A 72,089-nucleotide genomic window follows, 5' to 3' on the forward strand; every position below is an offset into this window, starting at 1 on the left:
GGTCTGAGTTCAAATTCTGCCGAGGTCGACTTTGCCTTTCATCCTTTCGGGGGTCGATAAATTAAGTACCAGTTACGCACTAGGGTCGATCTAATCGACTTAATCCCTTTGTCTGTCCTTGTTTGTCCCCTCTATGTTTAGCCCCTTGTGGGCAATAAAGAAATAAGAATCGTTACCAGACCAGACATTCCTCTCCATACACTTTCTGCAACTTTGTGTAGGCCTCTGAGCAGGTATTGCCATGACAACTTTCTCTGTCATGGTAAATGTGACGATCACACACTACACACCTTCCTTCCAAGCACTGCTGTAAACAGCAGAAGTAAGCTAGAACATTAAAACTTAGTCCACATGCACAGCAAGGTTCAAGGTCAATCTGTGCCAAGCAGCTTCACTCTGTATGCTTTAGCTTCGATACTATGGCAACAATCCGGATACTTATTGATCAGACCTTGTACAAATCTGCACATATACGTACATAATAAATATCAGAGGAGGAAAAATTTTAGAAATTTTTACTACCAGTGGCCTAGCATGTAGAAAACTAGTCAATAGACTATATATGTATGTATATAAATACAGTGTACATTTAAACACATGAGATGACCATAATAGGACACTTAACATGCTAGAAGGAGTAGTCAAAATCCAAACCACTATTAGGGGTAATTTTGAAGGAAATGAAGAATAAAAACATCTACCATCTTTCTCCTGGACCATGGTTTCGAACTCTAATTAGCAAATAAACCATGGTCCAGGAGAAAGATGGTAAATATTTTTATTTTTCATTCCTTTTGAAATTACCCCTAATAGTGGTTTGGATTTTGACTACTCCTTCTAGCATGTTAGGTGTCCTATGATGGTCATTTCTTATGTGTTTAAGTATACACTGTATTCATATATATACATATATAGAAAAATACTGTGTTGATGTTGTTGAAATTCCAATGAAGACGCTTTGGATCTAGGTTAGAAACCGGCTCTTTCTCTGTTGGCAAGAAATCTTGAAATAAAACTGAATAATAGGCGCAGGAGTGGCTGTGTGGTAAGTAGCTTGCTTACCAACCACATGGTTCTGGGTTCAGTCCTGCTGTGTGGTACCTTGGGCAAGTGTCTTCTACTATAGCCTCAGGCCGACCAAAGCCTTGTGAGTGGATTTGGTAGACAGAAACTGAAAAAAGCCCGTCGTATATATGTATGTGTATATGTGTGTGTGTGTGTGTGTGGTGTGTGTGTGTGTGTGTGTGTGTGTTTGTGTGTCAGTGTTTGTCCCTCCAACATTGCTTGACAACCGATGGTGGTGTGTTTACGTCCCCGTAACTTAGCAGTTCGGCAAAAGAGGCCGATAGAATAAGTACCAGGCTTACAAAGAATAAGTCCTGGGTCGATTTTCTCGACTAAAGGGGGTGCACCAGCATGGCCACAGTCAAATGACTGAAACAAGTAAAAGAGTTAAAGAGTAAAAGAGTAATGACACATAAGCAAATACTACAATATGTATGACATGATGTAGACAAACTTATGCTCTGTATGATTTATTTGTACTTGTGTAGAAATGGATTAGTTTATTACGTTGACTAATAGTTATTAGATTGAATTTAAAAGGATGTAAAAGAGATGGAGCTGAACCCTACAGTGTTCTGAGCTGAAAATATAAAGGGTTGAAGACTGCTCGTCATTTTGTCTGACCCTTACTTATCCTACAATCTGCTGCTCTTTACTTAGACAAATACAGATGACATTTTAATCTGTCAGGTTAAGCAAGATTTGTGTGATTTTAGTGTTTTTCTTAATCCCATCATTTTCAGATATTATTGTTTAAATGATATTTAACATAACAGAATCTAAGTTGTCTGAAACATAGCTATATAACATTGCCTCCAGGCAGGAATATGGTAAAAACCGAAGAACCATTATGAAAGTTAGACTAGTGAACCATAGCAGAGACATTTCATTAAAGGGGGGACTGGGGAACTTCCGTGACATTTCAGATTTACTTACAACATAGAACGGAGACTGGGGGGAAAGAATTGCAAATAATTTCATAATTACTGAATTCCATTACTAAGTGGGACTAAATGTATATGTTTTAGAAGCATAAAAATCTTCAGTATAATGTTTCACACTTTTGGTTTTAATTTGTCGTAGTGATAATAATACCAGCATTTATATAAAAAGAAAATATTATAGTGAAAGGGATGCAAGGACTATTTGTATTATTTAAAAAAATGCAGCAAGCTGGTAGAACAGTTAGCATGCTAGACAAAAGCTTTGTGGCGTTTTATCTGTCTTCATCAAAACAAACTGCTCTAAACCAAAGTGAAGGTAAACAAATAATCATTAACAATTAGCAAATTAAAGAGTTAAAGGTAAGTTACTTTGTGTCAATCATATAAACAAGACTCTTTCATAGCACTCATTAAGTGCATTAGACATTACTATTATCTTTTACTTGTTTTAGTAATTAGATTGCGGCCATGCTGGGACACCGCCTTGAAGAATTAGTAGTTGAATGTATCAACCCCACTACTTGTTTTTTCAAACCTGGTACTTATTCTAGCAATCTCTTTTGCCATACTGCTAAGTTACAGGGACATAAACACACCAACACTGGTTGTCAAGCAGTGGAGGGGGGGACAAACACAGATACACATACATAGATACACACACACACACATCTACGACAGGTTTCTTTCAGTTTCCGTCTACCAAATCCATTCACAAGGCTTTGGTTGGCCCAGGCTTTGGTATTATATTTCAGTTTACTAATTAAAAAAAAGACAAAAAAAACTACTTTTATATTTAGACTGTAAGGAAAAAGCATAAAAAAATTTATCAGTCTTCCATTAAATATGTATCTAAAATACCAATCCAGCTGTGCTCTTTTACTCTTTTACTTGTTTCAGTCGTCTAACTGTGGCCATGCTGGAGCACTGCCTTTAGTCGAGCAAATCAACCCCAGGACTTATTCTTTGTAAGCCTAGTACTTATTCTATCAGTCTCTTTTGCCGAACCGCTAAGTTATGAGGATGTAAACACACCAGCATTAGTTGTCAAGCGATGTTGGTGGGACAAACACAGACACACAAACACATGCACACACATACAAATATATATATACATATATACGACGGGCTTCCTTCAGTTTCCATCTACCAAATCCACTCAAGGCTTTGGTCGGCCCCAGGCTATAGTAGAAGACACTTGCCCAAAGTGCCACACGCACAGTGGGACTGAACCCGGAACCATGTGGTTGGTAAGCAAGCTACTTACCACACAGCCACTCCTGTGCCTAAAGATAAAAGCTTATAACAAAGAGGGCCAAAATAAAATTTATCAAACAAATTCTACACAAAATTGGAATTTTACAATAATCATTGATTATTATGATTATTTCTTTGACTTAGCTCACTTCGTCCGCCATCTTAGACAAACAGTTGAAAGATTTCCCGAAATACTATAAACTAGAGAATTTCATAATCGTACATTAAGTATGTCTAACAATTTCAATTATGTTACGTATAAAAAACATTCGTCATTGAAGTCTAGATTTGAAGTAGACATTGAAATTATAAATTGTTACAAGTATTTAATATAACATTAGTAATATATTTTAATCTTAGTATATAAATTTTACTAAGTATTAGAGAAGTGAATTGTCATTTAAAAGTTAAACCAAAATCACTAAAGATAAGCAGCTGTGATATGAATATCTGAGTGATTAAAGTTCAATATTTCAAAGAAGAATTAAGTTTTCAAGTAAAAGTGTAGAAATAAATGAGTGGCTGTGTGGTAAGTAGCTTGCTTACCAACCACATGGTTCCGGGTTCATTCCCACTGCGTGACACCTTGGGCAAGTGTCTTCTACTATAGCCTTGGGCCGACCAAAGCCTTGTGAGTGGATTTGGTAAACGGAAACTGAAAGAAGCCTGTCATATATATGCATATGTATATATGTATGTATATATAATATATATATATATTATATATATATATATAATATATATATATATATATATATATGTATGTGTGTGTGTATTTATGTGTTTGTGTTTGTCCCCCCCAACATTGCTTGACAACCGATGGTGGTGTGTTTACATTCCCGTAACTTAGCAGTTTGGCAAAAGAGACTGATAGAATAAGTACTAGGCTTAGAAAGAATAAGTCCTTTGCTCGACTAGAGGTGGTGCTCCAGTATGGCCACAGTTAAATGACTGAAACAAGTAAAAGAGAAAAGAGAAAAGAGAAAAGAGAGAGTAACTTTGTATATTGTTAGAATATAGAAACAGTTTTAAAACTCATGAATAATGGGAAAGATATTGCAATATTGTGGCGTCCCTTAGCAGGCACATAGTACAGAGTAGATAATGATTTCTTCATATTTGATGGGATTAGAAATTTGAATTTGAAATTAAGAAATCATGAGGGAAAAAAAGAGTCATAGAATTCACATATTCTGGAAAAAAAAGGGGGAAGAAAATCATGTTATTATGTTTGCTATTCAGAAAAGAATATGTCCTGCATAACACACACACACACACAAACAAGCTATGTGGTAAGAAACTTACTTCCCACGACATGGTTCTGATTTAACCCTTTTGTTACTGTATTTCTGTTAAGATACTCTGTGTTTCTTCCAGTTAGTTTTAAATATAACAAAGAATTTAGTAAAATAACCTAGTTATCATTAAGCTAGTTTTAGGAACATAAATTGTGAATAAGGTTTGGTGAAAGATTTTAATTCAAGACGTTTGAAAACAAGACATTTGTACTAAAGAGCCAGAGGCAGTATCAGGCAGGTTGGTATTAAAAAGGTTAGATTAATCATTTGTTAAACCTTTTGTTACCATATTTCTGTTGAGATGCTCTGTGTTTCTTTCAATTACTTTAAATATAACAAAGAATTTAGTAAAATAACTTAGTTACCATTAAGCTAGTGTCAGGAACATAAATTGTGACTAAGGTTTACTGGAAGATTTTAATTCAGAACTTATGAAAACAAGACATTTTACTACAGAACCAGAGGTGAGTTGGTATTGAAAAGATTAAAGTGATTTAAACTAATTCAAATTAAAAGCTTTCATTAAAATTTCGTGTTAATTAATGTTGCAAACACCAGCTTAATAACAACAAAATTACTTTAATAAATTTTTCAGTATTTTCAGAAACGACGGAAATTAAAGCAGTATATTTTAACAGGAAGGAATATGGTAGGAAAAGGTTTAAAGCATAAATATATTTACCAGAGCCCTTGTTTGGTAAGGGGCCAACATATTCAGTCAACACATCACCTCTGCTCAGATCACTTCCTGGGATGTTAACTATTAACCAATGCTGGAATTCACTCATTTTCTGGTCGGAATGACTTGGAAAATCAGCATCTTTTAAGGAAAGAAACAATAAGGAAATATTTAGAGAAATATTAAGTAAATTTAACAAAAGTTAGTCCAATGAGAAAAAGGTAAAAAAAAAAAAAGAACACATGTATGTGCTTTTTAAAACCCTTTCTACTATAGGCACAAGGCCTGAAATTTGGGGAAGAGGGATAGTCAATTACATTGACCTCAGTGCGTAACTGGTACTTATTTTATCAACCCAGGAAGGATGAAAGGCAAAGTCGACCTCAGCAGAATTTGAACTCAGAATGTAGCTACAGACAAAATACCTATTTCTTTACTACCCACAAGGGGCTAAACACAGAGAGGTCAAACTAGGATGGAAAAACGGATTAAGTCGATTATATCGACCCCAGTGCGTAACTGGTACTTATTTAATCGACCCTGAAAGGGGAAAGGCAAAATGGACTTCAGCGGAATTTGAACTCAGAACATAATGGCAGACGAAATACCTATTTCTTTACTACCCACAAGGGGCTAAACACAGAGGGGACAAACGGATTAAGTCGATTATATCAACCCCAGTGCGTAACTGGTACTTATTTAATCGACCCCGAAAGGAGAAAGGCAAAGTTGACTTCAGCGGAATTTGAACACAGAAAGTAGTGGCAGACGAAATACCGCTAAGCATTTCGCCCGGCGTGCTAACAATTCTGCCAGCTCACCACCTCATGTGCTTTTTAAGATGATAACAATAATTGTATATTGGGTTTATATAAGGAAGTAAGGAAGGCGTTGTGGTGGAAGACTTGCTAGCATGCTGGATAAAATGCATAATGGCATTTGTTTAGCATTTCACATTCTGAGTTTGAAGTCTGTTATGGTTGACTTTGCCTTTCCAACTTTTAAGGTTGATAAATTAAGAACCAGTTAAGTACTAGGGTTGATATAATCGATTAATCCCTCTCCTAAAATTGCTGGTCTTATGCTAAGATTTGAAGCCAATATTAAGAAGCTGGAACTAGAGTTAATGGCATCTTGGGAAAACTGAATTTCAGAGGCTTTTCCACAAAAGTTTTGAAAAATCATCAAAAGAGAGAAAACTGCTGCAAAGGTAGGAATAAAGTATTTATTAAAATTCATTTAGGTAGGGGGCTCTGAAATGGGTCTCAGGGAGTGGTGTCCCTGCCTTCCTGAGCTAGTTTTCCACTACATTTCTAAAAAAATCATGGTAAAGGCCTTGGTCTTGAGACCACTCGTCTCTAGAAACTGAGGTTGGGGGTAAGTAAGGGAATGCTCCCCATAGAAAATCCAGCTCCAAAAAAGCCTCATGATAACAAAGGAGAATGGGCACCAGCCAGCCCAAAGGTTGGGATGGGCTGCACCTGCATTCCTCGGTTACTATGGCATTGAGGTAGATCCGGCCACCCCTGTTAACGGGGACAAAACCTGGATTTAAAATGCTGGATGATGATGATGATTATTAAAAAAAAAAATAGCTGAAAGACAGCATCAGATCTTCAGATCTCCTCATTGATACTGGCTTCAAATTTTGGCACATGGTCATCAAGATCGGAGGAAGGGGTAAGTTGATTGCATTGACCCCAGTATTCAACTGGTACTTATTTTATCGACCCTGAAAGAATGAAAGGCTAAGTCAGAGGAATTTGATCTCAGAATGTAAATATGGATTTTCAAGGTGGTGCTCCAACACATGATCTCAATACATTTTTGTTACAAATACTGATTGAGGGTTGAGAGTAAGTCTCAGTGGAACCTTTGACCTTCTGTAGATGTGACAGATTTTCTTTTAATACCCCAAAGAATATGAATTAGAAAACAGATGCTGGAAAATATACATTATTCTAATTTAAACTCCCTTACTTGGTTTTCATAGCACTTTCTAAATTTATCATTTTTGCAACATTATTTTCAAGTGAGGAAATTGCCATAGAATTTATTCGGTCCCATGGTCGACCGTAAACGTGTCTTTTATAAGCTTTAGCTAACTAAAGCTTTTCTCTCTCATGGCCACAGTTAAAAATTATTATAAACATTGTTTTTAATGCAACCCATAGATTTGACATGACATCCTGTATCTTAATATTGTTGATGAATCTAACAGCTTCTGTCAGAAGCTTAACGTCTCCAGGAAATAATTCTTCTGCAATATCTAGTTCAGGGAAGAGGTCATATCCGTTAATATCACCTAGGCAACATTTTAAAATAAGCTTCATTCCACTCAAGAAATTTTTCATATTTTGCTTTTAATTTCCTTTTGTATTTAAAAGATCCCAAACATGAAACATTATTTCCCTGGTATATGATGCCCTGGACAATTGCCCAAGTTGCAGGTATCTTCTACAAATTCTTAATTGTAATTACTTATTTTATCTAATCCAAAATGTTAAGACACATATATTTCTTTATTGCCCACAAAGAGCTAAACATAGAAGGGACAGACAAAGGGATTAAGTCGATTACACCAACCCCAGTGCATAACTGGTACTTATTTAATCGACCCCGAAAGGATGAAAGGCAAAGTCGACCTCGGCGGAATTTGAACTCAGCTCGTAGCAGCAGACGAAATACTGCTAAGCATTTCGCCCGGCGTGCTAAAGTTTCTGCCAGTTCGCCGCCTTTTTTTTTAGGTGTGGCAAAAGAGTACAGCAGGGATCGCTACCAGCCCCTGCTGGAGCCTCATGGAGCTTTTAGGTGTTTTCGCTCAATAAACACTCACAACACACGGTCTGGGAATCGAAACTGCAATCCTACGACTGCGAGTCCACTGCCCTAACCACTAGGCCATTGCGCCTCCACATGTTAAGACACATAGTAACATCATGTGACCTGCTGTGATATTTTCTCATGCATCAATCAAATGAAATCAACAGAAGACCTTGGTTTTGTTGTTTGAAAGGTTGAGGAGCACAAGGTAACTAGATGCTAGCTACTCCACAATAGATTTCTCATTTAACCCTTTAGAGTTCGCATTATTCTGCCAAAATTAATGCCTTTTCATCCACATTGTTTTGAACTAATCGTACATTATTTTGTAGCTATGAGATTTTGATGAGGTAGCTGTTAATTTTTTAAAACGATATTGTAGGGTTGGTGTGAGAGACCAGATCTGACCAGTTTGAACATAAAACAGGCAGAATACTTTTGGCCGGATATGGCCTGTTTAAATGCTAAAGGGTTAACCCTACAGTGGTGGAAGTAACCAGAGGCCTGGACCCTTGAACCACTCCCTTATTCAGTTGAATTGGGTCAGAGATTGCTACCTGCACAGACGGACGAGCTGTATGAGCTGGAATGTCACTTTCAGTTCACCTCTCTTGCCATTTTTTGGAGTAATGCAAGCACCATTTTGTCTGCTGGGATTACAAAACATTTCTGTGACCTGTCTGAGAAACGAACCCTGAGAGATGGGGTGCTTGCTGCAGCAGGTGTCACTGGTCATTCTCTGTACCTGTTACTGACCCCACCCCTATCTTCTGCTGCCTAATCCTCTCCCTTTTTACTTTCTCTTTGTTTCCTAGGTTAAGTATTTATGGGTGTTTTTTCAATAATTTTATCATTCATACTTTTAATATTTTTCTTTCTCTTCTTTTTGTAAATAAAAGAAATAATTTCGCATGATTCACAGTAATATATTTCCCAATAAACAAAATATTTCAATAATAAATCTCTGAACGAGGTATAAACAGTAACTGCATGACAATGTGAGGTATACTTGCCATCTCAACATGGCTAACCACTAAGGGTGGGTGTTACTGTAGCTTGTAGCCCCAGGAGAACATCGTCTCCAGCTGGCTTTAGGCACACTTTCTGTGCCCTAAGGTATTTGCAAAGGGAGGTCATCCTTCCCTCGTCAACCTAAGTGATATGCACAGACTGCAGTTTCTAGGTATTGACCTGTCATCAGCGTACGACAATCACCGGTTTTTGATGAAAGGGGTCCCAATGCAAATACTTATATCGTTTTTCCAGTAACTTTTCGTCACTGATCTCGAAATATTTCAATTCTATAATATATTCGAAACTTGGTTGTAATTATGAGCACAGGTAAATATGCGTTTAGAATCATCTATAATATAAATTGGACATGGGCGATCATTGTATTCTTTCTTGTCTTGAGGTTCACAGCCAAATGGCTGGGTGGATTTGCATGAAAAATGGCACACACGTGGAGACGGGTGCATAGATTGAAATGCAGTTTGTATTTTTTTGCTAACCCCCATACTTATCAAGAAAATCGATTAAAACTTTTTCTAATGGAATTCCCCTCTTTCTTCTGCCATTAAAACAACCAGTTGCTTAGAAGCTGTTTTCTGATGGGGTGGGGGTCAGGAAATTTTCATACAGCTGGAGGATCCAATCGAAACAGGGGACCCGAAATGATAAGGTTGAGAAACGCTGTTATAGATTATGCGTAACCGAAAACGATCATAGCCACATCATCCAAACAGACCGGGTGAAACCGGGCTTAGCTGCTAGTATATATATAGTTATGAGATATCATAAATATCTAATCCAGCTCTTTGGGCTTTGTTCTAACTCCTCAACTTGTAAGATGATAAATATCTTTAACAAGACACTAGAGGGGTAAAGATAAGACCCTAATAAACCAACCCTGTGCCCTGGTGTCAATGCAGAATCAGAAGAATTTCTGTTTGAAGTCGCTTTACTTGAAAGCACAAACATCATTCTCTCAACTTCATTTGGATGCGAGGCTTTATAAACACACAATAAACATTTTTCGTATGTTTCTGCAATAAATAAATAAACCACCATATTTGGAACAGAATAGAATAGTTTGAAATTTTAAAGATTGGTTCTGATATTTAAATATATTCTTTGAACATGATATGTATGGAATCTTAGGATATTTATTGCAATCTTCAAATTATTCATATATGCATGGTATTTGTATACATGCTACACACACACACATACACACACACACACACACACACACACACACACGCACACACACACACACACACACACACACACACACACACACAACACACACACACACACCACACACACACACACACACACACACACAAGACTCTGTTGATAAATTACATATTTGTGCAATCTTTGAACATTAAATGTATTCTTTGATTCTTTGAACATGATATTTATGCAACCTTAATGAATGATGCTTTAATTAGCTGAAATATAAAAACATAATCATAGAAATATGGTAGAAGAATTATCTCGATAAATATCTGTTCATATCAATAATATAACATTGTATAAACTAACAGATCAGATATTTGGCAAGCTGACTTTAGTTATTCAGTCATTCCTATCACTATAAATGCTTAAAATTTTGGTTTAATATTTTTTTTTTCTGTTTGTTTAGTTGCATTGAATTTTCAGGTAGAAATGATAATGATTTGGTTTTAAAGATATCAAGGTGAAAGAATCATCATCATCATCGTTTAATGTCTGCTTTCCATGCTAGCATGGGTTGGACGATTTGACTGAGGGATGGTGAACCAGATGGCTGCACCAGGCTTCAATCTTGATCTGGCAGAGTTTCTACAGCTTGATGCCCTTCCTATAACGTCAACCACTCTGAGAGTGTAGTGGGTGCTTTTACGTGCCACCGGCACAGGGGCCAGTAAGGTGATGCTGGTAACAATCACGCTCGAATGGTGCCTTTTACGTGCCACCTGCACGGAGGCCAGTTAGCCACTCTGGTAACGATCACGTTCGGATGGTGCTCTTAGCATCCTACTAGCACAGGGCTCAAGTGCCAGTAAGGCGATGCTGGTAACGATCACACTCGAATGGTGCTTTTATGTGCCACTGGCAAAGAACGTATTACAATATTGTGAATCTCCAGGAAAAGCTGTCTTAGCTCTTTAGCATTTAAATGGACCATATCTAATTCAAATGTTCTACTGTTTTACATTAAAACTGGCCAGATCATACCTCTCACACTTACCCGATAATGTCATTCTACAAATAAACAATCACATCATCAAAAATCTCAAAGCTATGAGGTAATGCACGATTATTTCAAAACAAAGTGAAGAAATAAATGTTGGATTCGATGGAATAATCTTAATGCTATAAATGGTTAAAGGAATAAGATTGAGTTCCAACAAACAACAATCCTAATTTGTAATTTATGCCACTAGGATAGTGTTAAGGATAACATGTTCACTATTTATGCAAAAGAATGTGTCACTGGTACAAAATACATTTATACAGCTGAAATCTCAAATCGTCATCATCATCATCATCATCATTATTGTTCAACATCTGCTTTCCATGCTGGCATGGGTTGCAGGATTTGAATGAAGACTGGCAAGCCAGGAGCTGCACCAGGCTCCAATCTGATCTAGCAATGTTTCTTATTTCTTTACTGTCCACAAGGGGCTACACACAGAGGGGACAAACAAGGACAGACAAACAGACTAAGCCGATTATCCAAAAGGATGAAAGGCAAAGTCGACCTCGGTGGAATTTAAACTCAGAACATAGCGGCAGCCGAAAAATACTGCTAAGCATTTCGCCCGGCATGCTAATGTTTTTGCCAGCTAACCGCCTTAATCTGGCAAGGTTTCTACAACTGGATATCCTTCCTAATTCCAACCACTCTAAGAGTGTAGTGGGTGCTTTTTACATGCCACCAGTGCAGCACTGGCGGCAACCATGCCCGAATGATGCTTAGATTTAATAATAGTATCAAAGGTTTGTTACAGGCAAGATACTTCAGAAGACACTAGCACAAAAAGCTGGCCACTTAAACAGACCAATGAACTCATGCCCAATGTGTACCTCTGTATAGGGATCATGAGCTTTGTGGACTGGCACTGTTACATTAGCTGTGGCAAACTCAGCAATTGTATTAGGGAGTCATACTTAATTAAAACATGCAAGGCCAGGACAATTTATATATTGATCAGCAGTCACTTGCAATATGCAATGACATTAGTGTCAGCATTTAATTTTACAATGCAAGGACCTGTGGTGATGCAAGAATCATTTATTGAGTTTATTTTTTCTTTCGCCCTTTTCAAGCCTAGCCAGTCTCATGGACCCAGTTTCCCAGTTTCTGTGGCATATGTGTTCCCCCCAGCTGGACGGGACACCAGTCCATTGCAGCATTACTCAAGAAACAGGAAGAGACAGGGAGAGAAAGTTGGGGCAAAAGAGTACAACAGGGGTCGCCCGCCCCCTGCCAGAGCCTCATGGAGCTTTTAAGTGTTTTTGCTCAATAAACACACACAATGCCCGGTCTGGGAATCGAAACTGCAATCCACTGACCGCAAGTCCACTGCCCCAACCACTGGGCCATTGTGCCTCCACTATCGAGTTTATTAGCATATCTTAAATTTATTTATGAATTGCCACGTAAAGGCACTCGTGCTGGTGACACATATAAAGTATCTGTGCTGGTGCCACATATAAAGCACCCATGCTGGAGCATTGTATAAAGCACCCAGTACACTCTGTGAAGTGGTTTGCATTAGAAAGGGAACCCATCCATAGAAACCATGCCAAAATTGACAATTGGAGCCTGGTGCAGCTCTCCATCATCACCAACTCCTATCAAACCGCCCAACCCATGCCAGCAAGGAAAATGGAAATTAAATGAGGATGATGATGAATTATATCATTAAAGGAGATTATATATAAAGAAGAATGTGTTTATCGTTAACATAGTCATCTTTATAGTTATTTCTTTATTGCCCACAGGGGGCTAAACATAGAGGGGACAAACAAAGGGTTTAAGTCGATTACACCGACCCCAGTGCATAACTAGTACTTATTTAATTGACCCTGAAAGGATGAAAGGCAAAGTCGAACTCGGCGGAGTTTGAACTCAGACCGCAATGGCAGACGAAATACCTATTTCTTTACTACCCACAAGGGGCTAAACACAGAGAGGATAAACAAGAAGAGACAAAGGGATTAAGTCGATTATATCGACCCCAGTGCGTAACTGGTACTTATTTAATCAACCCCGAAAGGATGAAAGGCAAAGTTGACCGCGGTGGAGTTTGAACTCAGAACATAACGGCAGACGAAATACCGCTAAGCATTTTGCCCGGCGTCCCAACAATTCTGCCAGCTTGCCACCCTAAAGTCATCTTTATATTGTTAAAGACAATGAGATGTCATGAGAACTGTCAGATATGCAGAACAATTAATTACTTACCATTCATAATTAAGGTATAATAAGAATTTGCCTCAGCTTCAAACTTGATGTGTGGTTGATGTTTAGTCATTGATGGGGTGAGATTCATCCCTGGATGAACTTCGGTGTTGCCATAACGAATCTAATAGTAATTAAGAAAATAAAAATAAAAAATAACAATGATAATTAAACCAGAACAGGATAAAATGGACAACATTTTCATTGTTGACAATGAGGATCAGTTTTATTAAAGACCATTTGAAGTGTCCTTTTTTATTTTCTAGTTCCTCTGTGATGTTGGTGGAATGTGGTAGGAGAAAAACATTGGCTGTACCGAGAGAGGCAAAAAAAAGAGTAATTGAGTGTTATAACAAAAGTTGCATCAGAATAGATTACAGACCATGTGGGTGATTGATAGATTGGGAGATATATATATATATATAATTAATAATAAATATTAGGGAATAAATCCAAACTTACAGGGAAAAATCAGATTTAGGATTGAATCCAATTTTATAGTAAAACATTATATTATATTAAATTAGAGATAAAACCACTATTAGGCAAATCATACAATGAAAAACTTAAGCCAATACATAAGATTATTTAATTTATATTATTTAAATATATAACAAAATTATTAAAAAAATATAATTAATATAACACTACGATCGAGTTACAGTCATTCATTGATTAAACCTCGTCAAGTTAAATATTTAAACCACCTGATGAATGACTGTAACTAAAAAATTTAAAGAAATTAACAGCCATGAAACGATCGTAGTGTTATATTAATTATATTTTTTTAATAATTTTGTTATATATTTAAATAATATAAATTAAATAATCTTATGTATTGGCTTAAGTTTTTCATTGTATGATTTGCCTAATAGTGGTTTTATCTCTAATTTAATATAATATATATATATATATATGTATGTATGTATGTATGTATGTATGTATGTATGTATGTATGTATGTATGTATGTATGTATGTGTGTATGTATGTATGTATATGTGTGTGTGGGTGGGTGGGTTGTGTATATAACTCTAACTCTTTAACTAGTTTTAGTTCAAAATCTGTGGTCATGCTGGGGCACCACCATTGGCTTTGCTACACCATAAATAATTAGAAACTTCCTCTGATATGTAGCATTTGGTGAATGAGGGAGTTTGATATGTATATATATAAATGTATGTATTTGTATTTTTTATATATGATATATAATATATATGTGTGTGTGTGTGTGTGTGTGTGCGTGGGTGTGTGTGTGTTTGTCCCTGCAAAAGGAGATTGATAGAATAAGTACTAGGCTTACAAAGAATAAGTCCTGGGGCTGATTTCTTTGACTAAGCCCCTTTAAGGCAGTGCTCCAGCATGGCTGCAGTCAAATGACTAAAACAAGTAAAAAAAAAAAAAAGAATATATATATGTGTGTGTGTGAGTGTGTGTGTGTAGAAAGAGAGAGAAATAATTGTCAGCACTGCAAGACTGCTGGTGGGGCAGTGAATCAGTTGAGCCAACAGAAATATAGAGAGTGGGGCAGGGGGCTGTAGCGGAAATGATAGTGCAGGCAGACAAAGTGAGGTGACAAGAAGGACAATATTTATATGTCTACGATGGAGTGAATATTCTCTTGTGTCTGGAGAGAGTCATTTTCTTTTTGTGCCTTATAATGTAACACACTCACCGGAAAAATTTTCCCTTTTTTCTTATACTCTCTTTTACTCTTTTACTTGTTTCAGTCATTTGACTGCGGCCATGCTGGAGCACCGCCTTTAGTCGAGCAAATCGACCCTGGGACTTATTCTTTGTAAGCCCAGTACTTATTCTATGGGTTTTCTTTTGCCGAACCGCTAAGTGACGGGGACATAAACACACCAGCATCAGTTGTCAAGCAATGCTAGGGGGACAAACACAGACACACAAACACACACACATACATATATATATATGACAGGCTTCTTTCAGTTTCCGTCTACCAAATCCACTCACAAGGCATTGGTCGGCCCGAGGCTATAGCAGAAGACACTTGCCCAAGATGCCACGCAGTGGGACTGAACCCAGAACCATGTGGTTGGTAAGCAAGCTACTTACCACACAGCCAATCCTGCCCCTTATGGAGTCAAAACTATTGAAAAGGTTGCAAGATACAACGAAACTTTTAGGAAAATAGAAATAAGAAAATAAGTGGAAATTTTACTGGTGAGTGTGTTATATTATAAGGCACAAAAAGAAAATGACTCTCCCCAGACACAATAGAATATGCTTCAACACATGAACTCATATAAAGAATCTTGCAAACCAAATCCAAAAACAAAATAGAGTGAATACTTAGAGGAGAAATTTGATAAAATAAATAATATGAGAAAAGAGAATAGGACTATTCTATCATGTTTTTTTCCCTCTATAAGTATTCTCCAGCAATTTGAGGGTGTTTTAGTTGCTATTTTTTGTAGGTTGAGTGTCCACATAGAGACTCCTGTCTAGGAAAATTAAGCCTCAAGTTATAATAGAAACTAGATCTCTGAGTCTTTCATAAAGATATCTATTTTAGATGTAAAGCCATTCCTTGAAATAGGAAAAGATATAACCAATTAGTTGGGTGACAATATAATCACCAGAGTAATGGCATAATTTGTTCTCCATAAATTAGTTACACTTTCTCTGTCTAAAACAAAATATGGTGTTCCAAAAGAATTTGGAAAATGTGAACTGGGGGAATAGGTAAAAGAGATTCTTGATAAACTTCATTTCATATTTGGTTGGTTTCTGTCTGAAAGACTTGTGAATTTTGATTAAAATAGACAAATAAAACAAATTTTTGATAGAAAGATGGCCTTCATTTACTCTGAGTCTTGTACGACTTCTATTAAGAAAATTTAGCCAGACAAAAATATAAATTTTACTTTGTTGAACTCTAGCTTTATGAATGACTTTCTCATTGTACCCAAAAGCAAAAAGCGTTTGTAATTAGCAAATCAGAAATTGTTTACTATCGTTCTACATAATTAAATCTTCCATTTCCCTTTTGTTTTTGTTCTTGTGCCAATTTAGGAATACCTCAGATTTTCTGCATTTGATAATATATGTATGATTATGCATGATCTTTATTTATCTTTTTTAATACTAAATATGATAAAATCTAAGATTTTGTTCTTTTAAAATTAAAGCAAAAATATCCACAAATTCATTTGTGCTTGGAAGTAATTCTAAACTAATAAATAATTAATATTGCTAATGAAATAGCTGCAACTCAAAATGCTCGACAAAATTTAAAATGTTAAACAAAAATATGATTTAATAATGAATAGTTTTTAACAAAGCAAAAAACAAATAAAAAGCTAAAGAAAAAAAATGTGGAATACAGATTTAAAATGATAAAAGCAAAGGAACAAAAGCCAAGGAAAGAATGCTATCATTTTCTATAGATGAATGATAAAAGTTGGCATTCCACAATCTTCAAATTATTTTTCCTAAATAGCAAACAAAAAATATATATAAGTTGCCAAAAATGTGCCACTTACAGACAGCTGTTTCTGAGGAACTCTGTCGATAATTTTGCCAACAAGGCCATGAACACTGAAAGCTTCCATAATAGTAGGAATTTAAGAAATCTTGAACTGATAGATATTTTTGTGTTAGGTGTCCAGATGAGATTTTACTGCTTTTTGGTCAGAAACAGTTGATGTCCAGCTTTTTATATCAGGAAAAAAAAATTTTTTTTCATTTTTATTCCCACAGAGGTAATGACGTCATTAGTAGACAATTAAATAATGGACTGAAGCCAAAACATATCGTTTGACAAACGATTATCTCTTTAAAGACATGAAATCACAGTAAATTTGCTGTCAATATCAATCAAGATTAATTAGATGATATGTTTGTGATTTTATTTTCCATCAGACTGTAAACTTTGAAACAAGAACTGCGATGTGATTTTGGTCAACAATCATATATACAAACTGATCAATACAAAACTATGCTATGTCTTTGATAAAACACAGATAAGCAAGAGATGTCAGTTGATGTTTATTTAATTAGTATTTGATAACAATGAAAGAATTACAGATGTAGTAACGACTACAAAATATATTTCTTGAGAAATAAATGAAATTGTCAAATTTTTAGCTGTCTTCACAACTGTCTCAAAATTGTTAGCAGCTGAGGAATGCTTAAATTGCTTAATTAGATTGCATTTATTTCTTTATTCTAAACCCTTTCCTAAGTATTTAAGTGCTTAATTGAGTTCATAGCTTCGCTCTTGTTGCAAACGTAGCTTGGTTCAATCTGCTCTTGTTGTTGTTGTTGTTGTTGTTGTCATCGTTGATGTTGATGTTATTTTTAATGTCTCTTCAATTATCTTTCGGTTAGGTTAATAGCTTATTTATTCATCAGGAAAACACGCTGACAAATGAAACACAAACAAAAAAATAAAGATGTTAGTCAAATTAACTATGACATCTATGTTGCAAGTGGAAATAGCCAGGTTATGTCACAGTGTAATGTCAGGCTGCCATATCAGTACTCGGAAAGATCAAAATGCCCGAGAAACCGATCCGTTTCTCTCTGGTTCAGTGTTTTACAGGTGAAGAAAGAAAGCACTTCCAAGGGGACGCTGAAAAGTTCCTGGCTTTGGGTAAAAGAAAGTATAGGAAGGATCAGTCAATTACTCTCTTTTACTTCTTTCAGTCATTTGACTGTGGCCATGCTGGAGCACCACCTTTAGTCGAGCAAATCGACCCCAGGACTTATTCTTTGTAAGCCTAGTACTTATTCTATCGGTTTCTTTTGCCGAACCGCTAAGTTACAGCGATGTAAATACACCAACATTGGTTGTCAAGCAATGTTGGGGGGACAAACACAGACACACAAACATATACACACACATATATATACATATATACATATATACGATGGGCTTCTTTCAGTTTCCGTCTACCAAATCCACTCACAAGGCTTTGGTCGACCCAAGGCTATAGTAGAAGACACTTGCTCAAGGTGCCACACAGTGGGACTGAACCTGGAACCATGTGGTTGGTAAGCAAGCTACTTACCACATAGCCACTCCCACGCCTATGATTCTATTCAACATATTCCCCGGATTCACACACTTATTGCAATTGTCCTTCAGTTTTTTTTAGGCTCTGTAAAAGAACTGGGAAGGTTTGGCCAACAACCAGGCCTTTCCTGATACCCTTAAAGCCAGGAACTTTTCAGGACCCCTTTGTAGTTATTCTTAGTGGAATAGTTAATAATATTGGTCTTAATACGTGACTGATACTTTTATTATTAACCCTGAAATGATGAAAACAGAAGTTGGCTTCTGCAGAATTTGAGCTCAGAACATACAGAGCCAGGATAAATACTTCAAGGCATTTTGTCTGATACTCTTACAATTTCTCAGAGCTTCGAGATCAGGTAAAATTGCTACCTGTAATTAATGTAAATAATATCAGTGGCTTCGTAGTAAAGAAGTTTGCTTCATAATCACAATTCCAAGTTTGTTCACCCTGTGCAGTGTCTTCTACCTTTGTAAAGTAAACACAAGCATAGTTGTTGAATGTCAAAAAGTTTGAGTTAATTATGAATTAATTAAAATTACACGCTCTGTGAAGTAAACAATTATTTTCTAAACGACTAAATTTGGCCAAATAATAAAAACTTTAATTAACTAAAATTAATTAAATATGAAATGTAATGAGGTATGAGTTTGATCTTCAACAGTTCATGGCAACTCTAGACATGTTTAGAAGTATAGTCTAAGTCAGGCATAGGCAAACTTTTCTAAGAAACAGGCCACATGAGTCATGGTTTTACTAAAAAAGTTCAAGGAATTTTTTATTGGGGTGCCATTCAGAAAGTCCCACAGGCTGCAGTTTGCCTATAACTGGTCTAAGTGTTACTGCCAGATGTTAGCTTAGCAGAGACAAAGAAGGAATTATTGTGAATGAGCTCAAGAGTGGCAACATACAATAAAAGAATGACTGACAATATATATATGTACATATATATATACTCTTTTACTTGTTTCAGTCATGTGACTGTGGCCATGCTAGAGCACCGCCTTTAGTTGAGCAAATTGACCCCAAGACTTATTCTTTGTAAGCCTAGTGCTTATTCTATCGGTCTCTTTTGCCGAACTTTCCTGTCACATCTTCACTATCTTCTCTCTCTGCAACTCTAACTTTTATCATTTGACAGCTTTCCAGTAATGGCTACCCATAATACCCTCTAATACAAGATTTCTTTTTTCTGCCCCTCAAAACTACTCCCCACTGCAGTTGAGGGCGTTTTATCCAGTAAGTTATTTGGTAACCTCAGCGCTGTTGGTGCCATATAAACAGCACCCACTACACTCTGTACAGTGGTTGACGCCAGGAAGGGCATCCAGCCGTAAAAACAAGACTAATGAAGGCAGCAGGGCTTGGAACGGTCTTCTGACTTGCCAGTTCCTGTCGCACTTTCTAATCCTTACTCTTTGGAAAACGAACGTTGAATGATAATGTTAATGATGATGATGATGATGATGATGATGGCGACAATGATGAAGTCGAAGAGGAGGTGGAAACTGAAGTTGATTTCGTTGATATTTCTTGCAGTTCATTGTTTATGTAGAGTTTCCTTCTTTGGCTTGGATTCTCAGAAATGTGTTGTTCCAATCGTGTTTTCTTCACCTGCCTTCACAGAAATAACTACGAGATCCTCTTCGTAGTTGTTCTTCCTTCTTACAAGAAACAGTCGTCGATTCTCCCTCAAAATCACACTTAAATATCTTAAAAAATTACACATGCGATAATGTGGCTCAAGGACAAAGGACAAGTTAATTGCGACTGTAATGCTTATAAGGTGAGCTTGAGTGCTGACCTGAGACTAAATCACAACATTGCTAAGACAAGCTAGTGAGGTTTCAAAGTTGATCTCTTGTCTGTTTCTTGGATTAATTCCATTCACATCAAGAACACATTAATAGAATATAAATAAAAATACGACCATCCCCAAATATAACAAAGTCGACTATTGTTTGGATGGTTCATTGTTCCATCGACTGCGGTGGTATTTGAACTCAGAGAGTAAAGGACAGCGGGTAAAAACCTCAAGGCAATTTTGTTTGTCGCTGTAATAATCCAGCCAATCCTTAAAATCTCTCTCTATATAAAGCTGAAGTTGTCTGTGTGTGTATGGCAGGTTTGGTAGCCTTCAACTAACACTATCTCCTCCGAGACCCTGCGGCGCAAGTTGACCAAAATTGAGAATATGATAAAAGAAGGCTTGCTCTTCATTCCATAGAAGAAAAAAATTCAAATCGGACCATGTTAACACCAAAAATTATTTTCATAAAAAAGGTGCTTTTTTTCTATGAAAATCCCTATTTTTTTTACGATTTTTTGACTGCTGTGTCGCCATTTTTCGGTGTATTTCAACCAGAAAAATGTTCACTTAAAGAGAATAACAAGCTACATAATGCAAAATTTTTACTTTTCAAAAATTCCAATTCTAAAGGGTCGAAAAGAAAACAAACCCGAGCAACGCCGGGCAATAGTGCTAGTAATAAATAAAATCAATGTTTGACTGGTACAGTATCATTTTATCAACTACGACGAGATTTGAACATGCAACCTAAAGGACCGTGAACTGGGAAACCTCACGGTTTTGCCAATCCTTACATTAATAAATATTTCATGGGGTCTTATCTTGAACATGATTTCCACTTGTTTAATAAGTAGAGTATTTTTACTTATATACACATTCCCTTTATGTTAAAATCGAAATTACAGAACGTGACTACAGCTCACTAACGCCATGAATACCTAAGAAAAACGCTTCATTGTTCTCTTTCTAATATAAATCTAGAGCCTTGTTCATTCATAGTCGAAATAAATCGATATTTAGTAATACATATTATATACTTCTGGTCACTCGAAGTAAAGCTATAAAGTGTACTGTGCACGAAAACTAATGTAATAGAAGGAAATTATAGAAGATGAGCCGCTTGTTGATTGACTACATTTAATAGTATGCAGTGGTTTCTTTTTCACTGTGCACAAAGCTCTAAATGGATTAATATTGTTATATAAAATAGCGTGAGAATGGATGGAGCTCTATGGATTAACAGAACAATGGAATAAACAAGTTTGGGGAAAATTGCTTACACAGCGATTAACTTTAGCGTGTAAGATGTTGTTGTTGGTGTTATTGTCCAGGGCAGTCTTGATCGAACAAACTTCTGATCAAAAACGTTCTAGCCGGGACTATCTTGTTTCTGTATTGGTTGGTAAAGCTGTATAAGCTAATATATTCTTTCTGTTTTATTTTTTAAGTCAGTAGGGTATTATTTGAAGGAGATTTGGCTATCATTTCTAGCAGGCCGATTGACCATGTCAAAGGTTCCTTTACTGGCCGATTTTTGTTGGAATTACGAATATAAAGTGGAGTTCAATTTTGATCTTTATCATAGCACCTAGGGAAAGTCAGAGAGATAGATAGATAGATAGATATATAGAGAGAGAAAGAAAGAGAGAGAGAGAGAGACCTGGACGATATTGAGAACTAGGTAAATATGAAAGAAAAAAAGAAAATTTAACAAGTGGATAAATTTGTTATTTAACCCAGACATTCCAATCATGCCCTTCCCATTTACTTTTTGTGTGCAGAGAACCCAGGACCATATTATCCACGTTGCCTAAGAGTTTAGGGTGTGATTTAACTGCTACTTCTAGCAGCCTGTGTAACCAGGCAGAGGCTTTGGCTTGTCAAGCAATCTAGTTAAAATATCAAGCAGCCGTGATCTTCCGTAATAAATACATCATACGAAATAATTTAATAGGCAACTACAAAGTATATTATTTCTACAGCTGCAGTAGTAGTTGTTATTTGTCTTAATGTTTTGCATGCTATTTGTAGTTATACAACGAACAATTCAATTACGTTTCTGACATTACTAGCTTTACTTTTTCACAGGAACGTTTATCAGCATTTATAAATTACACATCGTTCTTAAATTCGAATTCTTTCTGTTTCATTGAAACCTTTTCAAAATCCTCGTACGAAAAAATATTCTCGATTTATCTACGAAATAGTCGTCCCTTTATATTAAAAGTTAGATGAACATTCGATAAATATGTACCAGAGCTCGTGTCATTGACCCGGCATGGCTGCTTTCCAATGGAATAAACTAGTAATGGAAGGGGTGGATATGTGTGCCTACATACACACACAATCTCTCTCTCATTCTCTTACATACACACACACACACACACACATTCGTGTATGTGTGGCCGGTTAGACAACTATAATTGGTCATTTTCTGGCTAGCCATAACCAACGACTACGTAAAATAAATTTGTATCATCGTCATCATCATTTAATGTCAGTTTTCCATGCTGGCATGGGTTAGACGGTTTTATTGGCGCTGGCAAGCCGAAGGGCTGCACCTGGCCCCAGTCTCTGTTTTGGCATGGTTTCTATGGCTGGATGCCTTTCCTAATGCCAACCACTTTACAGAGTGTACTGGTTACCTTTTATGTGTCACCGACACTGGCCGCGATTTCACTTAGCTTGGCGTGTCTTCTTAAGCACAGCAAAATGACAAACACACAAACACACAGTTGGATAGATAATGGAGTACATACAAGAAATAAAACAAAAAAAAAAGGAAATATTTATGAGTAAAGTCTCCTACTTTATATCCATCTGTCTATCTTTCTTTGTATGTATGTATCTGTCTATCTACCTCTGTGTCTGTCTATCTATCTATCTATCTATCTATCTATCTATCTATCTATCTATCTATCTATCTATCTATCTATCTATCTATTTCTATCTGTCTATTTCTATCTATCTATCTATCTATTTCTATCTATCTATCTATCTATCAATCTATCTATCTGTCTGTTATCTATCTATCTATCTATCTATCTATCTATCTATCTATCTATCTATTTCTATCTATCTATCTATTTCTATCTATCTATCTATCTATCTATCTATCTATCTATCTATCTATCTATCTGTCTGTTATCTATCTATCTATCTATCTATCTATCTATCTATTTCTATCTATCTATTTCTATCTATCTATCTATCTATCTATCTATCTATCTATCTATCTATCTATCTATCTATTTCTATCTATCTATCTATCTATCTATCTATCTATCTATCTATCTATCTGTCTGTTATCTATCTATCTATCTATCTATCTATCTATTATCTATCTATCTATCTATCTATCTATCTATCTATCTATCTATCTATCTATCTATCTATCTACCTGTCTGTCTATATATGTATCATTTAGCATCCCCTATTTAATGGTTGCATAGGTCAGATGGAATTTGTTGAGGTAGATTTGCTTCTGCTAGGTGCCACATGTGTCATCAACCCTCACTTGTTTTCAAGCAAGATAATATTTACTCATGCCCAGACGTTTTATTTTTCTTTTCCATGAAAGACTGGGAACAAGCATCTTCATTTGTATGATGATGCTTATCTGCATCTCCATCAAGTGATGTCTAGACAAGAGTACACATATTGCACATACACATACGAAGGTGAGTCAAAAAGTAATGCCATTTTCTTTATTTCGGGTGAAGTTTTTAATAAAAATAACTGAAAATTTTCCCAGTTATAAATGATTATATCATTTACACTCTGAAATATTTTGTTTCTTACTTTTCAGGTTTTTAGACTGGTAAGGAAAATTCAAAATGGCTGCCCCTTAAAAAAACAAAATAGCAGTGATTGACTTTCTTGTTGCTGAGGGGGAAACCCCTGTGAACTTCACCAATGATTACAAAATGTCTTTGAAAACAATACTTTAGATTATAGCAATGTTGCAGGTGATGGTTGGAGCTTGGTGCGGCTGTCTTCTTGTCAGCTCCTGTTAAACCATCCAACACATGCCAACATGGAAAACGGTTAAATGATGATGGTGCCGGCGGCACATAAAAAGCATCATCCGATCGTGGCCGTTGCCAGCCTCGCCTGGCCTCCGTGCCGGTGGCATGTAAAAAGCACCATCCGATCGTGGCCGTTTGCCAGCCCTGTCTGACACCTGTGCCGGTGGCACGTAAAAGCACCCACTACGCTCATGGAGTTGTTGGCATTAGGAAGGGCATCCAGCCGTAGAAACATTGCCAGATCAGACTGGGCCTGGTTTCCTTCAATATTTATGAAGCTACCTTTCTAAGACGTCTTCCTTGGTGCTTGTGTTCTTGCCGGTGAATCTGTACGATTGAGTTTGGAGAGTATTGTGCAGTGAATGGAAGTGTCTTGTTTGGTGCATACATGTATAAAATAGTTGTTTTGACTCAAAATTTAAAAGCTAATTGAAATTTTATCTGAAGATGTTTACGGAACGATGCTATAAATCTTTAGACAATACCGTAATTGTTAATTACTCTTTTTTTAAAAATCTGTTTTCATTTAATCTGCTTCTATTTTCACATAGTTTCTCATCATTTACCTCCTGACTCTTTTTATCTTATTAACTTAATAACTAACTCGAGACATTTCATCGTCTGCGTTTAGAACCTGCCAATCTTTCGGCCATTGTTGTTTCTTTTTAATTCTCATTTATACTGTCACACTTCCTTATTTGCCCGTCTTTTTTCATTGTCGATGTTAGCTTTCGTTATCACAGTTTTAATCTTGTTTATAAGCAAGTAGTGCTTTACAAAAGATTACAGTTAAAACGATGCCTACACTTCAGAAGTAAAATATAATTATGCAACTGTCTCAAAAATTTCGTTCTTACGACGACGAAGGTTCCGGTTGATCCGATCAACGGAATAGCCTGCTCGTGAAATTAACGTGTAAGTGGCTGAGCACTCCACAGACATGTGTACCCTTAACGATATTCAGGTACAACAGAAACAGGAAGTAAGAGTGAGAGAAAGTTATGGTGAAAGAGTACAGCAGGGAACACCACCATCCCTGCCGGAACTTTGTGTTTTCGCTCAATAAACACTCACAACGCCCGGTCTGGGAATCGAAACCGCGATCCTACGACCGCGAGTCCGCTGCCCTAACCACTGGGCCATTGCGCCTCCACATTCGTTCTTACTATTGCCTGCCTGTTAATGGTTATATTAGTGACAGCAATAATTCATGACATAAATAATATTTCGTTGTTTCCAAGTAGGTTATGTAAATCAGCGTATCACATTGGCAAATCATATAGCAAATGATCTAATGCGGTTTATAATGTTTGTTATTCGAAAAGCAATTTTACTCTTTCGTTTTTTAGCCATTGTCACCACCATCACATCGCCATTTGATCAACAAAGTTTAAGGTTTTAGTTGAAACATGGGATAAATTTATATTTTAAAACCCTTCCCATATTTCGAATCTTTTCCTTTTGATAGCCAGATTTCAACACAATTTCTAGTTAACTAAACACTTTAAAACTTCGTATACTGGTAGAATGTGTCAAAAGAAAACATTATTTTCACTTGGCTTTTTTGATAAATTTGTAATCCGTTTGTTTAACGTAGTTTAATTTTTCGAATTTTAACCAATCCTATGCTCTCTTTTGAGCTGAAATCATTTGCTGCGTTATCGATATTGATAAACAAACGAGGAGGGTTGTGTTGGCATGTGCTAGAAATAACAGCCATATCTCTTAAATCGATGAATTTCGTCGCCCAATAAAAATATTAACGATATTTAAAGTGTTTAGTTAACTAGAAATTGTGTTGAAATCTGGCTATCAAAAGGAAAAGATCCCATATTTCTTCATCTGGTTATTTTTCAAAACTCTCTTTCTCACCCCCACACATAGCAACAATCTACGTGGTCACTCGACTTGCTGAAGATAGCAACCAAAGGAAAGAAAATATATGATGAATTAGATGAGGTAGACTTGGTTTTACTGTCTGAAACTAGGCAGATAATCATGGCTGGAACGTCTTTGAAATCCCCTCTCCACGTATCAGACGTTTGTCCTCCCCCACTAAGATTAAAAAAAGCATTAGAAATTCATTGTTCGGATTTATCTAACTCTAAAAATTATTATATACACATTAAAGTTCAGAAATAATAAAATCTATTATCTAAAGCATAATTTAAAGATTATATCTGAATACTAAATTAAAATATTCTATTTCGTCATATAATAAATTTAGAAAGAATTCCCTTTTTTTTTACCAAAACAAAAATTCTAAAATTTAAATGCTTTAAAAATATATGAACGAATAATATATAATTTATATATATATAAAGCAAATATGCGCATTGAAATAAGTCAGTAAAGGATTAGGATATTTTAAAAGATTTGTAACGAAAGCAAGTATAACCGTTAACATTATTTGCTCATCCTTGTGAATTGTCCTGTGGAACTGTGTATTACATAAGCCACCCTCAGGATCTTTTCCTTTTGAACGGCATATGTCCACACAATTTCTAGTTAACTAAATACTTTTAAACTTCGTATACTGGTAGAATGTGTTTATAAAACATCATTTTTTCTTGGCTTTATTGAGAAAATTCAATATGTTGTAACATATTTCCACTTTAAAATCGAGCTTTTCGGCAACTTTAACCAATCAAATACGTCCATTTGGAGTCAAAACATACCGTGCTGTATGAATATGTCACTCAGAAACAGATTGGGTTTATTTACATTTGCGAAGAAAAAAAGATACCCTTTCCCCCACCCTTAACACTAACCCCACCCTTAACCCTAACTCTAACTAAACCTAACCCTAAAATAGATTGAAATGCAATAGATCGATACTAGGGCCATAATAATGGGTGACAATTTCATACGACACCGCTAGAAAAAAATCCCATTTTCCGTAGCGGTGTCGTATGAAATTGTCACCCATAATTATGGCCCTAGTATCGATCTATTGCATTTCAATCTATTTTAGGGTTAGGTTTAGTTAGGAGTGGGGGAAGGGTATCTTTTTTTCTTCGCAAATGTAAATAAACCCAATCTGTTTCTGAGGGACATATTCATACAGCACGGTATGTTTTGACTCCAAATGGACGTACTTGATTGGTTAAAATTGCCGAAAAGCTCGATTTTAAAGTGGAAATATGTTACAACATATTAAATTTTCTCAATAAAGCCAAGAAAAAAATGATGTTTTATAAACACATTCTACCAGTATACGAAGTTTAAAAGTGTTTAGTTAACTAGAAATTGTGTTGAAAACTGCCGTTCAAAAGGAAAAGATCCCACCCTCATGTATATGCGCCCCTTCTTTGACCGACAGATTTTTAAAATAATTTATTTGTAACTAAACACTTTTAAACTTCGTATACTGGTAGTGTGTTACATAAAACATCATTTTCTCTTGGCTTTCTTGAGAAAATTCTGTAGTTTGTAAGCTATTTGTTGTTTAATTTCTTGCATTTCGGCAATTTCAACCAATCAATGAAGCTTAAACCAGTATATGAAGTTTAAAAGTGTTTAGTTACAAAGAAATTATTTTAGAAATCTGCCGGTCAAAGTGAAAAGATCCTAATTTTTTAAGACAAAGTAAATAAAACACAAAGTAAGGATCGATTAGTCATGACTAGCTTGCGCGACTACTTTTCTTAAATAGTATCAAGTTCTGTTTATCAAAAATTTCAACAGATTCTAACGTTCTTCATGCATTGTATATTATGGTTAAATTGAGTTTGTGCTGAAAAAAATCCTCACTCGCGTCGAAAAAAAAAAGCCGATATAATCATAATCTACATGGATCTAAAATGTATTTGTAGAAAATTTCATGATAAAATAATCATTTTTTCAGAAAGTTATGAGGAAACAAAGTTGGGAAGGAGACACACATATAGTTATGCTATAAGTTGATTATTGGCTTTAAAAAAGCAAATACGATTCAAAATGTTGAGAAAATTTTCTTTTTATACCCTCGACAGCCGTAATATTTGTGCAATATTATCTTATATATCGCTTTATATATGGAGAATAAATACCATAGATTCAGTAGTTTTGAATAGAAAAACAATAATTGCGCTGTAAAATGTTCAAGTTGCGACATAAAATTGTGAATAAAATAAAGTCTGGCTGTCATGATAATGAACTTACGTAAGAGAAAGTCAACTAAAAAATATATGCTTTGAAAGCAAACGTTGTAAACTAGTGTTACTTTAACATATTAGAATAATCACACATTTATATAGCAATATCAAAATACACGAACGAAAAAAAAATCAGCATAAAGCAAAGATTTTCAATATACCACAAAGAATATATATATTACTAGGGATGCCCACGGGCATATGGCTTAGTGGTAAAACGTGGAGGCGCAATGACCCAGTGATTAGGGCAGTGGACTCGCTGTCGTAACAACGCGGTTTCAATTCCCAGACCGGGCATTGTGAGTGTTTATTGAGCAAAAACACCTGAGCTCCATGAGGCTCCGGTGAGGAGGGGCGGTGAACCCCGCTGCACTCTTTCACCACGCCGGGCGAAGTGCTTCACAGTATTTCACCCGTCGCTACCTTCTGAGTTCAAATTCCGCCGAGGTCGACCTTGCCTTTCATCTTTTCGGGGTTCTATAAATAAAGTACCAGTTTCGCACTGGGGTCGACTTAATCCGTTTGTCTGTCCTTTTTTGTCCCCTCTATGTTTAGCTCCTTGTGGGCAATAAAGAAATATATAACACCTACCCTACACTCTCATCCTAAAAATATATAATCGCATCATTGAAATCTCAAAGCTATGAGATAACGTATGATAAATTGAAAACATTGTGAATATATAAGCATTACATTTGACAGAGTAATCTGAATTTTAAAGGGTTAAAATATATAATTTAGGGCTTCAAAAAATTTAAACCAAGTATAAAATAAATACGCCCTTTTAAAGCCTAGCCAGGCTCATGGGTCCGGTTACCTGGTTTCAATGGCGTATGTGTTCCCCAGCTGGACAGGACGCCAGTCCATCGCAGCGTTACCCATTTTTGCCAGCTGAGTGGACTGGAGCAACGTGAAATGAAGTGTTTTGCTCAAGAACACAACGTGTCGCCCGGTCCAGGAATCGAAACCACAATCTTACAATCATGATGCTGACACCCTAACCACTAAGCCACGCGCCTCCACTAGACCAAGTATGGGAATCTATTTCTTTACTACCCACAAGGGCTAAACAAGGGCAGACAAACGGATTAAGTCGATTACATCGACCTCAGTGCGTAACTGGTACTTAATTTATCGACCCCGAAAGGATAAAAGGCAAAGTCGACCTCGGCGGAATTTGAACTCAGAACGTAACGGCAGACGAAATATCGCTAAGCATTTCGCCCGGCGTGCTAACGTTTCTGCCAGATCGCCGCCTTAGACCAAGTATGGGAACCTTTGTCGAGAAACAGGCTGCATGAGACATGGTTCATCATCAACCCGGCCGCACTACTAAAAAAAAAAAAAAAGAAAGAAAAACTCAAGTTAACTTTCATTCAAAAAGTTCGACGGGCCGCAGTTTGCCTACAACTGAGGATCTTGACTAATGTTTTGTGGGTCCTCAAAAGAGCGTTATTCGCAATTTTGTCATCCATAACTGTGAATCGTTAGCAACATTTCGTCTTCGTGTTCTGAGTTCCAATTCTCGTTAAAATAAGCAACAGTTGAACACTGAGGTCGATGTAATCGACTTAACGCCACCCCGGAAATTACTGACCTTAAACCAAAATCTGAAGTCAATATAAAAGGTAAGCAACGCTTTCTATGTTTCCTAATTTTCAACTTTAAAACATGGTTTCCTTTGTTCTTGCACCAGGACGTCTAAAACATTGAATACTTCTGCTGTAAAATGTCATGTAATAAGACCTCTCCATTTTTAGGAACCCGTTGCCTGTGATGTTAATCTTGTGATGCATAAGTCAACTTTCCCTGTAGTCTATGCATCATTTTTGTCATACACATACCCTATTTTTGTTTTTAGCCTCCAGAGTCTTGAGACCTATGAAGAAAGCTTTATATTATTACTCAGAATATATGAAACAATGGCTAATTAAAAGTCTGAAGACAAGCACGTGCGTTTTGGACAAACTTGTGAAAGTGGTTTGGAGAGGCAAAAAGTTAACTACACATTATTGAAGTCCTATGAAAAGGTTCTCTGAAGCCGCAAGAAATTTGTCCCAAAATTTTAATTTCATTTGGTGGGTAATTTACCCTCACTCTTTTGGTCCCTGACAAGAGGCCCTTTCACTCACGTGCTCCCAGGTTTTATTAATTGAGTCTAATGGATAAAAATGAACTCAGCTGAAAATACTCATGAATATTTTCATAATAATTATTTTTATTTCATTTGGTAATTCACCCTCACTCTTTTGGTCCCTGATAAGAGGCCCTTTGACTCACGTACTCCCAGGTTTGGAGAAGAAAAAAGTTAACTACACATTATCGAAGTCCTATGAAAAGTATCTTTCAAGCCGCAAAAAATTGGCCTCAAAATTTTAATTTTTATTTCATTTGGTGGGTAATTTACCCTCACTCTTTTAGTCCCTGACAGGAGGCCCTTTGACTCACGTACTCCCAGGTTTTATATATGGGAATTAATGGATAAAAATGAACACAGCTGAAAATACTTATGAATATTTTCATAATTATTTTTATTTCATTTGGTAATTTACCTTCACTATTTTGGTCCCTGACAAGAGGCCCTTTGACTCATGTACTCCCAGGTTTTATATACGAGAATTGAGTCTAATGGATAAAAATGAACACAGCTGAAAATATTTATGAATATTTTCAATAACGACGACGTATTCAGCAACAGTAACACCAGTGTTAAAATATTTATAGAAATGGTAGTAAATCCATTATTAAGAACTAATTAATACAAAGATAACGAGTAATTAACTACAAAATATTAATTACATCAAATCATCCCTTCCTCAGCCATAATTCAATATAAACAGCAATTCTACTACGTTCGTGTAATTTTTTTCAAGTCTTACGTAAAAAGTAAATATAATTTGTGACTTTGGTATGCGGAAGTGGTTTTTTTCGGTTTTGTCATGGAAATTTCTATAATTACGTTCTGCGACGAAATGGAACTTAAAATTATATCATTCGTGTTGATTGATTAAGGAAACTCTCATTATCCTTCAAGACTCTTTTTCTTTTCTTTTTTTTTTTTGCGTCATTAACCTGTCAAATAATTCGATAACTTATACGAGGTGGATTTTTGAAAAACCCAAGTCGGCATATCATTTAACGGTTATGTCTAACGGAAATATGGTTCTATTTAGCAGAGTTTTGAATTTATGTCTGAAGGAAACAGTTATATGATATTTATATATAAACGACACAAAATGTCGATATTCTTCCTATAATTGCCGTAGTTTAGCTTCCTGTTGCACTAAAGCCTCCTCTTACATATTCTTCAGATTAAAAGAAAAAAATCTAAAACAAAAATATTCTCGTTTGTTTGAAAAATTGCTTTTAAAAACCTGACTTAAATAGTGAGAACTGTATTTATAGTATGGATATTTAAATTAGATAGCTCCATCCTGCATAATGCATAACTTTGACGATATGCCATAGCCATTTATATAAATACAGAAATTGTTTTATAAATAAAATATTAAAACTAATCTCTTAAAATCAGGTGCTTGTGTTCTTTCTACATTTACTCTTTTCCTTTTCTTTATTTCTCAATGGTTTACGGCTTAATATTACTTGGCATATCTGTAATAGATTTTTCCACTGCAAAAGATGTGGCAGTAGATAATAGATAACCAGCGAAATAGCATGAATTTATCTTTGAGATGGATGTAATATGATGATATGATACGATACGATATAATTATATATATATATATATATATATATATATATAAGAATAAAATATATCTATTTCTGGACGCATCTCTCTGCTCGACTGTAATAATTTTCAGGTAATGATACACTGGAATTGTTTCTAGTAACTGTTTAGGAGGACATTAAGCTTAAGATTTTCAGAAGTAAATGGTTATGACTGCTACAACTGGCAATAAAAAGCAGGTCACGGACTCAACTGGCTGAAGTTATTCAACTGTACTATAAGCTACCGAAATGTAATATTTGAATGAGTCTCTTGGGATCCTATTCATAATTATAATAATAATGAAATTATTGTATACAGTGCTCAGGTGCACCACAACTTGTCAGAAAGTGCGTATAAAGCATATGCAGTAATGTACAAATGTCTGGAAAGTGAACAATGTATGAGTCAGGTACATGCTTGCATGTGTATGGAGGGGAGAAAATCAGGTGTAGTGTTGGCGAATCTCAGAAAGCATGGAAGTTTTGAAGGATGCAGCGCTCCGACAACTAACAACTGATGCCGGCAGTTTGTTCCATGCTTCAGCAACTCTCAGCGTGAAAAAAATGTTTCCGAAAGTCATGGGAGCTGTGCTGTTTTCTGACTTTGTAAATATGTCCACGGGTGTTAGACGGGTGGAGTTTGAAAAGGTGCTCAGAGTTATTGTTTGTAAGATGGTTGATAATTTTATGGGTGTCTGCCAAGTCAGCTGCCAGACGTCGGAGTTTATATCCTAGACAAGTTAACCTAGATGAGATCCTCTCTTCCAAAGATATATCCAAGACTAGATTTCTTTGACGATTGGATTGTTCTGGAAGAAAGACAGCCAGTTCCTTTGAAACCGATATGGCCAACGGTAGTTAACGCTTTTGATTAATTTGCAAATCAAAGGTTGTGAGGGGGGGGAGTGTGAAAGGTGTAGCGCTTGGTTAACCATTAAGCAAAATAAGACAAGGAGAGGCACCACAGATAATGTTAAATGGTTTACGGCCCCAAAATCACTTTAAACTTGCTAAAATAATATTCGTAGTGCCTTTTCTCTACTAAGTATAGAAGCAGATGTGTTACATAAGATTAACTTTTGAGGATCTGACCAAAGACTTTGCAATTAAAAAAAGTACTCTTTACTCTTTTACTTGTTTCAGTCATTTGACTGCGGCCATGCTGGAACACCGCCTTTAGTCGAGCAAATCGGCCCCGGGACTTATTCTTTGTAAGCCCAGTACTTATTCTATCGGTCTCTTTTGCCGAACCGCTAGGTGACGGGGACGTAAACACACCAGCATCGGTTGTCAAGCAATGCTAGGGGGACAAACACAGACACACAAACATATACACACACACATATATATATACATATATACGACAGGCTTCTTTCAGTTTCCGTCTACCGAATCCACTCACATGGCATTGGTCGGCCCGAGGCTATAGCAGAAGACACTTGTCCAAGATGCCACGCAGTGGGACTGAACCCGGAACCATGTGGTTGGTTAGCAAGCTACTTACCACACAACCACTAGATAACTTTTCAAATATATTTCGTTTTGGGATTTGGTTTGCAAGATTCTTTATATGAGTTCGTGTGTTGAAGCATATTCTGTTGTGTCTGGGGAGAGCCATTTTCTTTTTGTGCCTTATAATTTAACACACTCACCGGTAAAATTTCCACTCATTTACTTATTTTTATTTTCCTAAAATTTTCGTTGCGTCTTGCAACCTTTTCAAATATAAATAAAGTAGAAATATACAAAAATAAACAGTATTTCCTATCTTACTGTTACTTTTGTTTCATTTCGAAAAATAAATATTCATTTTATGGTTTATTGTTGTTTATATTTTGAATTACGTATATGTGGGAGTGGGGACACTAAATTCTTTTTTCCAACGCCTTAGCATCGCCATCACCTGCGCCAATACCGCAAGCATGTTGGCTACCTTCAGTAAGTTTCGTTGGTGTGCAATCAATTGAGGCACTTTGATCTTAGCCAAAAGGTCGGTGTTGAATTGCTGATTTTTCTCTTCTTTTTCCTTTCTTTCTTGGCTCATGTTTGTGTTTTCTTCGGTTTGGGATTTGTATTTTGAAGTGGTCGCGCGTTATGTATGTATCATATCCATACGTGTGATATATGTAATTATTAAAAACAAAATTGACGTGCAAAAATGAAAAAAAAAGAAGCTAATTCTAATTAAGTTGGAGTTAACTTCTTTTTTTTTTATTTAAATGCCTATTTTAGCACAAGTAATACAAACTTATATTTCCACGTTGAAAAATTTGCTTCTGAGCTCAGACTCCGGGAATAAACTTAATTTTTAATACACTTGAGATCTGATCACGTTTAATAATGAATTAAAGTAACATGCCACAAAATAAGACTACCTTTTCCCTCTGGGAGGCATACTAAATTTTCTAGGTACATTAAAAAAAAAAAAATATCCAGAGATTTTTTTTTTAATAAAATGAAAGAAACAATTCAGTAATCTTAAAAGAATGCTTTTAATTTTATAATAACTGAACAAAATCTATTACTAACAATTATTTAATCTGTGTTTTTTTTTTTCTTTTTAGTTTTCTTAAATTACTTTCTTCACTGGCAGCCATAGTTTTGTATATCAAACACCCTGTTTTTAAATATATATTTCAGCTTTAAGCTGTCGACGGCTGTTAATCTCTCTACAACACAATACCACTCCTTTTATACTCTATAATTACTGTAAGGTCTGCTGCAACTAACCAACTTAAAAATATTTTCTTAAGTCTGGATATTTTTCTTGCTCCAGATATTGAAGCTTCACCGACTTGAATTATGTCGGCAATTCTTTGAGCCAACTGTAATGATATTGAGACGATAAAGCTATTTAAAGATTTGTCCTTAGCTTATACAAACAAGGCATTTAATTACTCTTCTTCCTTAACATCAGAAAACGATACTACAATCTAACAACGTTAGATAAATAATTTTCTTATTTTCTCTATCTCTCCACCACCCCACCTTCTTTTTATAATCATACTTTTACCAAGAGGCCATTGTTTCATTGTATGTTCCTTAGAAGCAACAAACGAAGTATAAATATTTCGCAAAACTTTCAAAACAACTTCTTTTGAAATGTTAATGCTAACAACATATCTTTTTTCCTTTTTCTTTTCTCGCTGGGAAGTGGTGGAAGAAATCTCAAAATATAGAGTATTTATTCTTTTGTGCTGCTACCAAGCAACATGTTGGTTAAAATTTTACCCTGTTCCATGAAAGTTGTTCAAAGTTTCCTGTTAGTGTCAGGATGTCTGTAGATGATTATTTCATCTTTTAAAAATACAAGATTATTACACTCGTCATACCACACACACACACACACATCATCCATATTTGTAAGGACAGACTTTGATTTCGTATTACCTGAAGTACAATACCGACCACAGGAACATTTTTTGTTAGTCTGTAGTGTATATCTATATCTATCTATCTATCCATACATCCTATATATATATATATATATACTAGCAGTATCGCCCGGCGTTGCTCGGGTTTGTAAGGGAAATAACTATATAAGCATTTTTAGAGAGTTATAGCCAAAAAATAGCAAAAGAATGCATTAAAAATGGAAAAAAAATTATGGTAAATTTTTTTTTAATCGTTGACTCATCGTAGACATTTTTAGAGAGTTACTTCCCTTATATAATAGCGAAAAAATGCATCAAAATGGAAAAAAATGATGGTAAATTTTTTTTTAAATCGTAGACTCATCGTAGACGCGCTCTAATACCCAGAAGGGCTCGATATGAACCACGACTATAAGATACCCGGTTTTGGTTAAACTGCACCGCAAAATGTGGGAGTAGTTAGGAATCTAAATCGTAGAAGACAGACACACAACTTCTCTTTTATATATAACTAGCTGAAGGTGACCCGCTCTACGCGCGGGTAAGAGTGTGGGTGTTACATTCTGTTGCTTCCTTTCAGCACGTAAAAAGTACCATCCGAACGTGGCCGATTGCAGCACCGCCTTGACTTGCTTCTGTGCCGGTGGCACGTAAAAAGCACCAACCGATTGTTGCCACTGCGAGCCCCCCTGGCACCAGTGCCGGCGGCACGAAAAAAGCACTCACTACACTCACAGAGTGGTTGGCGTTAGGAAGGTCATCCACCTGTAGAAACACTGCCAGATCAGACTGGAGCCTGGTGCAGCCTCCTGGTTTCCCAGACCCCGGTCACAGTGTCCAACCCGTGCTAGCACGGAAAACGGACGTTAAATGATGATGATGATGATGATTCTCCGTATTTGTTTCTCTCTCCTTTCTCTCTCACTTTCCCACTCTCTTACTTTTTTTTCTCTCGGACTCTCCCTCGCTTTCTCTTACTCTCTATCTTTATCTATCTCTCTCCCATTTATAAACAACAGAAGATCTTGAGTAAGTTGAGAAATAAAATATTTAGAAAGATCAATCAGCAATATGAGGCAGTGGCAATGGAAAGGTTTGCTTCAAGGCAGACAGCAAAACGCTAACATTTAACAGGGACAGACGAACTTGCGAGCTGAATAAAAATAATAAAATATTGGAAACCAAAGTTTGAAGGGATAGAATCTGAGGATAATAGAGTCACCATGGCTGGCATTTGTTAACGACGGACAGCAATGTAGTGACAGTTTAACGGCTGGCGTAAAATTTTGAACTTGATGTAAAAGAAAATTCGTAAACACCAAGTTTTGAAGTGATTCTTTCTCACGAAAGTAGACTCACCATGGCAAGCATTCAAAACTTCTTTATCATGGACGGCAACACATTGACGATTAAAAGGCTGGCGCAAATTTTTTAGCTTGATGTAACAGAGAATTCCTAAACACCCACTCCTAGAAATTTTAATCCCCTTCCAGCCCCATTTAGACCCCTTTTCACATTTTGGTTAATATAACCCGATTTCATTCGGGTCTACTGGGGCCACATTTTATAAGATGAGGAATTTTGTCCTAGAGGTGACGCCTTTCATTTGAGGAACAAAATAGTTGTCATGCAAACTTGTAAGCACCTTTAACATAGGTGTGCATATTTTCAGCTGAATCGACCGACTACGTAATGCACACATTATATATATATATGTGTATATATATATATATGTGTGTGTGTGTGTGCACGCATTATATATACAAATGTATACAAATGAGATATATATCTGTATAAATTAAATTAGAGATAAAACCACTAATAGGCAAATCAAACAGTGAAAAAACAAAAACATAAAAAAAGAAAATATAACATAGAAAATATATCTATATATATAAAACTGCTGTTGTGTGAGTGTCTGTCCCCTTCGATTTAGATTCCTAACTACTCGCACATTTTGCGGTGCAGTTTAACCAAATTCGGGTATCTTATAGTCGTGATTCATATCGAGCCCGTCTGGCTATTAGCGCGCGTCTACGATGAGTCGACGATTTAAAAAATAATTTAACATCATTTTTTATTCCATTTTAATGCATAATTTTTCGTGTGTTGATGGCGGCGGAGTTGGCGTCCATGCTCACATCTGCACCTGTTAGCTTCTCCCTCGTGAAGCTGTGGGGAAGGAGTGTAAGGAAATCAACGTCGTAAAGCGTTGTCAAGGAGACCAGCGTTCTTTTAGAACAACGACTTCATGGCTTGAAGACACTGAGTCAACGATTAAAAAAAAAATTACCATCACTTTTTATTCCATTTTAATGCATTTTTTGCTATAACTCACTAAAAATGCTTATATAGTTATTTCCCTTACAAACCCGAGCAACGCCGGGCGATACTGCTAGTCTTTATATATAAAAGTAAGGTTGTGTGTCTGTCTCCTACGATTTAGATTCCTAACCACTCCCACATTTTGCGGTGCAGTGTAACCAAAACCGGGTATCTTATAGTCGTGATTCATATCGAGCCCTTCTGGGTATTAGCGCGCGTCTACGATGAGTCTACGATTTAAAAAAAAATTTACCATAATTTTTTATTCCATTTTAATGCATTTTTTGCTATTATATAAGGGAAGTAACTCTCTAAAAATGTCTACGATGAGTCAACGATTAAAAAAAAAATTACCATCATTTTTTATTCCATTTTAATGCATTTTTCCCTATTATATAAGGGAAGTAACTCTCTAAAAATGTCTACGATGAGTCAATGATTTAAAAAAAAAATTACTATCATTTTTTATTCCATTTTTAATGCATTTTTTGCTATTTTTTTTTGCTATAACTCACTAAAAATGCTTATATAGTTATTTCCCTTACAACCCGAGCAACGCCGGGCGATACTGCTAGTAAAATATAAAATTGAAAACTTTAAATTATTTAAATTGAAAATAAAATTATTAAATTATATTTATAATTTGTTTAAAAATATATATAACTATGAAAAAGTATGAAAAAGTTTAATATACATAAATACAGATATATACACTTTGTATATATACATTATATATACATATTTATATATAGAACACACACACACATACATTATATATACATATTTATATATAGAACACACACACACATACATTATATATATACATATTTATATATAGAACACACACACACACACATACATTATATATACATATTTAGAACACACACACACACACATATAAATGAACGCAAGAATATCTGATTCATAATATTTGTTCTCATGCTCGTGTGTTGTTTGTTGGTGACAGACATATACTTAAAAGAACGCTGCCGAAGTGATAGGAAGGTAGGAAACAGAGTCAGTGAAAAAGAAAGGAAATAGCGATAGTGACAGATACTTTAAATAACCGTAGTGGACTTCTGAAAGTTATGAAGAGGAGTAAGAGAGGGAAAGGAGGAAATAGGGTGAGTGAGGAAGATGGCCCCTAGCAACCACACCTTTTAAGATAGGGATTTCTAAGGTAGCCCACGCGCATCGTCACCTCATTCTACATGTCCCTGTAAATTTTGGAGCAAATCGGACGGGATGTAGTGGCATTGAAAGCAATCCAAGCGGTAAAAACGCATTTCAGTTTTATATATAGAGAAGATATATATATATATATATATATATATTGATAGAAATGGTAAGACAAAAAAAGAATGAAAGAGACCTCGATGTTATGTAAATGGAGGAATTTATCTGTAAATGTAATATGTGACAATTATTCGGTAGCTATGATAAAACTCTGAGTTTCGGATGCTGAGGTGGAAATCCACGCCGCCATCTCTTCAGTTATCCGGCCATCGGAAAAATGCTATGAAAAACCATCAGTTTTCATAGCATTTTCTGATGATTTTCCATAGCATTTTTCCGATGGCCGGATAATTGAAGAGATGGTGGCATGGATTTCCACCTCAGCATCCGAAACTCGGAGTTTTATCATGGCTACCGAATAATTGTCACATATTACATTTACTGATATATATATATGTTAGAGGTGTTTAAAACCTCTAAGGGATGGTTAAATCCAAAGGCGCTCCTGGTGATTACCTGCGCAAGTACAGTCCTTGGTAAAAGGTATATGGTAGCAGTAATAATTCAGCGGGTAAACCATAGTTTAAATTATATGCAAGAAGAAAATGGAGGAAAAATAACAGGAAGAAGTTGGTCATTTGCGCTAGTAATCCATTAATTTAATTAATTAATAAAGAAAATTGGTAGCAATAGTACATTTATGATCGTTTCTGTGAAAGACATAGAGATACATTGGTAACGAGAATAAGGATAAAGAATGGTGAGTTTTATATATAACTAGCAGTATCGCCCGGCGTTGCTCGGATTTGTAAGGGAAATAACTATATAAGCATTTTTAGAGAGTTACTTCCCTTATAAATTCGGGCTTTCTTAGCCATTTTTGTTTTGGTGTCTTCAAGCCATGAAGTCGTTGTTCTAAAAGAACGCTGCTTTCCTTCACAACGCATTACAACGTTGATTTCTTTACACTCCCTTCCCCACAGCTTCACGAGGGAGGGAAGGGGGAGAAGCAAACAGGTGCAGCTGTGAGCGTGGACGCCAACTCCGCCGCCATCAACATACGATGCATTTTATGCATTAAAATGGAATAAAAAATGATGGTAAATTATTTTTAAAATCGTAGACTCATCGTTCACGCACGCTAATAGTCAGACGGGCTCGATATGAATCACGACTATAAGATACCCGAATTTGGTTAAACTGCACCGCAAAATGTGGGAGGAGTTAGGAATCTAAATCGAAGGGGACAGACACTCACACAACTAGAGTTTTATATATATAGATTATAGTAGATTTCTTAGTTGATAATTCTGCTGTGAAGTGGATGTAGGATGGAGGTTATTTTGATCTGTAGTCTCAAGTTTAAGTAAGCGCATATTATTCTGGCTAGACCTTTCAATACAATACAATATATATATATATACTAGCAGTATCGCCCGGCGTTGCTCGGGTTTGTAAGGGAAATAACTATATAAGCATTTTTAGAGAGTTATAGCCAAAAGATAGCAAAAAATGCATTAAAAATGGAAAAAAAAATGATGGTAATTTTTTTAAAAAATCGTTGACTCATCGTAGACATTTTTAGAGAGTTACTTCCCTCATATAATAGCGAAAAAATGCATTAAAATGGAAAAAAATGATGGTAAATTTTTTTTTAAATTGTAGGCTCATCGTAGACGCGCGCTAATACCCAGAAGGGCTCGATATGAATCACGACTATAAGATACCCGGTTTTGTTTAAACTGCACCGCAAAATGTGGGAGTAGTTAGGAATCTAAATTGTAGGAGACAGACACACAACCTTACTTTTATATATAAAGACTAGCAGTATCGCCCGGCGTTGCTCGGGTTTGTAAGGGAAATAACTATATAAGCATTTTTAGAGAGTTACTTCCCTTATAAATTCGGGCTTTCTTAGCCATTTTTGTTTTGGTGTCTTCAAGCCATGAAGTCGTTGTTCTAAAAGAACGCTGGTTTCCTTCACAACGCATTACGACGTTGATTTCTTTACACTCCCTTCCCCACAGCTTCACGAGGGAGGGAAGGGGGAGAAGCAAACAGGTGCAGCTGTGAGCGTGGACGCCAACTCCGCCGCCATCAACATACGATGCATTTTATGCATTAAGATGGAATAAAAAATGATGTTAAATTATTTTTAAAAATCGTAGACTCATCGTTGACGCGCGCTAATAGCCAGACGTGCTCGATATGAATCACGACTATAAGATACCCGAATTTGGTTAAACTGCACCGCAAAATGTGGGAGGAGTTAGGAATCTAAATCGAAGGGGACAGACACTCACACAACTAGAGTTTTATATATATAGATATATAATACAAATAAGAAAATGGAGAAACAAATTTAGTTTGTTCACTAACTTTCGGATATTAGAATGTTGGATTATTTATTCATTTTACAAACTGAGAACCTTAATAGCATACATATATATCTTATAATTCAATACATATAAGAATACAAATTATAAAAATCATAATATAAATTATTGAAAGCATTAAAATCACTTCTTACAGCTATTTGGACATTTCTATACAATTTTTGCCCTACGCGACTTATTTGGAGTTAAAATTTCTAATCTCCTTACTCATCTATAGAGGGAATGTCTCTGAAACCTCTTTTACTTATATTTTTAAATTACTGTTATAGCCTTTAGTTATAGTCAATACCTAACTGGATTCACATCTCTTTCTCATAAGGATAAATATGAATCTCCTACATTCTATTTTTCTGCTATTTCCTTTCTTTTACTCCAGCTGTTCAGATTACAGGTTGGCATCAATGATTTGACTGTCTGGAATGAATTTGTAGTGAATTTCCCCCTCGTAATTCCACCAGATGCAGAGCATCACCTTGTGTTCGAAATGCCCATGTTTGGCGACAGGTCCCAGAAGTTGATCCTTGCTTAACCCCTGCTTATGCGTTTTAGGACTGCAAAGAAAACCTCCCTTGGATTATTACTTTCTTCTGATCCATGGCTCACTTCATGCTCTTTGGGATGTTGCATCAACCAAGAAGAGGTGGAGGCCTCAGTGAAGGAGTTCTTTGTCTCGAAGGACAAGAACTGGTATCAGTGATGGATCAAAGAACGGACAGAAATGTCGCTTCAGACTGTGCAACACGATGGCCCACCCACCCCTACTTTGGTTGCTAGGCTACTTTTGTTGTAACTTGATAAATAAAGCGAATAAGTAACCAAAATATTGCAAAACTTTTGACTCAACACAATATTAGCAAATCCATCATCTTCAAATAATTTTAATAATTTACAGCTGAGAAGTACTAAAACTGCCTTAAAGCAGTTTCAGTTCTATTGATTGGATACACTATACTGATGATGAATGCTTCCATCTTCTTCTCTAGTATAAGGAGAATAACAACCAAATCTCTCCAGATTAATTCTCGCACAAACCATTTACCTATTTTTTGACTTGCCTCTCTAGGTTCTTTCCTCTCTCAATTTCTGTTATTATATATATTCTTTCTTTCTTTCTTTCTTTCCTTCCATCTTTCTTTCTTTCTTTCTTTCTTTCTTCCTTTCTTTCCTTCTTTCTTTCTTTCTTTCGTTCTTTCTTTCCTTCTTCTTTCCTTCTTTCCTTTTTTCCTTCTTTCTTTGTCTTTCTTTCCTTCCTTCTTTCTTTCGTTCTTTCTTTCTTTCCTTCTTTCTTTCCTTCTTTCTTTCCTTCTTTCCTTCCTTCTTTGTTTCCTTCTTTCTTTCTTTCCTTCTTTCTTTCCTTCGTCCTTCTTTCCTTCTTTCCTTCTTTCCTTCCTTCTTTCTTTCCTTCCTTCTTTCTTTCCTTCCTTCTTTCTTTCCTTCTTTCTCTTCTTTTTTCTGTCTTTCCTTCCTTCTTTCTTTCTTTCTTTCCTTCTTTCTTTCCTTCTTTCTTTCCTTCTTTCTTTCTTTCCTTCTTTATCTCCTCATCTTTCTCTGCCTCCTTTCTATTAATCTCCTCGTCTCTCTCTCTCTCTCCATCTCTCTCTTTCTCTTTTCCTCTTGTTCTAACTCTTTCTCTAATTCTGTTGTCTTCTGAGGTTATTAAACCTTACATTATAATCATGGCTGTTATTGTTATTATCTAGTCAACTGTGACTAAACAATTATCTCTTATCGTCTTGCAGTAAATTCTCTCTTTTTTTCCACCCAACTATTATTATTAATACCATGCAGCTCTCTCGTTCAGTAAATGTTTATATCAAACTTCTCTGCCACATATTGCAGAAGAACATAAATATGCATGCTTCTGTAAGTGAGTGTGGGAAAGAAGGGAACTAGCAGAGATGAAGAGAGAGAGAGAAAGAAAGAGAGAAAAAAGAGACAGAGAGAGAGAGAGATGAGATAAGAGATTTGATAAAGAGAACAAGTAGTCTATTTGCTATGCCATTCATGATTTATTCTTTCTTCTTTCATTGTCTATTACAAATGGACAGGTTTTAAATTTGCAAGTAAGCCAGGCAAATTCAGTTTATATACATAAATATATATATATATAATATATATATATATATACGTGGTAGTTAGTCAATCCATCTATCTGCAAAATGTTCATTGCTATATATACAAATCGAAAATAGGTTATTTCTATTTCATTGCTGTAAGGTAATGTTTAAGCTAGTAACAATCATTATGTATGTTCCTGAAAGAAATGTCACAGTAAATGATATTCTTCTCAGCAAGATAGCCTTGTAGTCCTATCAATCAAAATAGCTCACACCGGCTATTTATCACCAGCTGTGCCTTTTACTTGTTCTAGTATTACAGGCGGAAAGTCATAAGGTCTTTTACTCCCCCCCCCCACACCACCACCACCACCACAGACAATTAGTTGGAGAAACGTTCTGAAAGAGATATATTTTTCCTAGAAATAGAATGGTAATAAAACAGAGAAAATTCATTGAGACAATAATAATAATAATAATTGTGACAGTCCACACCTCTCATTTACTCTCTTTTAGTCTTTTACTTGTTTCAGTCATTTGACTGTGGCCATGCTGGAGCACCGCCTTTAGTCGAGCAAATCGACCCCAGGACGTATTCTTTGTAAGCCCAGTACTTATTCATCGGTCTCTTTCGCTGAACCGCTAAGTGACGGGGACGTAAACACACCAGCATCGGTTGTCAAGCAATGCTAGGGTGACAAACACAGACACACAAACACACACACACACATACATATATATATATATATATATGACAGGCTTCTTTCAGTTTCCGTCTACCAAATCTGCTCACAAGGCATTGGTCGGCCCGGGGCTATAGTAGAAGACACCTGCCCAAGATGCCACGCAGTGGCATCTTATATATATATATATATTAGTGGCATTGTGGGAGTAGTGGTGTAGTGTACTGGTGTGTGTGTGTAGTGACAGGTAGACAGAGAGAGTGGGAGAGAGAGAGAGAAAGGCAAAGTTGTAAATTCTCAGTTGTATATTTTTTTTTTACCATGTACATCATTTTTTTTTTTCTTACTTGGTTACTCTTTATTGACGTCATGAACTTTTCCCCAACCAAAGTCAGCAAAAAGGAAACTTATTGCTCAAACTATTAAGAATTATTGAAATACTTTTCAGCATGAAAATCACATTTACACAATTATTCCATTATGATTTCTGAATATCATACCGTTTTAATGTTTTGTATGCGATGTTTTTAATGCATGGTTGAAAAATATATGAAAGGTCAACATGTGCATTATATATACATTAGTAACACTACCTATTGACATCTTGGTGTGAATTTGATAATTTATAACATTGCTTCGAGTTCATAGTATTATTATTATTATTATTATTATTATCATTATTATTATTATTATTATTATTAAGGTTGCACGCTGGCAGAATCGTTAGCACAGCAGGTGGCAAAAGGCTTAGCAGTATTTTGTTTGTTTTCATGTTCTGAGTTCTGAGTTCAAATTCCACCTTCAGGCTCGGAAAAATAAATACCAGTTGAGTAATCAACTCTACAGCTCCTGCCAAAATTTCAAGCCTTCTGCCTATAGTAGAAAGGATTAATATTGCTTAGCAGTGTTTCTCCTGTCGCTGCGTTCTGAGTTCAAATTCCACTGAAGTCGACTTTGCCTTTCCTCCTTTTGGGGGTCGATAAATTAAGTACCAGAGAAACACTGGGGTTGATGTAATCGACTACTCCCCTCCTGCAAAATTTCAGGCCTTGTGGCTATAGTAGAAAAGATTATTAATATTATTATTAATATTATTATTATTGTTATTATTATTATCGTTATTAATATTATCATTATTATTATTATTATTATTATTATTATTATCATTATTATTATTATTATTATTATCATTATATTATTATATTATTATTAAGGTTGCACGCTGGCAGAATCGTTAGCACAGCAGGTGGCAAAAGGCTTAGCAGTATTTTGTTTGTTTTCATGTTCTGAGTTCTGAGTTCAAATTCCACCTTCAGGGCTCGGAAAAATAAATACCAGTTGAGTAATCAACTCTACAGCTCCTGCCAAAATTTCAAGCCTTCTGCCTATAGTAGAAAGGATTAATATTGCTTAGCAGTGTTTCTCCTGTCGCTGCGTTCTGAGTTCAAATTCCACTGAAGTCGACTTTGCCTTTCCTCCTTTTGGGGGTCGATAAATTAAGTACCAGAGAAACACTGGGGTTGATGTAATCGACTACTCCCCTCCTGCAAAATTTCAGGCCTTGTGGCTATAGTAGAAAAGATTATTAATATTATTATTAATATTATTATTATTGTTATTATTATTATCGTTATTAATATTATCATTATTATTATTATTATTATTATTATTATTATCATTATTATTATTATTATTATTATCATTATATCATTATTATTATTATTATTATTATCATTATTATTATTATTATTATTATATATTATTATTATTATACTATTATTATTATTATACTATTATTATTATCATTATTATATATTATTATTATTATTATTATCATTATTACTATTATTATTATTATTATTATCATATTACTATTATTATTATTATTATTATTATTACTATCATATATTATCATTATTACTATATTATTATTATTATTATTATTATTATTATTATTATCATTATTACTATATTATTATTATTATTATCATTATTACTATTATTATTATTATTATTATTATATATTATTATTATTACTATTATTATTATCATTATTACTATTATTATTATTATTATTATTATTATCATTATTATTATTTTATTATTATTGTTGTTGTTGTTATTAAGGCTGTTAGCTGCCAGAATCATTTGACTGCTACACAAAATGCTTGTCTGTTTTTATGTTCTGTTCTGAGTTCAAACCATTCCAGGCTTTGCTTTTTTTTTTACTCCTTCTGATGTAAATATTGATAAAATAACTATCAGTCAAGTGCTAGAAAAGCAGTTTAATCAGACACATTTCTCACTTATAAATTCAAGCTTTCTACAAAGATTGAAACCATGGTTATGATTTATAAAGCAGTAGAGTAGCTGTACTTAATTATTTTTCTCCCTCTTTATTCTGAGTTCAAATCCCATTGTGTGTGTGTGATCTAATCTTAAAACTCCAATCAATGAAGCACTGAACTGGGCCATATAGCTTTAGATCATCCAAAATAAAAACTGACAGTAAATAATAGGTTACCTGTTAGAGGTTTGTTTGTGTATAGGCCAGAGTGATCATATATGATCAACGGATCAATATCCAGGAGAAGACATAAAAACCGGAACAATAATAACAACAACCTTTCATCTATGCCTGGCTTTGATCTTCACAAAATTCTTTATCCTTGTATATGGTTATATTACAGATAAGTACAAAATATTATTGTGTTTTGTGTTGATTTTTTTTTTGTTTTTTTTCAAAATCAATAACAAACTTGAGCACTGGTGAGACAAAAAAAAATTGTTTACCATAGTCATATTCCTCGGTTCTCGAATGTTTAAAGTATAAATTACAGACTAAACAATAGACGTACATCTTGTGTTCTTTTGTTATTTTATTGGTTTCAGTCATTTGATTGCGACCATGCTGGGACGCTAGTGCATCATTGATTACTTTATTTTATGAGCTTAGTAAGAAGAAAGGCAAAGTTGAGGGGAGTAGGATTTCAGTTCAGAATGTAAAAGAATACAACCAAATACTACCGGATATTTAGTCATGTATTCTACAAAGTCTGTCATTCTTTATTCATATATATCATCATCATCATCATCATCGTTTAGCGTCCGTTTTCCATGCTAGCATGGGTTGGACGGTTCTACTGGGGTCTGTGAAGCCAGAAGGCTTCATCAGGCCCAGTCAAATCTGGCAGTGTTTCTACGGCTGGATGCCCTTCCTAACGCCAACCACTCCGTGAGTGTAGTGGGTGCTTTTTACGTGCCACTCGCACTGGTGCCAGACAGAGCTGGCAAACGGCCACGAACGGATGGTGCTTTTTATGTGCCACCGGAATGAGGGCCAGGCGAGGCTGGCAACGGACACGAAACGGGGCGGTGCTGGCAACGGTCGCGAAACGGAAAGTTCTCTTACATGCCACCGGCACTGGTAACACATCTGCAATTTCCATTGATCGATTTCCATTGATCGATTTCGATTCTGATCGTCACTTGCCTCAACGGGTCTTCACAAGCAGAGTTTTGACATGCCACCGGCACTGGTAGCACATCCGCAATTTCCATTGATCGATTTCGATTCTGATCCTCACTTGCCTCATCACGTCTTCACAAGTAGAGTTTTGTGTCCCAAGAAGGGAAGGTATGCATACGTAGGCTGGCTCCATCCCATGTAGAAGGCCACGGGTTATGGACTCACTTGTCCTGCCGGGTCTTCTCGCGCACAGCACACTTCATATGTGTGTGTGTGTGTATGTATGTATGTGTGTGTGTATGTATGTATGTGTGTGTATATGTATGTGTGTGTGTGTGTGTGTGTATATGTGTGTGTGTATGTATATGTGTATGTGTGTGTATGTATATGTATGTTCATTTGCCTGTTATACTTTAGTTAGTTGTGGAGGCGGAGTAAAAGTGAGAGAGAGGTAGGGGGAATGTGAGTAGAGAAGAAAGAAGAGAGGAGTATAATAATAGACTAAGGCCAAATGCATCATGTGGTTAGTTGAAGGGAGAGGCGAAAAGTGAGAGAAAATGGTGGTGAGAGAAAAGACAGAGAGAGAGAGAGAAGTGGTAGGGTGGGGATGGAAAGGTAAAGAGAAAGAGATATGTTTAGGATACAATATTTAACAGAGGGTGATGTTCTGGTGGTAAGGTTAAAGAAAGGCAGATAGAGATAGATGGACAGCAGAGGCTGTGACATTGAGAGAGAGAGAGAGAGGAGAGAGAGAGAGAGAGAGGCAGATAGCGTTTGTATTGTGAGAGTAGAGATACATCAACAAGAAAAAGTAGATATAAACAAACAGCTGAACTAACTGAAAAGAAATGAGCTTTGATACTGAAAACTATTGTGACGATGATGGTGGTGGTGGTGGTGATAGTGAAAAGTCTTTTTTATTGTTCTAAATCTTTAATATAATTTTTCTACCTGTTTGTTCCGATTTTACACTTTAGTTTGTTAGACATGAGGAGGTGGTGGAGTGGGAAAGAGGAAGAGAGAATGTGAGAGCGAGTGAGAGATCAGATAACCAGCTGATGCATTATGCTGTCATTCATATGATTAGTGGAAGTGAGAGGTGAAGAGAAAGAGAGAAATGTTAAAGACATGAAGAGGGGAATTACATGGTTAAAAAAATTGTTGAAGAGATAGAGAGAAAGAGAGAAATGTAAAGTGCTTAGCAGAAGGAAATTTTAAAATTGTATAATATATTATTGTGTCTGGAAGTAAAATAACTGAGCAAAATAAAAATGCAAATTATTCTTTCTTTCTTAAATAGATTCTCTTAATATTTTTTCAGAGATGAGGAATTATGTAAATAATGTAAATAATGTTAATATTTTTTGTTCTGTGGAATTTCCATGGGTCCCACTTGTATATTCTTTTATTCTTTTACTTGTTTCAGTTATTTGACTGTGGCCCGAACAAATTGACCTCAGGACTTATTATTTGTAAGCCTAGTACTTATTCTATCGGTCTCTTTTGCTGAACCGCTAAGTTACGGAGACATAAACACACCAGCATCGATTGTCAAGTGATGGTGGGGATACAAACACAGACACAAATAACAAATACATACATATATTATATACATATATACAACGGGCTTCTTTCAGTTTCCATCTACCAAATCCACTCACAAGGCTTTGGTCAGTCTGAGGCTATAGTAGAAGACATTTGCTCAAGGTGCTATGCAGTGGGACTGAACCTGGAACCATGTGGTTAGGAAGTAAGTTTCTTACCACATAGCCACTCCTGTGCCTATGTATATATGTAAATTTATAAAAAAATAAAAATGAGCAAGCTTTAATCACAAATCACAATAAAAGAAAAAGGCTTCAGAGCAGTGATGCTTATCCTGTGCGCAGATAAAATTTTCATAAATTATAGTGTGGATTACAATACGTTGTCTACCTATGCTTTTTAATTGAACTGAATTAAGCTTTGTGTTTGACTAAAAGAGGATTAGAAGCCTAAGTAGATGACAGCTAAAAGTAGACTTGATCAATGAGTAAAATTTGCATATTACTAAATAAATTATTATTCAAATAATAATCATGATTATGAAAAAGAAAGTGAACAAAAGGAAATACTTATAGAAAATATTGCATAGGATTTGAGAAGTGTTTTCAACATCTTTCAATGATGGCAGGCATATCAAATGTATTGTAGTTCATTGTAGGATAAATAATATGACAAACTTGCTTATCAAGAAATTTGTGAGTTGGATTTTTAAAAACATTTTAATTTCTTTTTTAAGTATCACCATTATAAGTATCTATACTCTGAAACTCATAAATAAATAAAACCCTTGAATCCATCCTTGTGTACACATGCACACATGCACATCTATGTATTTATGTATGTATGTACCCAGATGTGTCTACGTGCATAGGTACACCATGATCTATACATATGCAGATAAGGATCAAATCAAATGGTGTGTGTGTGTATATATATATATATATATATATATATATATATATATATATATACCCACACACACACGCACATTTACATATGCACACACACACACATATATATATATACGCACACATATATATATATAAATACACACATATATGTGCGTATGTATATAAATCCTTAAAAATGTTTTAGCCTGAAGGCCGCGGCCATGCTGGGGCACGGTGGCATGCCATGCTGAGGTGCCACCTTGAAGAATTTTTAGTTGAATGAATCAACCCCAGTACATTTTTTGTTAAGCCTGGTAGTTATTCTATCAGTCTCTTGTGCTGAACTACTAAGTTATGGGGAGGAAAACACACCAACACCGGTTGCCAAATGGTCGTAAGGGACAAACACAGACACAAACGCAGACACACACACATGCATGCGCACACACACACACACACACAATGGGCTTCTCTATCCATTTTTGTGTACTAAATCCTCTCACAAAGCCTTAGTCAACCTATGGCTATCGTAGAAAATACTTGCCCAAGGTGTCATGCAGTGGGACTGAACCCAGAAGCAAACTTTTTACCGCACAGTCTTTTAATCTTGCATTGTAATTTATATCATAAAGCAACAATTCTATCTCCAACCAATTCCACTTGGAATTGCACTTCAATATCCCATGGATATTGAAGATTCATTTAGCTAAGGTCTTCCATTTGAAACACCTCGACTTTGTCGCTTGTCAAAAGTGATCAATATGTATGCGATGGGCTTCTTTCTGTTTTTGTCTACCAAATACACTCATAATCCTTTGGTTGGTTCAAGTTTATAGAAGCAACTTGCCCAAGGTGCCATGCAGTGGGACTGAACCTGGAACCATGTGGTTGGGAAGCAAGCTTCTTACCACACTGCCAAACTTTAGAGTGGGGTTTTTTACTGTGAAAACTGAGCCTTCATTTCAGGGTCAGAGCTACAGACCCACAATTTGTCACTTGTGACCATTTCCTAAAAGCTTCTGTCTTCCTCAATGTAACCATGGAATTTCTGTGTAGCTGAAATGTGATCTTTTTCTTTTTTTTGTTTTGAGATGATTACACTTTACACATCTGCCTCCAAGCATGGCTATAAACGGCAGAAATGAATGAGAGAGTTGAAGGTCAATGTTGCCAAGTGGCTCCACTCTGCTTTATCTAGCTTTGTTATCACAGTGATGGTCCTGATACCTTTTGATCGGATCTCATATGCGCACACGCGTGCACATACACACACACATGTCCATATGCGTGTGTTGTATGTGTGTGTGTGTATCTATATCTATCTACCTTCCTATCTATCTATCTAGCTACCTACCTATCTACTTACCTATCTACCTACCTAATTATCTACCTAACTACCTACCTAATTATCTACCTACCTATCTATCTATCTACCTACCTATCTATCTACCTACCTATCTATCTACCTATCTATCTACCTTTCTATATACCTATCTATCAATCTACCTACACATCTACCTACCTACCTACCTACCTGTCTGTCTATCTATCTATCTACCTACCTGTCTGTCTATCTATCTATCTACCTACCTGTCTGTCTGTCTGTCTGTCTGTCTGTCTATCTATCTATCTATCTATCTATCTGTCTGTCTGTCTGTCTGTCTGTCTGTCTGTCTCTCTGTCTCTCTCTCTCTCTCTCTCTATCTATCTGTGTCTCTATCTATCTATCTACGTCTCTCTCTCTATCTACATCTCTCTCCCCCTCTCTCTCTATTTATGTATAATGATGATAATTGTTTCTTGTGGAAAAGTAAATTGCTTTTTATTTTAAAAAATTTTATTCTCACTAACAAGCCAATAATACACTTGTGAGATAGGCAATTTGTAAAAGGTTTAATATGATTCCATCTACTATTTTTTTTGTCTCTCGCAAAATCTATTTAACGCATATATTAACAAATGTCATTGATAATTAATTCTTTTAGCCATCTTTTATATATATATATATATAAAATGATTATTAAATGATTTTGCATCAGAAACAAAACTGAAAAACAAATAGAAAAATAAATAATTGGTGATAAATATTGATCTAAATTTACTTCGTGACAAGTGAAAATATTGAATTTATCACAAATGAATTTTTGCTTCCTTTTTTTTTTCTTTATTATTTTTTCTTTATTCCTTTTATAGAAAGTAGATTTTCGGTTTTTACTTATACTGACAATCAGCTTTACTCAGTGCATTTGACACCAAACATAAACGAATATAGATAAATAACCGATATTACAATATTAGATTTGGCATGGGAACATAAAAATTATTGATTATTTGAAAGGAGATTTTTCAAGATTCCAGTTGATAATTCTAGATATATATTCACCACCACTTTCAGTAGTAAAATCTTTTTTTTTTTCCTTCCCCTCATTCTGATTACTTTTGCCTTTCCATCAGCAAAATACGTTCAGACAGATATTTCAAAATCTTTGAAGTTTCTTCAAAGAGCGGTTTCTTGAAGTTTCAATCTGTTATTCATACCTGACATTTCAGTTTTATTACTGCTATTTCTCCTCCTATTATCACGATTTTTTTCTACTCTTCTTTTTCTCTGCTCTCAATTACATTGACCTTTAGATTTTGTTTTTTTTCCCCCTCCTTTTGCAGTAATTTTTCTTTTGTGTAGTTTATTATTTAGTTATGTCAATATAGATTTCAGGTCATCAGAATGTGGAACAATGATAAAATAAGACTGATAAATATGAATTTCCCTATCAGATAAACTTGTAAATGTTGACACTTCTTCCCTCCTATTTTATTCATACTGGAGATGAAAATAATAAAAACTATGGTTATTTTTTTGTCAATACAACCACTTGGCATTAATTTACTGCTGCTTTTCATACCAGTCCTAGATCTGAAAAGCTAAATTTGAATCTTAAACTGGTAAAAGTATACCTTTGTGTTATCTGTACATCATCATCATCATTGTTTAACGTCTGCTTTCCATGCTTGCATGGCTTGGACGATTTGACTGAGGACTGGCAAACCAGATGGCTGCACCAGGCTCCAATCTTGATTTAGTAGAGTTTCTAAAGCTGGATGCCCTTCCTAACGCCAAACACTCCGAGAGTGTAGTGGGTGCTTTTACGTGCCAGTCAGGCGGTACTGGCAATGATCTCATTCGAATGTTTTTTCACGTACCACCGGCACAAGTGTCAGTAAGGTGACGCTGGTAACGATCACGCTCGAATGGTGCCTTTTACATGCCACTGGCATGGAAGCCAGTTAGCCACTCTGGCAACGATCACGCTTGAATGGTGCTCTTAGGGCCCCACTAGCACGGATGCCAGTCATCGAATTTGATTTCGATTTCACTTGCCTCAACAGGTCTTCGCAAGCAGAGTTTAGTGTCCAAGGAAGGAAAGGTACGCATAAGTGGGCTGGTTACACCACTGGCATAGGCCACGAGGTTATGGTCTCAGTTGGCTTGCTGGGTCTTCTCAAGCACAGCATATTTCCAAAAGTCTTGGTACAGTTTTTTGAAAATGAATAAATAAAAATAAGGTTTCCTTTCTGTAATGATTAAAATTTAATCAAATAGGTGCAGGTGTGGATGTGCGGCAAGAAGTTTGCTTACCAATCACATGGTACCAGGTTCAGTCCCACTGCATGGTATCTTGGGCAAGTTCTTTTGCTGTAGCCTTGCACCAACCAAAGCTTTGCGAGTGGAAATCGGTACACAGAAACTGAAAGAAGCTCATAGTATATATGTATACGTATCTGTGTGTATCTTTGTGTCTGTTTTTGATCTCCCCCCCCACTCCACTGCTTCACGATTGGTGCTGGTGTGCCTACGTCTCTGTAACTTAGCAGTTTGGCAAAAAAGACTGACAGAATAAGTACCTGGTTTAAAAATAAATATCGGGGGTTGATTCATTTGTTGAAAATTCTTCTTATAGGCGTAGGAGTGGCTGTGTGGTAAGTAGCTTGCTTATGAACCACATGGTTCTAGGTTCAGTCCCACTGCGTAGCATCTTGGGCAAGTGTCTTCTGCTATAGCCCCGGGCCGACCAATGCCTTGTGAGTGGATTTGGTAGACGGAAACTGAAAGAAACCCATCGTATATATGTATATGTGTGTACGTTTGTGTGTCTGTGTTTGCCCCCCCCCCCTAACATTGCTTGAGAACTGATGTTGGTGTTTACGACCCCCGTCACTTAGCAGTTCGGCAAAAGAGACCGATAGAATAAGTACTAGGCTTACAAAGAATAAGTCCTGGGGTCGATTTGCTCGACTGAAAGCGGTGCTCCAGCATGGCCACAGTTACATGACTGAAACAAGTAAAAGAGTAATAAGACAATGCCCCAGTATGGCCACAGTCTAATGACTGAAACAAGTGAAAGATAAATAACTTTATTTTTATTTAGAAAGCAGAAAAATATTTGGGGTTTTTTTTTTTTATTATTAAGATGAATTGTTTTTGTTTTTTTTTTCCTGTTTGTACCATTTAAGTAAAGAAATATGAATGTCTTATTATTCTGGAGAAGGTTTACAAAAGTGATTTACGCGTCGAAATCATCGTTTAGCTTTCAGAATCAGCAGATATTTTCTATATTAGAAATGCCAGCAAGTTTACCATTTTCGCTATGTTTATAAATGTAGAACAAAAGACAAAATTATGAGGAAATTCTCAAGATTTCTTGAGGAAAGATGTTTTCAGAATAGCATTTTGAAACTGAGTCAAGAATGAAAGCTATCAAAATAGAATCATTTTGAATGGTCAAAGAGCAATCAACTTTGTCAGCTTAAGGCTATCTAAACTATTCTATTTCATTACATTTTACATACAAAATTGGCATATTTCCTTTCATTTCAGTAAAGCTTACTATTTTTACAACATTCATAACCCAGAATTGGTACTAGAGTTGCAAGAAGCCATAGGCTACACAATTTTATGATTTATATTTGGAATAGGAAACGGTTAGTTTTGAATGGAAATATGAAAATGCTTCAATATGGATAAAACTCTTTTTATTTTTCATATGAGTTAATCTCAAAACTCTGTACAGGGCATTATCCTATGTTAGGCATTCATTTCAGTTGTGGTTCAGTTTCTGAAAGCGGCCAAAATTTTCATCAATGTGTTTTTATTTCACTGCTGGGTTATAGAATAAAGGTTAGGATAATAACCCGTGGAAAGTATTTTTGTTACAGAGGAAACTAAAATATTCACTTTATTTCAAAAATCCTTAGTCATAAAAAAAAAAGTGTATATTTAGGGGACTATCACCATTTTCTTCTTCTTCTTCTTCTTCTTCTTCTTCTTCTTCTCCCTCTTCTTCTCCTTCCTCTTCCTCTTCCTCTTCCTCTCCTTCTCCCTCTTCTTCTCCTCCCTCTTCTTCTTCCTCTTCTTCTTCCTCTCCTCCTCCTCCTCCCTCTTCTTCTCCTTCCTCTTCTTTTTCTTCTTCCTTTTCCTCCTCCTCCTCCTCTTCTTCTTCTTCCAACTGGCAGAATCATTAGCATGCTGGATGGAATGTTTAGCGATTTCGCCCATCGCTATGTTCAGAATTCAAATTCCATCGAGGTTGACTTTGTCTTTCATCTCTTCAGGGTTAATAAATTAAGTACTAGTTGCATACTGGGGTTGAGCAATTGACTGGTTCCCTCCTCCAAATTTCATGCCTTGTGTCTTTAGTAGAAAGGATTATTATTATTATTATTGGTGTATTTACTGCCACTGCTTGTTACTATGGCTAGATACATTGGTTGCTCATCCTACTAGAAATAACAGCTAAGTCTCAAATCGCAAAGAGACATTAGATAATATGGTCCTATGTACCTCTAAAAAGACAGGATGGTCATGACTGAAATGCCTTTTATCATAGGTCTGTTCAATCATTGTTGACCTGTTGTTGAACAACTAATCTGTACTACTTTTTAAAAGTAGCATACTTGATAGCAGAAAAGACACACGAGCATAACAGATGCACCCCAATTCCAGCAGCATGTGTTCAGGAATAAATGGTTTTAGGGTATTAAAGCATGTAATATAGGCCTAGCTGAAAAAAAGACCAAAAAAAAAAACTGGCAGTAATGTTTGCATGCTGGGCAAGATGCTTAGTGGCATTTTGTCTGTCTTTACATTCTGAGTTCAAATTCTGCTGAGGTCATCTTTACCTTTCATCCTTTCGGGGTCAGTAAAATAAGTACCAGTTGAGCACCAGGGTTAATATAATTAATTTACCTCCTCCTCTGAAATTGCTGGTCTTGTGCCAAAATTTGAAACCAATATACGCCTGTCTCTGCATTTAGGACTTGGGGGATTTTTTTTAAGACGATATTTTTTGAGGAAAAAATGTTCTGTATGCCATCAAATATGTGAAGTAGATTCAACTTGGATACACTGTAATATTGGCAACAAGGTACAAGCCGGAAGGGTATAATACATTACTACCAGCCAAGAGGTCGTTATGCAGCATACTCTGTGGAGGCACATGGCCTAGTGGTTAGAGCAGCGGACTCGTGGTCGAGGAATCGCGGGTTCGAATCTAAGACTGGGCGATGTGTGTATTTATGAGCGAAACGCCTAAGCTCCACGCGACTCCAGCAGAAGGTAATGGCGAACTTCTGCTGATTCTTTCACCACAACTTTCTCTCACTCTTTCCTCCTGCATTTTGCGGCTCACCTGCGACGGACCGGTGTCCTGTCCAGGTGGGGAACCTATACGCCAAGGAAACTAGGAAACCGGCCCTTATAAGCCAGGCATGGCTCAAGAAGGAACAAACAAAACAACAACATGTGGCATACTCTCTCAACATGGTTTAATTCTTGTGTTCTCCTTTGTGTCAGGATACATAAAAAAAAAAGAAGAAATTCACCATTTAAAAGTATGTTTTACATTTTTATGTTTGTCTTAAATACTTTATCAAATAAAAACTATTCTCAAAGTCATTCACCAATGCCAGTGCCATGTAAGAGGCATCCAGTACACTCTTTAACACTTTTGATACCAAACCCACCTGAAACTGCCTCTGGCCCTGTAGTACAAATTAAAATCTTCCACCAAACCTTAGTCACAATATATGTTCGTAACACTAGCTTAATGATAACTAAGTTATTTTACTAAATTCTTTGTTACATTTAAAATTAAATGAATGAAACACAGAGCATCTCAACAGAAATATGGTAATGAAAGGATTAAATTGGTTGATATTAGGAGGGGGGACCCAGCTATAGAAACCATACCAAAACAGACGATTGAACCTCATGCAGCTTGCCAACCTTGCCAGGTCCTGTCAAACCATCCAACATGGAAAAAAAGGACTTTTAATGGAATGAACAGGGTGCTGTTGATTTTGTTCAATTTCACTATATTTCTGATGCTTATTACATAGTCTGTAGAACTGAAAATCAATTTTGAATCTTGTGATTCTTCAATGCATAAACACGAACCCTCAAACATTATAGAATTTGGATCACTGCCATTTGCACATACTTGTTTGTCCCATTTTATCAAATAACAAAACAAAGTATTTTATTACTTCCCATTGTTTAGTTCGTTAAAATGTTTAATCTTCAAGTCAACTTGAAACGTAAACTGTATGAATTCCCGATCTACTCAAACACATCCTGGCCATTATTATTATTTTTTGATAACGTAAACATATTACAAAATATCATTGATTTGTAAAGAGCATTTTGACGCTGTAATATATTTATTCTAGGTCAGCTTGACAAAACTATTTTTCTCTTTAAAGCTGTCTTTACTGTTACATTACAACTCGTAATTGATGACTAACTAATGGGAATTGCAGATGATTTTCTAAATAGCATATGTCTTTTGTTGTTTAATTTGCGTCTGAGTAAAATCATATCCTTGAGAGAGATTGATTGGTAACACGTTTGAAACGTTTTATGTCTGTTACCGAAAAAAAAAATACGTAATAAAAAAAAGTGAAAGCAAATTAAATAAAAAAGAATTATTTGTCAAAATTAAATATCTCAATAATTTTATTTCATTTGTGCTGTGCTGGGTTTGTTATGTATATGCTGTATGATTGACATTTGTTATTCAGTGCCAAAAGGGGATTTTTTAAATACATATTTTCCTGTATGCATGGCTGTTTTTATTGTTATTGTAAATCAATTTGTTAAACACACATTTTTAGGTTGTTGACATTTTTAAAAATGTCATAATAGGTCAAAGAGATTTAAAAAAAAAAATTGTTGTTCTAGAATTATTTTCTTCTTGATAAAATTATCACATAATATAAAAAAATATGTCATTTTCGAGTTCCGATATTTTTCTTTATATATTGTTCTGGCATATAAATTTTGTGTCCATAGGAAGAAAAATTACATTGCCAATATACTAAAAGAAGTTAAGGTAGCAAAATGGCAGAATTGTTAATATTCCAGGCAAAATGCTTAACCCTTTAACATTCAGATTAATCTGTCAAATGTAAAGCCTGTTTAATTACATTGTTTTAAATTAATTGTACAGCATCTTGTAACTCTGAGATTTTGATGATGTCCCTGTTTATTTTTAGAATGACTTTGTAGGGTAGGTGTGAGAGGTCAGAGCTGGCTGGTTTGAGCATATAACAGGAAGACAATTTTGGCCTGATATGGCCGGTTTAAACACTAAAGGGTTAATAGCAGCTAGTCCATCTTCATGTTTTGAGTTCAAATTTGGCAGAGGTTGACTTTACCTTTTAACATTTTGGGGGTCAACAAAATAAGTACCAGTTGAAGACTAGGGTCAATGTAATCAACTTACCCCTTCCTCAGAAATTACTGGCCTTTTGCCAAAATTTGAAACTAGTATACTAAAAGAATTTCGGTGTTACTAATGAAGAAATGTTTCCAGAATATCTTCGGAAGCATTTAAATCCAGATGGTATGAAAAGCATTCTATTTCAGCTGTTTTCTTGGTATAAGTTAATCTTTTAAATATGTGTCTGATTGGCAACATTGAGGCACAACTATTTTGAACTCTTACATAGAATTATGTCAATGATTTCTCTTTTATTCTACATCCCACAGATGCGTTTCTACATTTTTCTGATTCATCTTCTTGTATCTTGCTCTTTCTCAGCATCACCAATCTGGAAATGTGGTAACATGACTTTTTTATTGACTGACATTTAATCAAACACCTTTTCAACAAAATGACAATATATATATCATAGAATAATTTTGTAAATATATTATTTTGTCGAGTAATATCTTTAGTCAACAATCATATGATTTTTCATTGTTGCTTAATATGATTTTATGGGCATCAAAACTCGTTAACTAATCAATCAATACAGTTCAGAATTCACTAGGTCTTCACTTGTCTGCTTCATAGTATTTATTTCAGTTTATACTTTAGAGAAGAAGTTTGTGTTGAGAAGAGGAAAAGCCTTAATGGTATTTCTTTAAAGGCAGCGAGCTGGCAGAAACGTTAGCACGCCAGGCAAAATACTTAGCGGTATTTCATCTGCCGCTACGTTCTGAGTTCAAATTCCGCCGAGGTCGACTTTGCCTTTCATCCTTTCGGGGTCGATTAATTAAGTACCAGTTACGCACTGGGGTCGATATAATTGACTTAATCCATTTGTCTGTCCTTGTTTGTCCTCTCTGTGTTTAGCCCCTTGTGGGTAGTAAAGAAATAGTTATTTCGTCTGCTTCTACGTTCTGAGTTCAAATTCCGCCGAGCTCAACTTTGCCTTTCATCCTTTCGGGGGTTGATAAATAAGTACCAGTTACATACTGGGGTTGATGTAATCGACTTAATCCGTTTGTCTGTCCTTGCTTGTCCTCTCTGTGTTTAGCCCCTTGTGGGCGGTAAAGAAATAGGTATTTCGTCTGCCGCTACGTTCTGAGTTCAAATTCTGCCGAGGTCGACTTTGCCTTTCATCCTTTCAGGGTCGATTAAATAAGTACCAGTTACGCACTGGGGTTGATATAATCGACTTAATCCGTTTGTCTGTCCTTGTTTGTCCTCTCTATGTTTAGCCCCTTGTGGGTAGTAAAGAAATAGGTATTTCTTATAAAAGTGACAAGACTGTCAACAACGTTGCATTCTGGAATTGTGACAAAACTTTTGACTTCTCTCTTTTATCATTTACTTGTTTTAAGTCATTGAACTGCAAATATGTTAGGGCACCACCTACAAGGGTTTAGTCAAACATATTTTTCATAAGGTTCTTTTGCTGAAGATAAGTTATGGGAATGTAAACAAACCAACACCAGTTTTCAAGCAGTGGAGGGGGACAAGCAAAGACACTCCACCCCACAATTAACAGGCTTCTTTCACTTTCCATTTACCAAATCTACACTCAGGGTACCAGCGTAGCTGGCGATGGTGGTGGTGTGGTAGGGGTGGTCTGCTCCTGGTGGCACTTTTGGGTCTGCTGTAGGCATTGTGTATTTTTTTCAGGCCTTGTGTCCTAGAGTAGAAAAGGATAATATTCAAGGCAGTGAGCTGGCAGAAATGTTAGCACGCTGGGCGAAATGCTTAACGGTATTTCATCTGTCCATATGTTCTGAGTTCAAATTCCACCAAGGTCGACTTTGCCTTTCATCCTTTCAGGGGTCGATAAATTACGTACCAGTTACGTACTGGGGTTGATCTAATCGACAGGTTCCTTTCCCCAAAATTTTGGGCCTTGTGCCTAGATTAGAAAAGAATATATTTAGAAGGTTGATTGTTATAGACAGTCAGTGAGTGACCATTGATTTCGCATACATATGTACATGTATGTATATAAATATATATCCGAACGTGGCCGATGCCAACGCCGCCTCGACTGGCTTCTGTGCCGGTGGCACGTAAAAACCACCATCCGAACGTGGCCGATGCCAGCACCGCCTTGACTGGCTTCCATGCCGGTGGCACGTTAAAAGCACCAACCGATTGTGGCCACTGCAAGACTCCCCTGGCACCTGTGCCGGTAGCATGTAAAAAGCACCCACTACACTCGCAGAGTGGTTGGCATTAGGAAGGGCATCCAGCTGTAGAAACACTGCCAGATCAGACTGGAGCCTGGTGCAGCATCTGGCTTCCCAGACCCCAGTCGAACCGTCCAACACGTGCTAGCATGGAAAACAGATGTTAAACGATGATGATGATATATATCTTTAGTTGTTCATAAATCTGAAAAAGGCACATACTCTAAAACGTTAAAGCAGTAGTATATTTAGAAGTATGTTTATTATGACTGGTCAGAGGGTGACCATTGATTTCACACCTATAAGGTGCTTAACTTATGGGTGACTCATCAGATTTGAGTTTGACAAGTTGGCTATAGAGCTAAGCGCTTTGTAGTTGCAAAACCACTGTCACTCTTTGACTGGCCATAACAAACAAGTTTCTATATATATATATCATCATCATCATCATCATTTAGCGTCCGTTTTCCATGCTAGCATGGGTTGGACAGTTTAACTGGGGTCTGTGAAGCCGGGAGGCTTCATCAGGCCCAGTCAGATTTGGCAGTGTTTCTACGGCTGGATGCCCTTCCTAACGCCAACCACTCCGTGAGTGTAGTGGGTGCTTTTTACGTGCCACCTGCACAGGTGCCAGACAAGCTGGCAAACGGCCACGAACGGATGCTGCTTTTACGTGCTACCAGCACAGGGGCCAGGCGAGGCTGGCAACGGACACGAACGGATGCTGCTTTTACGTGCTACCGGCACGGGGGCCAGGCAAGGCTGGCAACAGACACGAGCGGATGGTGCTTTTACGTGCCAACGGCACGGGGGCCAGGCGAGGGTGGCAACGGACAAACGATCGGATGGTTTGCTTAACCACAGCTGCAATTTCCACTGATGTTGATTTGGTTTGATTTTGACTGTTCTCACTGATATATATATACACACACATATATATATTCTTTTACTTGTTTCAGTCATTTGACTGCAGCCATGCTGGAGCACCAACTTTTAGTTGAACAAATTGACCCCAGGATTTATTCTTTGTAAGCCTAGTATTTATTCTGCCGGTCTCTTTTGTTGAACTGCTAAGTTACGCGGACGTAAACACACCAGCATTGGTTGTCAAGTGATGGTTGGGGGGTGGGGTGGAGACATACACAAATAACAAATACATACATATATGTGCGCACACACACACACATATATAACAGGCTTCTTTCAGTTTTCATCTACCAAATCCACTCACAAGGCTTTGGTTGGCTTGAGGTTATAGTAGAAGACACTTGCTGAAGGTGCCACACAGTGGGACTGAACCTGGAACCATGTGATTGGAAAACAAGCTTCTTATCACATAGCTAGATAGATAGAAAGATAGATAGATAGATAGACAGACAGACAGACAGATATAGATATACATATGTTCTATATACACATACTTTATGAATTTCACCTTGAGAATTTTGACAGATAAATCTGTTCCAGTTTCTGTAGAATTTACTCTTTTACTTGTTTCAGTCATTTGACTGCGGCCATGCTGGAGTACCGCCTTTAGTCGAGCAAATCGACCCCGGGACTTATTCTTTTTGTAAGCCCAGTACTTATTCTATCGGTCACTTTTTGCCGAACCGCTAAGTGACGGGGACGTAAACACACCAGCATCGGTTGTCACGCAATGCTAGGGGAACAAACACAGACACACAAACACACACACATACATATATATATATACATATATACGACAGGCTTCTTTCAGTTTCCGTCTACCAAATCCACTCACAAGGCTTTGGTCGGCCTGAGGCTATAGTAGAAGACACTTGCCCAAGGTGCCACGCAGTGGGACTGAACCCGGAACCATGTGGTTGGTAAACAAGCTACTTACCACACAGCCACATATACATATGTTTTATATACACCTACTTTATGAATTTCACCTTGAGAATTTTGACAAATAAATCTGTTCCAGTTTCTATAGAATTTGTCAATAATATTAACATACAACTATAAATAATGTTTCTCCTTTTGCATAAATATTAGAATGTTACTTTTCTTTATCCTATCCAGAAATATTCTGTTCCACTAAGAGAGACAGAGATGACTTCATAAGTTTGTCTCATTTGACTTCCTTAACTTTAACGGTACTTAAAGCAGTGAAGAAATCTGATTTTTTTCAAGCTTGTTTTTTTTTTTTCTTTCTCTCTTAAAGCATACTTCAAACATTGGTTGTTTTCGTATTTAGATTTGTATTCCTTTTTGCCATTTCAATTTTAGTGCTTACAGCTACTTCCTTTTTTTTTTTTTTTCTTCCTGGTGTTAAATATCTCATGACAAACTCATTAATTATCTCTATTAGTTAGACAAGCACGAGGTTATAATTATATAAAGATGTTGCTTATTAACAAAAAAAAACCCAGCAAAATAAAAAAAAAACTGATTGTTTCTCAGATGTTTTAAATTAAATAATTATATCGTGAGGAAGGAAGAGTGATGTTAGCTGCTTAAATCAAATAACCTTCCTAGGTTGGTAATATTTAATTTAAAAGGGTTTGTTTTTGATCTTTGTTGGTGACATCAATTGGTTTAGTACAAAGAATTTGTGCCCTCTCATTAGGGGTGGATTGTTGTTACAAATTTTTATTGTAAATTTTGTCTTTAAACTCTCGGTTTTCCTTCCTTATTCTTAGCCCTTATGCAAAACATATCACAGTGTATCTGGAACCCTAGGCTAGTCATTATTAAGTCATTATTGAGAAAGGTTATGATCACAGGTGGTCTAGCTTATGACCCTACCATCAGGAGTGGCTGTGTGGTAAGTAGCATGCTTACCAATCACATGGTTCTGGGTTCAGTCCCACTGCGTGGCACCTTGGGCAAGTGTCTTCTATTATAGCCTTGGACCGACCAAAGCCTTGTGAGTGGATTTTGTAGACGGAAACTCAAAAAAGCTCGTCGTATATATGTATATATATATATATATATGTATGTGAGTATATGTTTGTGTGTCTGTGTTTGTCCTCCCAACATAGCTTGACAACCGATGCTGGTGTGTTTACGTCCACGTAACTTAGTGGTTTGGCAAAGGAGACTGATAGAATAAGTACTAGGCTTACAAAGAATAAGTGCTGGGGTCGATTTGCTCGACTAAAGGCGGTGCTCCAGCATGGCCGCAGTCAAATGACTGAAACAAGTATAAGAGATATATCTAGGAGTACATCATTGGTTCTTAACAAGGGTCCATATGGCACATGCTATATAGCGCCTGAAGGTCCATATAAGATTTTGGGGGGGGTCTACACAACAAAATAGTAAATAAAATTTTAAGGGCCCCCGAAAAATTTTTCTTTAGATGTATGTATTGGTATGTATTGTTAGAAACAGCTAGAGTTCTTTCTGGAATGTTTTACATAGTTCAACCTACATAAATTAATGTGTGGTAAAAAGAAAAAAAGGGAATTCTGAAAGAGGTTTCTGTAAAACTAGTTTTTAAACATTGAATGTCTATGGCGGTCCACCAGAATAAAATAGTAATCAAAGGGGTTCATAGACAAAAAATGGTTGAGAACCTCTGGACTATATTTTTCAAAATCATTCTTTTTTGCAAATGGGTGTGATCTGAGAGAGGTTTGGCTGCTATTTCCAGAAGACTTGATGACCACATAGGGTCTGCCTCACTGGCTGGTATATAAGAGGTTTAAAAACAATTTTAAGTGGGTGTGATCTGAGAAAGATTTGGCTGCTATTTCCAGACCACATAGGGTCTGCCTCACTGGTTGGTATATAAGAGGTTTAAAAAAAATTTCTTTTCTTTTTTTTTTATGGAATTGGTCTTAAGGAAAGGGCTGTACTCATGGCTTTGAAATGGTCTTCCAACACTGATGGGGTCAATATGAGAAATGTTCCTTTTGAACACTTTTTAAAACATTTTCAAGTTGAAAGAAAATGTGTGCTCACAATGGGAATAACAAGGAATGATGTTTTAGTGGGGAAGGACCTGAGCCTGAGGGTAGACAGCAGAGCTGAATGCGAATGATCACTTGTTCAAATAACTGGAGAGAGAGAGAGAGAGAGAGAGAGAGAGAGAGAGAGAGAGAGAGAGAGAGAGAGAGAGATCATCATCATTTAACATCTGTTTTCCATGCTGGCATGAGTTGGAGGATCTGACCAGAATGTAATATATATATATATATGTGTGTGTGTGTGTGTATTTAAATATATATATCATTATCATCGTTTAACATCTGCTTTCCATGCTAGCATGGGTTGGACGATTTGACTGAGGGCTGGCGAACCAGATGGCTGCATCAGGCTCTTATCTGATCTGGCAGAGCTTCTACAGCTGGATGCCCTTCCTAACGCCAACCACTCTGAGAGTGTAGTGGGTGCTTTTACATGCCACCGGCACGAGGGCCAGTTTGGCGGTACTGGCAATGGTGACACTCAAATGGTGATTTTTACATGCCACCTGCACAGGAGCCAGTCCAGTGGCACTGGCAACGACCTCGCTCAAATGTTTTTCACGTGCCAGTAAGGCCACGGTGGTAACGATCACACTCGAATGGTGCTTTTTACGTGCCACTGGCACAGAAGCCAGTTTGTTGCTCTGGCATTGATCACACTCGGATAGTGCTCTTAGCGCTCTACAAGCACGGAAGCCAATATATATATGTATATATATATATGTATATATATATGTATATGTAAAAAAACACAAACCGGGTCAAGAACGCAAAACATTTAGAAGACGATACCAAAATCACGGACGGGACATTCAAAGCCTTCAATCTTCAGTCAAGAACCGGATCATCCTCACAATTTCGGCTGATTAATCTTGAGATTGCTCCGACCTGGCCAGCCCCAAAGGAAAATCTAAGCCAAGCGCATTAGATTCCTTGGAAGAAAGCCTCGAATGTATACAAAACAAGGACGGGAACGAATAAAAATACAAAAATACGTAAAAATAATAATGATAACACGAATAAGAATACGAAAATACGTAAAAACAATAAGGATAACAATAATAACAAAAACAGGATGTCACAGACAGGCGTCTTTTTGACAGGACTGATGAACTTGAGCTGGCGCATTGGAAAAAATGCCTTGAGGCAAAGAGAGAAAAAAATGTGTCTAGCCTAGCCGGCTGCTGACCACGAAAAGGCAGGGCAGCAGTCCAAAGTTAGTCACGTGTGAGAAGAGAGAGGAGAAAAGAGGGACAGAGGAAGAGAGAAAAAAGGGAACAAGGAACAAAGGAGGAGGCGAAGGGAGAGAGAGAGATCAAAGTGGATTGCAAAGTGTGAAAGGCAGAGAAATATTGATAATGAGGAGAATGAAGAATTTGAACAGTTGCGAAAAGCAGCTCATCTAAAAGAATGTCATGGTTTACTACTACTACTACTACCAAGCCTAATTCAAACTAATCGCGAAGGAAAATTCCTCTTTGAACAATGTCATACTTATATATCTTGAAGAGATCATACTAATAATGCATAAATCGCTGCATATAAATGTGCAACATTATGCAGTTAATGTGATCGAAGCAACTGTCAGACAATTATTATGAATAATCTAACTGGAAATAAATATTAAGTTTGAATGTTCAAATTCTTCATTCTCCCTAATTACCAATATTGTACTTTACACTCTAAGTAGCTGAGAAATAGACTGCAACATCAGAGCTAAAGGAAGTTTACCAAAAAATTTATCATCTGAAGGAACCAGCCTTGGCGTTTTACTAAGAGAAATTCATTATCTTCCTGGATATTATATCCCTCCTCTTATTATGTATAAGAAATTATAGAAAAGAATGGAGAGTTATACATCCTCAAAACTAGTTTATTACAGAATAATATACACAATACTTTCTATGCACAGAAACACGTGTTGGACTGAAACAAGTAACAGAAAATATATATATATTCATATATGATATCATCATCATCATCGTTTAATGTCCGTTTTCCGTGCAAGCACGGGTTGGACGGTTCGACCGGGGTCTGGAAAGCCAGGAGGCGGCACCAGGTTCCAGTCTGATCTGGCAGTGTTTCTACAGCTGGATGCCCTTCCTAACGTCAACCACTCCGTGAGTGTAGTGGATGCTTTTTACGTGCCACCAGAGGCTATATATATATATATATATATATATATATACACACACAACAAAATTTTATAGAGTTATCCAAGGCTTCATGCTCACAAAACAAGGCCTTGTGGACAGCTTGTCAGACTCTATATATAGCGTCTGATGAGCTGTCCACAAGGCTTTACTTTGTGTGCGCAAAGCCTTGGGTAACTGTGTGTGTGTATATATATATATATACATGAGAAAGAGAGAAGGTAGTTATTATCCAAGAATTATATAACATTCTTAATATTTGATATCCGTGATTCGTATTTGGAAAGGCATCTTGTTAGAACACTTGTGCCAAGAATTAATGTAAATCTTCAAATATTCTGATATGTCCAACTCCTTAGGTTGTAATTATTTTTCAAGTATTGATGTCGTTGCCTTCTTGAACTGCTATTAAAATGAATATAAACTTTTATAGATTATTTCTGAAAATATAATTAGGTATGTAGAATGAAAAATAATAAAAATGTTGCGTTTATTTTATTATGCATGAAAAAAAAAATCAATAGAATTTCATTGGTAATTATCCTACTTTTTTTCTCTTTTTAAAGTACTAGTAGAGAGGAAGATATATCAAAAATTTATTTATGGAATTCATGCCTTATTATATTTCCACTTGTGTTTCAAGTGAAAATTATAATTTCGGTCTTATCTCAACACTTTACGATTTATGACATCATCCCGACAATCTGTCTCCAAATTATGGAAGAAGTGAGATTCTAGGCTGCCGCAACCAAATGGGATTAATTTACAATTCATATAAATCAAGCATATGGAAAAAGTCTCTAAGTGGTTGCTGAAGCTGCTAAAAATAACAGTCGAACAAATCTCTTTCGAAATGTACTCTTACTATCTTTAAAAAAAATAGCACATTAAACAGCTGTATTGATGTGATGATAAACAGGCTGTGTGGTAAGTAGCTTACTTACGAATCACTTGGTTCCGGGTTCAGTCCCACTGCGTGGCACCTTGGGCAAGTGTCTTCTATAGCTTCGGGCCTTGTGAGTGGATTTGGTAGATGGAAACTGAAAGAAGCCTGTCATATATATGTATTTATACATATATGTATGTGTGTGTATATGTTTGTGTATATGTTTGTGAGTCTGTGTTTATCCTCCCAACATCGCTTGACAACTGATGCTGGTGTGTTTACGTCCCCGCAACTTAGCAGTTCGGCAAAAGAGACCGATAGAATAAGTACTAGGCTTCCAAAGAATAAGTCCTGGGGTCGATTTGCTCATCTAAAGGCGGTGCTCCAGCATGGCCACAGTCAAATGACTGAAACAAGTAAAAAAAAAAAGAAGTTTTTTTCATCTTAGCCTTAGTGTCCATATTTGTCAAAGAATTGCTGTCTTTGTTTGAACATTGTTTTTGTAGTAACAGACAATTGAATCGCCACAAGTCTGACAAATGAAAACAGTTTTGTACTCTATACATTAACTAGAATTCTAGAATGGATTCAGCAGTTATAATAGGGAGAGGTGAGGCTCTAACTGTAGGACAGACCTAGGGTACTGTTTCCCTTGGCATCAACTATGTCCTCATGGCTTCTTAGTTAGAATCTTGAACAGGTATTTTATGGACTCTCCCTTCCCTTTCTAAACTCAACTGCCCACTTTTGCACTGTTGATAAAGCTGGAACATCATTCCCTAATTTAGCACTTGTGCTAGTGGAGCGCTAAGAGTACCATATGAGCATGATTGTTGCCAGAGCAACAAGCTGGTCTCCGTGCTGGTGGAACGTAAAAAACACCATTCGAGTGTGATCGTTACCTCCGTTGCCTTACTGGCACTTGTGCTGGAGGCACGTGAAAAAACATTCGAGCGAGGTCATTGCAAGTGCCACTGGACTGGCTCCTGTGCAGGTGGCACATAAAAAGCACCATTTGAGTGTGGCTGTTGCTAGTACTGCCTGACTGGTCATCATGCCGGTGGCACGTAAAAGCACCCACTACACTCTTGGAGTGGTTGGCATTAGGAAGGGCATCTAGCTGTAGAAACTTTGCAAGATCAGATTGGAGTCTGGTGCAGCCATCTGGTTCGCCAGTCCTCAGTCAAATCGTCCAACCCATGCTAGCATGGAAAGCGGACGTTAAACGATGATGATGATGATGTCAGCATGAATGTCCTAGGGGCTAAAATCTTTTTCTGTAGGTACTTGGCACCACGATTTTATCCATTCTCAAGAGAAGTCACTACTAGTTACTTTTGAAGTCTTCTCTGAACAGTAAAATATAAGTTTACCTGGAAAGAAACAATTCAGTTATTAATAAAAAGTGTTGAAATATTTAAAAGATTTCACAGCTCTAGCATCTCTCCTTCATAGTCAGCCTATGAACTTTTTAATCCACCCTCGTATCTCTACGTAGGACACTCTTTTATGTGCCTTAGTTCAGCCAGCTCGATTTAGGAATTGTTACCTTGGTAGATTTGCGTCCTATCAAGGGGATATTGATCTTACTTTAAGGGGTTAAGTCCTTGGAGATTTTTAAAATTATAAAAAGATCAAACGTTGTTATTTATTGTTTAAAAGCTATTCATGGTTACTTCATAATTTTTGTTCTATTAAGACTATTAAGATTTTAAAAAGGCATTGGAAACTAACATTTCTGGAAGAGAGAGAGAGAGGAGAGAGAGAGAGAGAGAGGAGAGAGAGAGAGAGAGGAGAGAGAGAGAGAGAGAGAGAGAGGAGAGAGAGAGAGAGACAGAGAGAGACAGACAGACAGACGACAGACAGACAGACAGAAGACAGACAGACAGACAGACAGACAGAGAGAGAGAGAGGACAGACAGAGAGAGAGAGAGAGGAGAGAGAGAGAGAGAGAGAAAAAGAGACAGACAGACAGAAAGAGAGAGAGATAGAGACAGACAGACAGAGAAAGAGACAGACAGAGAGAGACAGACAAACAGATAGAGAAAGAGAGAGAGAGAAAAAGAGAGACAGAGAGAGAGAGAGGACAGACAGAGAGAGAGAGAAAAAGAGAGAGACAGACAGACAGATACAGAGAGGGTCTAATAGAATACATATGTAATAATCCATCTGACAGAGTTACAAGGGAGGCAACTCTAGGATACCGTTTGTTCGAAGCTAATTTTAGGGGGAAAGAAAGTGAAGAATAGTGGATTGAATCGATCGAAGTTATTTTAGTTTTATATTGATAGTACAGACTTGCAAACCGAGCTCTGACTGTGGAGAGACGACGACGTCGATGGTGAGTGCCTATCAAAGAGAGAGAAAGAGGCAGGAGATATACTAGAGATATAAAAGAGGGAAATATTAATTTCACACAACTCTGAAACCTGCATCATTTTTGCTTGCATGAATTAAATAAAAAATGAAGATATCGAATACATAAAATATACGGTTCTTATTGCTTTATGAAATGATAATAAAACAGAAGTTGAGTCATACATCCATTTCTAAGAGTATTTAAAAGGTTTAAGAAAGAATTCAAGCTGTATATAAAAACTGGAGTTGCATGTACAAGTTAATGGTTATAATTTGCTTGTTACAAGTTATTGAAGTTATTCACTATGAAGTAATAAATATTGAAATCATTCATCTTTTAATTAGAAATATAAGTACTAATTAGAACAGTGAAAATAATTAAGATATCTGTGTCTGTGTGCGCATATATATATATATATATATATATATATATATATATATATCAATAAGTATATGTATAAAAAGACACAGACACACATGTATAGACAGACTAATATTTGCATAATAACATGCATGAATGCACACGTGTGTATGAGTGTGTATAACCTTCACAAAGCACATCTTAATACATCTGAACAAAGGATATATTCACTGACAATGCTTTGGAATTAATTAGTAATTAGTTAAGATTATGACCTACGTCTATGTGAAATAATTAATTAAACAAAGAAGAATGAATCATGTATATATATATATATCATGTAAAGAAAATGTGTGCATATATGTTGCCTTGTTATATATATTAATCAAAAGTATGTAGACTTATAGATCAATTTCAGCCATCATATATATATATATATATATATATCATCATCATCGTTTAATGTTCACTTTCCATGCTGGCATGCGTAGGACAGTTAGACAAAAGTTGGCCAGGCAGAAGCCTGCACCAGACTTCTGTGACTGTTTTGGCAGGATTTTTATAACTGGATGCCCTTCCTAACACCAACCACTCAGCTGAGTGGACTTACTGCTTTTTATGTGGCACAAGCACAAGTGAGGTCAATTTTGGCAAAGCTGGATGCCCTTCCGAATACTAACCACTTTACAGTGTGGACTGGGTGCTTTTAAGTGGCACCTACACTGACAGGGTCACCAAGTACTTGCAAGACAAAAAACAAAAAAAACTCTTTTGAGAGGGGAGGGGGCATTGGAGGAGATGGTCTTGTGTCGGATGATGAAAGGGTATATAGTGAAGCAGAAAGACAGAAACAGGTGTCTTGCTGTTGAGATACAAGGTTAGCCGGCCCGTGTGTGTGTGTGTGAGAGAGAGAGAGAGAGAGAGAGAGAGAGAGAGAGAGAGAGAGAGAGAGAGAGAAAGAGAGAGAGAGATTAGGAATGAAGACAGAAACCAGAAACAGATGTGTTGCTGCAAAGGAGATACATGGTTACCTAACCTGAGGGAAGTGCAGAAGGAGAGAGAGAGAGAGAGAGGGGGGAGGGAGATAACAGGGTAGAGATGTTGGCAAAGTACCAGGCACACACAATGATACAGTGAGACATGATGTGGGTGGAACACACAGGTCGGAAGCTATTAGAGAGCAATGGTACAGATGCACAGGGCCAAGAG

At 36.3% G+C, this 72,089-nt stretch overlaps 1 protein-coding gene and 1 long non-coding RNA gene across 2 annotated transcripts in view; one reads left to right on the forward strand and one right to left on the reverse strand.

The window, feature by feature from the left end:
* Positions 1–17,186, reverse strand: part of LOC115232680 (protein D2-like) — an 18,100-nt gene extending 914 nt beyond the window's left edge. The window contains exons 1-3 of the mRNA XM_029802699.2: positions 17,032–17,186; positions 13,525–13,645; positions 5,244–5,381 (exon numbers count right to left, since the gene is read on the reverse strand). Of these exons, the coding sequence (XP_029658559.2) occupies positions 5,244–5,381; positions 13,525–13,645; positions 17,032–17,100 (328 nt within the window). The 5' untranslated portion in view covers positions 17,101–17,186. The remainder of the gene's footprint in view (positions 1–5,243; positions 5,382–13,524; positions 13,646–17,031) is intronic.
* Positions 17,187–23,228: 6,042 nt separating this feature from the next.
* Positions 23,229–39,851, forward strand: LOC118767448. Its single transcript, XR_005003372.1, has 3 exons — positions 23,229–23,243; positions 29,990–29,992; positions 39,731–39,851. It is a non-coding gene; the product is annotated as an uncharacterized LOC118767448 (long non-coding RNA).
* The last annotated feature ends 32,238 nt before the right edge of the window (positions 39,852–72,089 follow it).

This window comes from Octopus sinensis, linkage group LG2 (genome assembly GCF_006345805.1).
Source record: "Octopus sinensis linkage group LG2, ASM634580v1, whole genome shotgun sequence".
NCBI classification, from domain to species: domain Eukaryota; kingdom Metazoa; phylum Mollusca; class Cephalopoda; order Octopoda; family Octopodidae; genus Octopus; species Octopus sinensis.